Consider the following 62,221-nt stretch of genomic DNA (forward strand, 5'->3'; position numbering starts at 1 on the left):
TTTTCTTTACACTCCCACATGGATTCATATGGTTCAATTCCCATATCACCATACAAGTCCAAAGTTGAAAAATGATGGGAATGAGATATCATTTTCCAAACTTGCAACTCTTTTTGAATTTTGACATCCTCTTTTTCCCCTGAACCAGAGTCATCTTCAATCATATTTTCGGTTACATCGGTTGACTCTAATTCTATATTTTTTATGGCATCACCAACAAGCATGGAGTCGATTGGCGGATGTTCAATTCTTGATTCCTCAAAATAAAGCTCACTTTCCTCCTCGAGGTTGGACTCTTCTTAACCTATTTCCACATTCTAAAATTGAAAGGCATAATAAGCCTCAATCAATGATTTCATTTTATCTTCCAAAATGTGGATAGTCTCATCATTTCGATGTAGTTCATGTTTTAAGTCCTCGATTGCGAAGTTTTGCTTCTCCTCATTTTCAAGAATGGCCTCTAACTTGAGCATCATCCTCTCATTTTGAGAATTTGAGAGTTCTTCTTGGTTTTGATCAAGTGACAAGGAAGGATTTTTGGCTTCAACTTCTAAGGAAGGTTCTTGGCTATCATTCACTTCCGAGGCCTTTTGGACCTATAAAGCTTCAAGCATTTCTCCCATTTGTGAGTTCAACCTTTCAAGCTCCAAATTATTTTGGAGACTATTTTCCAAAAGCTCCTCCAAGACATTTTGCTCCTTGTTTCCTCCTTCAAGTAGGCATTCTAACATGAGCTTGAACTCTCCATTTTGATCATGCTCAATTTCTTCCACTTCCATATCCCTATAATTTTTATCACAAAAAGTAGAATCATTATAGCGGGGCATCGGGGAAAGGAAGGACAAATAAGCATAATTATCCCAATGGCCATTTTGACCACCACACTTATCACAAATACTCCACTTATGGGTTTGATATTGTGCGCACAATCCTTCTCCGGAAGAATTTAAACAATTTTGCTAAGAGAGTGGTCCTCCACAATAAGGACAAGGGTCATCAAAGTATGAACAACTACCATTCGACCAATCTTCATTACATGATGCCATTTTTCAATGCTAATAAAATAAACAACAAACAAACAAGAAAAATAAACCTCGATGAAAAAATAATTACACAAATATTCACATTTTTGGACCAAAGCACGTAGGCTTACTTCCCAAACAACTTAAATACGCCAAATTGTTCTCCGGCAATGGCGCCAATTTTGATGACGTCCAAATTCACTACTAAAAAGTAAATGTACATGGTCACATGCAATATAATTTATCCAAGTATGAGTCGGAATCGAATCTCACAGAGAACAATATGTAGGCGATTAGGCGTGTAAGAGAATTATCACTTATTATGCTAAGCCAAACACTTAGAAAGTTTTGAGAAAATATTTATAATTAATTGAAAAAAAAGTAAACTAACCTAGAAAGAAAGTAAAATGATCAATGGCTACGAGCATGGATGCAATGCGAATTACACTCAAGTAATGATCCAATGTATTTCACGATTTTACAAATTTGAGCGAGTTTATGTTAATTAGCCTCATGTAATAATTCTATATTAGCTTCTTCCGAAGAGTAACAAGACTTCCTAATTGAATTATCCCTAAAATAATTAAGATATTAAGAACACCCGAATATGGATATAAGTAGTTCAATCCTATCTCTAGGTAGAAGCTATAAAGTGAGAGTTAAAGCCTCGAGTTATTGTTAATTAATCTTTCCCAACCCCAAATTATCTTTCCCAAAATTAATTCGAAGTAAATGGGCGAGTCCTAGGGTTAGCTAATCCTTTTGGAAACATTAAAGAACAAGAATAATCAAAGAAACAATAACTCACTTCATAATAAATAAAAATCGTTCAATATATAAGCACAACAAGATATTCAATCCACACGTTAAATATGAATATTTTCATAAACAAGATTCAAGTGTTGGAAAAAATACTACACATTTAGATATTTAATACAAAGCAAGAAAATGAAGAAATGAACATAAATGGGTAAGAAGTTCTCAATCAAAAGCTTCAAATTTTCAAAACCCAAGTATGTGTGCAAAAACCCTAGCTCCAAAACTTGTGTTCTCTAGTAAAGAGACTCAAAAATACTTTAAAGTTCTGCCAATGATGCCAAAGATGTATTTTCCATAAGCCAGGTTGTGTATTTGTTGGTTTCGAATTCAGAAAATGTGAATTGTCAATCCTACCCAGGTGTAAGGCCTGTTGGCCGCACCTTCAGAATAATCCTCGCAGGTGAGGTTTTGTAGATGCGGATGAAAGCTTGCAGAAGCGAGATTTGGTGGAAAATGCCTACTCCGCAAAAGCGGATAATTGACCGTATAAGCGGACTCCAAGCGTAGAAGCGCGTCAGTAGAAGTGGTTCCTCACTTGCAGATGTGATCCCAGCGAAGGTTGATTAATATTCGTAGATGCGGCCTTCTCCTCGCAGATGCGAGATCGCATAAGTGCACAGTGTTCCGCAGATGCGAAATCACTGATGCAATTTGAACGTGTTTTAATATTTTTTGCTCAATTCCACTTCAATTGAATTCAACTCTCTTCATGGCATCATTTACCTGAAAATCTAGCAATACACACCATAAACAACCTCATATAATAATTAACGGATACATAAACTAAAGAAAAGAGACTAGTAAATGGTAAAATCTCCACTCATCATGACCCTAGGGGATGGATGCCTATCCACACGCATGCACGTCCAATTCAACTTGCTACCAACCGGGCGTGATCATAGGCTCAATATCATAATCCGCCCGACATGGTCACAGGCATAATAGTGTAATCTGCCCAGTATAGTCAGATGCATAACAACATAGTCCGCCCGACGTGGTCATTGGCGTAGCAACATAATCCACCCGGCGTGGTCACAAGCATAATAACACATTTTGCCCGGTATGGTCATAGGAGTAACAACACAATCTGTCCGGCGTGTTCACAGGCATCCAGTCAAAATCATATCACACATAAGCAAATATACATGAATACATGTATATGATGAATAACAAATCCCAGGCTCCTGGACTGCTATAAATGACATGCTAAAGTGTAGGCATGTGCAAAGTGTGCCATCATAGCTCAAATTGCAATTTCGTCACAAAAATAGCAATTATCAATTTCATTTAGGGAATTAGCCTCTATGTAACCTCAAGCACGGTTGAAATATTTCACAACAAGGTTACAAATACAAGAATATTTTAAAGCTTAACAATCAATTCTAGACATATCATAGCCTAAGCACTACCGCGAACATGGATAAATACCCTCGTGCTCGCACATGAGCTCAAACCCCCACACATATGTGCATCCACAGCAAGTAGCTATCATAAATAATTCATGCAACTAGTGTCTTAACCAAGTTTAGGTAAGACACTTATCTCAAGCAAGCCAAATCACTCCTTTAACAAGCCCTTCCCACGCGTGTCAATCTCTGTATGGCTCGAATCTAGCCAAAATAACTTAATATCATCAATAATAGCCATAGGAAATAATTCCAAATGATAAAGCTAAAGTCTTCAATCAAATATGCAAAGTCAGCCCCGGCCTATGTCCCGGAACCTGACAAAATTTACAAATTCTGAACGCTCATTCAATTACGAGTCCAACTATAAAAATTTCATCCAATTACATCCATAAATCTACCCTCAAATCACCAAATCTCTCTCTTCAATACCATGGTCTAAAATTCCCAAATTTCACTTCAACTTTACATAAACTGGGTGTAATAATCAATGAGTAATCAATATTTATTAACACAAGTGATTAAACTTCACTTACCATTTCGAGTGTAGCAAAAACCATCTCAAAAATTGCCTTTAGCCGAGTTCCAAATCTCCCAAAATGAGAAAACACTCAAACACTTCGAATATAATAACCTCCCAATGAATCCACACCAGCGGTCACCTAACCGCATCTACGGTCCTACTTCGGTGGAAAATTTGTTGCCTCTGCGGTTCCCTTCAAAAATCTAGCCTTCCGCTTTTGCAGACAAAAACACGCACCTCTGGCATTGCATATGCGGAACTCCCTTCACAGATGCGGAGGGTCACTAACTCCCCACTCGTCTTCTTCTGTGGCTTCGCACTTGTGGACTCCTCGTGCACTTGCGCCATCCGTCTACATCTGTGGACTCCTTCAACAGCTTCCCTTTTTGCTTCTATGACCTTGAAGCCACTTCTATGGACTCGCACCAGCGACCAATCAATCGCAGGTGCGAAAGCACCAGGCATCAGAAACTTCAGCCAAACTTCTAAGTCCAAAGATGACCCGAACTCCATCCGAATTACACCTTGGCCCCAGGGAACCCATCCAAACATACTAACAAGTCCTAAAATACAATACAGACTTACTCGCAATCTCAAATAACATCAAACAACATCAAAATAATGAATCACACCCGAATTCAAGCCTAATTAAACTAATGAACTTCCAATATCTAAAACTAATGTCGAACCATATCAAATAAACTCTAAATGACCTCAAATTTTGCACACTAGTCCCAAATGATACAATGGTCCTACTCCAACTTCTGGAACTGAAATCTAAACCCGATATCATCAAAGCCAACTCTCGGTCAAACCTCTCCACCTTCCAAACCTTTAACTTTCCAACTTTCGCCAAAAAACCTCAAACCAACTTTCAAACCTCTAAATCAATATTCATACATATGCCTAAGTCCAAAATCATCACACAAAGCTATCGGAATCACCAAAACTTTATTTTGGAGTCGTCTACATAAAAGCCAAACTTCGGTAAACTCTTCCAACTTATGCGTCCAACCTTGAGACTAAGTATCCCAATTCAGTTCGAAACCTTCTTGAAATAAAACCAACCAACCCGGCAATTGACAAAATCACAAATGACCACAGAAGAGTAAATAAATAGGGGAACAAGACTATAATACACGGAAAAACTGACCGGGTCATTAAATTCTTCCCCTTCCCCCCTTAAACAAATGTTCATCCTCAAACATGTCTAGAATCATACTCGGAGTCTCAAATAGGTGTGGATATATTCTCCAAATCTCCCACTCATCCTCCCAAGTAGACTCCTCGATCGGTTGACCCCTCCAATGAAATTTCACTAATTCTATATTCTTTGACCTTAACTTCCGAACATGCCTGTCCAAAATGGCCACCGGCTCCACATCATAAATCAAATTCCCATCCAGTTGTACTGTGTTGAAGTCCAAAATATGTGATGGGTCACCAAAACACTTTTGGAGAATATAAATATGAAACACTAGGTGAACACCTGATAGACTAGGTGGCAATGCAAGTCTGTAAGCCACATATCCCACTCTTTCAAGTACCTTAAAGGGACCAATATAGCGAGGGCTCAACTTGCCCTTCTTTCCGAACCTCATCACACCCTTCATAAGGAAAACACTGAGCAAAACCTTCTCACCCACCATATATGCAACATCACAAACTTTCCTATCAGCATAACCCTTCTGCCTGGATTGTGTTGTATGAAGCCGCTCCTGGATCACTTTCACCTTCTCTAAGGCACCACGGACTAAGTCAGTGACCAACAACCTAGCCTCCCCAGTATCAAACCAACCAACCGGAGAACGATATCTCCTCTCATATAAGGCTTCATAAGGGGCTGTCTTGATACTCTGCTAGGCGTTGTTGTTATAGGCGAACTCTTCTAATGAAGAACTGATCCCATGAACCTTTAAAACCAATGACACAGGAACGTAACTTGTTCTTCAAGATCTGAATGGTGCGTTCGGACTTTTCGTCCTTTTGAGAGTGGAATGATGTACTCAACTCAACTCGTGTGCCCAACTCTTGCTGTACTATTCTCCAAAACTGTGATGTGAACTGTGTGCCTTGGTTAGAAATGATGGAAATGGGCACGCCATGCAAACGGATAATCTCATAAATGTAAATAAGAGCTAACCGCTCTAAAGAATAGGTAGTTATCACCGGAATGAAGTATGCAGACTTAGTCAACCGGTCCACAATAACCCAAACTATGTCGTATTTATTCAAGGTCCATGGTAATCCTACCACAAAATCCATGTGATGCTCTCCCACTTCCACTCCGGTATCTCTATTCTCTGAATCAACCTTCATAGTTTCTAATGTTCATACTTCACATGTTGACAATTAAAACTCCAAGAGACATAGGCAATAATATATTTCTTTATTCTATACCACCAAAAGTGTTGTTTCAAGTATACATATCTCAAAATACTAATCGAAATCTACTTGTTTCCTCTCCGTACAGGCGATTCACGTAAATAGTGACGTTGCCATGCCGAAATGACCATAACTCCGTCGTCTGGTGGTGAAAAACCACCGGATAAGTCTTTAAAGATGAGCCTTAACATGGCATACAAACCCCAAGTGGGCGCCCCCCTCAACCCTTCCCCAGTTGCTACAGACCTTAGAAATGGTGGTGCAATCACTATAGCAAAAAATTGCCTGGGAGCTTCTGACATTTCCCAATTAATTTATGGTCCAAATTGTGGAATTTTAAATAATAGAGATTGTTCTCCATCTCAAGAAACGTGTACTCACAAATTTTTAGAGCATTCCACCGTAGGAATTGAGAGCTCTGTTCATCTGCAACTCTCCAGCGAGAACAGGTTGGTCAGATAAGAAGCTACATGTGTCTGATTGGAGAAAAACCAATGTGAAATGGTTTCTGCAGCTGTGGAGAACATTTCTATGCTACCACAATGTCAATCTATTGAGCCAAACTCCTCGAATCATCAAAAAGGAACTTCTGTAGAGCTAAGCACACCAGGTGCTCGACATAATGTCCAAGCCACTTCCACTGACCAATTGAGGGAATGTGTTACTCCTAAATCCTCTCTAGCTCATAAGGAACCTAATCGTCAATCAACATTTCAAGAAACAATCCAAAAAAGTGGTGATCAAGTGTCGCCTTCTTCATTAGAAATACAGGTGGTTGTGAATGGTGGTCCAATAGTCCAAGTGTCTCAAACTAATGAGCAAGCAATCCCTCAAGCTCCTACAATTGCTCAAGAATCTCCTTGTATGAGAATTGCATCAACAACAATCCAAAATAATGATATGCGTAATTCTTTAATTCCGTCAGAAGCGCAGGTGGCTGCTAAGAATGGCAGAGCCACTCCTGCTGCTCAAAACCAACCCCAGGTACCCATTGCCCCTTCTCTGCAACCCTCTATTAAAATTTCATCTAACTTTGATCGACCACACACTTCAAAGAAAAATCCAAAACCCTCTGTTAAGCCCCCAGTTAATTCTGCACAATCTCAGATATAGTCCAACCTTCAGGCTATACCAGCTCCAAATAATAACCCTCAAGAAATCAATAACTCCACCAAAACCAAATCACCAAACAATCCATCCCCCCCCCCATTCCATCTCCAATAGTCACCCAATCCTATGTCACTAGATTGAGGGTCAGGCATGAGGCTGAGATTGCACCCCTGCAATTTACATCTCCAGTCATCACTACCAAGCAAGGTAAACCCATTGTGATATTTAAAAGAGAGGACTACATGGTCAAATTTGCTGATAGATGTAAGTTCACAGTTGTTGGTAAGTTCCAACACACAATGCCAAAGACGGAAACCATCAGAAGGAGCTTTATTGCATAGACTGAACTAAGAGGTGGGGTTAAAATTGCTTACTTCAATGCAAAGACAGTTTACATTGATCTTGACAATGAGTATGATCATTCCACTGTCTGGTCCAAACAACACATGTACATTCAGGGTCAATTGATGAGAATAGAAGCATGGAATCCTTTCTTCAAGCCAAATAAAGACTCCCCTACTATTCCTATTTGGATCATGATCCCTGAATTGCCTTGGTACCTATATTATATGGAGATACTCATTTCATTTTTATCTCCAATTAGGAAATCCCTTTTCTTGGATCTTGCCTCTTTTCAAAAAACTAGAGGTAGTGTGGTGAAGGTAAAAATGCAGGTTGATCTCACCAAGGATAGGCTAACCCATGTCTGGTTAGGCTATGATGAGGATCAAGATATTAATGGAGATGGCTAATGGCTTTAAGTCCAATATGATAACCTTCCTTCCTACTGTACTCACTACAAACACCTGAGACACTATCTTTAGGCATGCCCAGTTAAGATCAGAGAATTTGAAGCTCAGAAGAGAAAGAAGGAAGAAGCAGCTGCAGCAACATCCTCACAGTCTAATAATCAGCAAAAGATCACAGAAAATGCAAAAACAAGCAAACAACACCAAAATAATAGACAACAGGAAAAAACAAAGAAAGGGAGAGAAGACCAAATTGACAACACAAAGGTTGCAGAATACCAAAAAGAAAAGCAACACCAAAGTAATGACACAGTACCTCAAAAAGATGAATGGCAAATAAAAAAGAGGAAAACTTTCAAATGTACCTCTCAGAACAAGAAATAGCAGCAGATGTATTTTACCAAAACAATAGGCAAATCAGTCATCTGCTAGTACCTCTGCTCAGTATACTACTACTAATAAAAGCTTAGGTATAACCCTTGCTACTCACATTGTTTCTCAAAATGCCAATGCAAATACAGTTGTGAAGGATTCTATGGCTCATAATCCTTTTTCCCAATCCCATTCTCCCCATGTTTCTCTATCTGATAAAGAAGTTCAAGGAGGGATGGAGAAGTATCAGGGAAAACTTATAGAAAATTAGGAATGGGTATCATCAGGGGTGGGGATTCCTCATGTTCTGCATGAGTGTGCAAGTGCACAATTGGCTTACCATAGGTTGGACTGTGTATCCCTTACTACCACTGTTCCCAGTTCTGAAACTCAACATGTTCATCAATCCTCTGATGAAGTTTAGCATTGTGAAGTCATCAACTCTGAAGAGGAATTACCAACTCAAGAAGATGATCAGGTTAGGAGACTATTGAAAGGAAAAGCTCATGCATCTGTAGATTTCAATATAAAAGTCCTAAACCAAAAAATAAACCTAGCCAGAAGAGAAGGAAATCAATGAGAAAATAAAATGCAGGAATCAGCATCAATGAACCACCCGATGATACTCATTTTTTGAGTCCTACAATCCAGAAAAGATTCAAGCTTGAACCTAATGCAACAGAGGAATCCCTTGCTTACAGAAACTAAGTAATAATCAATCCCTCCCTTTCCCAACCTATGCTATCCAGTAAATAACCAACCTTAGATGGAAATGAATCATATCTACCCACCAGTGATGAAAACCTCACATCCAAAAAACACAAAGCCACTTTTGCTTCTACCATCACCTCCAGAAAGAACAATCACTTGCATCCTTTAGAAATGGTCTTGCATGAATATCCTATCAACATATATACTCCGCAGCAAGATGAATACAGACCAATTGAATCTAAGGATAAAATAATTGGGGAACAAGATATTGACAATGATTCTAGTGATGAAGATCTTGAAAATGAACAACACTGTGATCTCTTGATTGCTGCAGTGAATGGAAATTCAAACTAGGAAAATGTTGCTCCTGCAACACTTTCATCCAGAAAGAGTCCCTCGCCAAGGCTAACTAGGAGTAGAGCTGCTAGAAGTAGCAGTGTCCCACCAAAACACAACCTAAAATACTTCTTCCAATGATTAGTACAATCATTTGGAATGCAAGAGGCTATAGGACCTCTAGAGCTATTGAAAGGCTCAAAATCCTAAAACAAATCCATCAACTTTCTTTCATAGTTGTCCTTGAACCTTTCTTAGACAACTCTCACATCAAATCCTTCAAAATCCAACTTTCCATGCATCAAGTTGCTTCTAACATCAATGATAAAATCTGGGTGTTCTGGGATAAAGAATTCACTACTAAAGTCCTAGATCATGATGAACAACAACTGTCATTAGAAATGACACATGCTAAAAATGGAAAAATGTTCCACCTAACAGTCATTTGTGCTAAATGAAAAGCTATCCTCAGAAGACCCCTGTGGGAAGTTCTAAGACACAAATCATCCAACTGCAATGTTCCATGGTATGTCATAGATGATTTCAATGTCATTGCCTCAGTAGAAAAAAAGATTGGTAGAATTCCATATCAAAGTTCCAAAAGTATTAAGTTTCTGAGCATGATTGAAGACTGTGGTCTTGTGGACCATGGCTTCTATGGTCCCAAATACACATGGTCCAATGGAAGGGGGCTATGTTCTATTGTATGGAAAAGACTTGACAGGGGCCTTGCCAATGATCAATGGTTAGAAATGTTTCCTGCTGCTACAGTTTCTCATTTAGCCTCAACAGGATTAGACCACACTCCTCTACTCCTGGAACTTCATATCAGGTAGGACAATGGCAAAAAATATTCAAATTTCTCAATTGCTGTGTAGACAATAGAGGATTCCTACCTCTAGTTTTAGAAGTATGGAACAGGGAGGTAAAAGGGCCTCCTATGTGGGTGTTTCATTAGAAGTTGAAAGCAATAAGTCATGCCCTGAGTCAGTGGTCTAGACAAGAATATGGAGATATTTGTTTGAAGGCCAAGGAGTTCGAACAAAAGGTCAAAATACAAAAATTACCTAGGCTCAAACTAATGCAGATCCTGACAGAACAGCCCTTAATGAAGTGAAGGCCCAATATGTTAGATATCTAAAAATTGAACAGGATGTCTTGAAGCAAAAAACTCATCTTCAATGGATCAAGGAAGGTGATGCAAACTCCAGATATTTTCACAGTTTGATCAGAGGAAGAAGAGGGAAACTGTTTATTCACAAAATCAAGAATGAGGAAGGTGAATGGATCCAGGGAGATGAAAATACTAGAGAGGCTGCTTATGATTATTTCCAAAACCTTTTCTCAAATCTCAGGAAATAGTTCATGGTATTAAGAAGCCAAATGTGGGTTCAAATGTAGTCATCAAGCTTGACATGGCAAAATCTTATGACAAATTTTCCTAGAGCTTCACATTCCTAATGCTCAGAAGAATGGGATTCAATAAAATGATCATTGACATGATATGGAGGACAATGTCTAAAAACTGGTACTCTGTAGTTGTTAATGGTACAAGATGTGGATTCTTCCAACCCTCAAGGGGCCTCAAACAGGGGGATCCACTGGCCCCATCTTTATTCATCATAGGCACAGAACTCCTCTCCAGAATGCTCAATAGTTTGAACCATGACCAACTGTTTAATGGCTTCTACATGGAAAAGAGAGGGCCACAGATCAATCACTTAAGCTTTGCAGTTGATATCATCATCTTTACCTCTGGCAAAAGAACTTCTCTTAGAAAGATCATGTGGGTCCTTAAAAATTATGAGAACACCTCAGGGCAGCTCATTAACAGACAGAAGAGCCACTTCATGACTGCACCCTCTGCTCTGCAAGCTACTATTAGAAGAATTCATGAAGTGACAGGATTCACCAGAAAATATTAACCTCTCACATACCTGGGTGTCCTCTGTACACTGGTAGAAGCAGAATCATGCACTTCAATGGGCTAATTTCTAAGGTTGTGGGAAGAATCAAAGGCTGGCATGGTAAAATGTTATCCTATGGTGGAAGGTCAACTTTGATCAAGCATGTACTGCAGGCTCTACCAATCCACTTGCTTTCAATTGTGTCCTCTCCTAAGATAGTAATGAAGTAGATTGAAAGATTGACTGTAAACTTCTTATGGGGTATGGACGGAGACAAACACAAATATCATTGGGCATCATGGTCAAAACTATCTTATCCTCTCAATGAAGGTGGTGTTGGTTTTAGAACAATCAAGTATACCTGCAAGGTCATGGAATTCAAACAGTGGTGGCATTTCAGAACTGTGGACTCACTTTGCAGTTCCTTTCTGAAAGCCAAATATTGTCAAAGATCTCACCCCATATCTAAGAAATGGGACACCGGCCAATCTCAAGCTTGGAAAAGGCTGATGTTCAACAAAAAAGATGTTGAAACTGCAATCCAGTGGAGATTGCATAATGGAAGTTGCAGCTTCCAGTGGTATAACTGGTTGGGATCGAGCCCTTTAGCCAATAGCAAAACAGGAGGAGGAAGACCAGGCAGAATCTCAATTTCTCATTTCTGGAATAAGGGGCATTGGGACCTCCAAAAACTTAATGAAACAGCCCCAGCTCATAAGATTCATGAGATCAAGCAGATAGCCATCCACTTCAATCTAGATCTCCTTGACAAGCCAATCTGGACCCCTACTGTGAATAGTAAATTCACCTGTGCTACTGCTTGGGATCTCATAAGGAACAAAAAACCATCCAACTCCATTAACAAGATGACATGGCACACAAAGATCCCTTTCAAATGGTCATTTTGCCTTTGGAGAGCCCTAAGAAACAAATTACCCACTGATGAAAGAGGTCTCCTTTTCAGCAGTTGTGTTTGTTGCTCAGTGCATGCTCATGAAATAGTAGATCACCTCTTCAGTTCTGGCAACTTTGCAAGAATCATTTAGAGGAATTATAGAGGTCATGTACATGTCCACACTGAGAACCGCTTTTTAGAATGCTTATGATGAAATGGTGGCTATAGAAGAGTCATAACGTGGTTCAAAAGCTCATCTTGGACACCACCCCTACCATTATTTGCTGGAACTTGTGGAAAAATAGATGTACTGCCATGTATGGGGAAAGATCTACTTTCTTAACCAGGTTCCTCTATTCAATCAACTCAAACATCAACCTGCTCCTAAGAGCCAACTTCCCTGATGTCAACTGGCCCCTCATCTGGGGGGATCTCTATCATTTCATTGAAAACCTCCAGCAACACACTATTTCTAATCAAGTTTGCTAGAACAAACCTGACAATGACTTTGCCAAGATTAATTCTGATGGTAGTGCTCTGACCAATCCTGGCAAGATAGGAGCTGGAGTTATAATCAGAAATCACCAGGGGCAGTTCATTCATGCTATGGCTATTCCATTAGGGGAGGGCACCAACAACTATACAAAAACTGAAGCAACAAGAATGGGTATTCAGTGGTGTTTGGCTAATGGATTCACCAAAATTCACCTAGAAGCAGATTCAGTACTTTTGATCATATGGATGACTCAAGATAAAGACCCCCCTTGGACATTGAAAATGAAGGTATCACAATTGAAGGATATGTGCACCCAATGTGTAGATTTTAGAGCTTCTCATGTGTACAGAGAAGCAAAATGTCGTGCTGATTCACATTCAAAGCTCAGTCATTAATTTACCATATTGACTGAATTCCATACTGCTTCTGCACTCCCAGCCCACATTATAGGGCAAATCATGCAAGACTACTTGGGTACTCCTGCTTTTAGGCACAAGAAAACCGGCAGAATCCTGGTACCTTTACAACATGCAAACTCATCTGCCTCATCTCATGGATATGGTTGATATTGCCTTAGAAATGGCGGCCCAAATGTCAGTCCAAATGAATAACACAAGGCATCAGTTGGGGTCAATTCTGGCCCATGCTAACCTCCTTTTCTTTTTTGCAGGTATCATCACTGTGGGACTGCAAAGCCCATTGGCCTATACTCAGAGTGTGGTATTAACAACAATTCTAAGGATTGAACAATGGACTGGAGAAGACCTTAACAAACGCACACAAACACACACACAACACATTACACCTATAAACACAAAACCAGTTTCACTAGGTGCAGGAAAACAGTCAGAAAAACCCAAAAAGATAAGAAATCCACACCATAAAAATGCTTCAACATATACCTTCTATCATATTCCTACAGTTGCTCCTAGAATCAACAAGAACCGAGGAGCAAACCCCTCTGTATTGAAACACAAAAAACTGCATGCAGTCAGTAGAAATAAGAAACTAGGTAGCAATGGCCATTTTTTCTCTAACTTTGTGCTCTTTTTTATAGGTTTTCCTCCATCATTAGTGTTCACCCAATTGATGTACTTCCATATTGTGATATTATCATCTATGATGCTCATTATCTTAGGAGCATATCAATTGGATAAAGCAGAAATTCCAACTGCAGAATCATGCTCTCTCAGTAGTTTAATTTCCCTCAATTTTAACTATTGTTGGGGAACCCACTCTCCTGCACAAAATATCTATCATAACCACACACATGTGTTCAAAAAACATCCTAGCAACCCAATTAATACAGCAACTGTATCAAGTGTAGAAGCCCCTGTATCACCTGGGCAGGACTTCAACCTACACTGCTTCAACCCCAATTTCAACTTTACCCAACCATCCAATTATAGCCACCAATGCTTCAAACTCCACAAAAACCCAAAAACTATTGTACTCCTAGTGCAGCAGATCCAGGAAAACTCCAGAAATCACAACCCAAACACCTTTGTCCACTGTCCAAACCTTTAGGAAACTCTGAGTTTACACAAGAACCTGGGAGCAGAACTGCTTCCCTCAATAGGCTGTCATATATCAGCCTTCAGCTTTTCAAACCATCACCACTCAATATTCCTTTCCATACCTCCAATGAGAAGTCATGACCCCACAACACGATACCCACCACTGCTCCCAGTATACACAAGAACCTGGGAGCAGAATGTTTTGCACTAATCTGTTTGTTTCTTGTTGCAGGTACTAAGGATGGACTCAAAGTATTGACTCAATTGCAAGGAGTGGTATTAGCATTTCAAATGCTCAACCTTCTGCAGTTGTGTCAATTTTGTAGGGTATGTCATAGCTTTACTGCTAGAACCTATAGGAACTAATACATGTTCATCTTCAGCTACATTCACAGTAGCAGCAACATCATGGAAGCTCTTCAGGGGACAACTCTGAAAGCAATTAACCACAGAAATCCAAGTCATCAGCAGCTGCTACTTAAGCTTTCAACTTCAATAATGTAGTTCAAGCAAATCAGCAACTGCACAGATTCATAGAAGCACATTTCTGGGAGCCCACACCTAGTTCATCAGGGATCACAAGCCTTCAAACACCATACACAAGGCAATAATAGGGTCCCAAACCTATGAACTTTACAGAATAAAGACATCAGTTTCCAGCAGTAGAAACTCATCAGCTGCAGCAGCAATCCAAGATTCCATAAGCCATCTACACAATCTGTAACTTCCAAGAAGTTGTGGATGATGGCAGCAGGAAAATGCTCACTCTCTTCTGTCAGAAATCCAAGGTAGAATCAGCATGTATACCCACCTACCTGGGTCTTTTTTGTTAACCTTCTTCAACTAGGTTTTCTTTGGTCTCACTGTCAAAGTAAAGTTGAAGAATGTTTGGCCCATGATCACTTGTTTTTTTATATTCCATAGAAAGTTTCTACTTTTTAGATTTAGAAGATGTAGATCTTGTTGTATTTGGAACATGGACTTCAAGCTCATTTGTCTAGTAGATTTAGGATCACATGTGCATTTTTGTATAGTTGACATAGGTTTCCTTCACCATGTTTTTGTATACACGATAGTCTATCAATGTTGGATAGGCAACTGGTGTCTCTCCATAGGTCTAACTTCAATAGAATTTTAGGTCCAGTTGGTTGTCTATATTTGTTGATCAAGTGTACATCCAACTTTTGGGAGGTAGGGTTTATGTCCCCCTCCAATGTTGTACTTTATGTTGTATTTATGAAAACTAACCCTAGGCACAATTCCTAGTGGACTTTGAGAAAATAAAAGTTACAGTACATCTCTGTGACACCTAGGTGAATGGAATAGTGCGAGTTGTGAGCCTTCTCAAGGATCAAATCTATCAACCTATCAACATTTGGAACAGAAATCCTGGCTCAAATCCTCATAACACCATCATCACCAATCACAACCTCCTTGGCAACCCCCTCCCCTCGCTGTACCGTATCCTTCAACACCAGCAAGTGAGGATTATCAAACTGGCGAGACTTGATACGCTCCAACAATGATGAATGTGCAAGCAAGAACACGATTGGGCTCCGATACATCCAACCTCATAAACTGATTTTCCAAAGTCTGAACATCAATGGCTAGTGGCCTCTCTTCTACTGGTAAATATGCCAAAATGCCTATACCCTCAGCCTTCCTACTCAATGCATTGGTCACCACATTGACCTTCCATGGATGATATAATATGGTGATATCAGTCTTTCAGCAATTTTAACCATCTCCGTTACCGCAAATTAAGGTCTTTCTGCTTGACCAAATGTTGGAGACTCTGATGGTCAGTATAGACCTCACCATGAACACCGTACAGATAGTACCTCCAAATCTTCAATACGTGAAAAATAACCGCCAACTCTAAATAGTGAATAGAGTAATTTTTCTCATGAACTTTCAGCTTCCTAGACACGTAGGCAATCACCCTATTGTCCTACATTAACATCGCGCCAAGCCCAATACGCAATGAATCACAATACATGGTGTAAGATCCTGAACCTGTAGCCAACACCAACAGTGGGGCTATAGTCAATGCAATCTTGATCTTATGAAAGCTTTCCTCACACTCATTAGACCATCTAAAAGAAGCACCATTCTGGTTCAATCTAGTCAAAGGTGCAGCAATGGACGAGAAACCCTCTACAAAATGACGATAATCTTTGGTCAAACCAAGGAAACTCTGAAACTATGTAGCTAAAGATAGTCTAGGACAACTCTGAACTGCCTCAATCTTCTTCAGATCAACCTTGATCCCCTCACTAGACACCACATTCCCTAAGAATGTCAACGAATCAAGCCAAAAATCACACTTGGAGAATTTAGCATATAGTTTTTTCTCCCTCAAAGTATGAAGTACAATCTTCTGATGCTGCTCATGGTCCTCCTGGCTGCATGAGTACACTAATATCACATCAATGAATACTATGACAAAAGAATCAAGATACGATTAGAACACGCTATTCATCAGGTGTAGAAAGGTTGTTGGGGCATTGGTCAACCCAAAAGACATCACAAAAAACTCATAGTGCCCATAGTGGGTCCTGAATTCCATCTTTAGAATATTAAAATCCCGAATCATCAACTGATGATACCCCGACCTCAAATCAATCTTCGAGAACACTATAGAACCCTGAAGCTAGTCAAATAAGTCATCAATGTGAGGTGCACCCCAAGGCGACACACTGGCCCTGATGAAGCCCTTATCAAGAAACTCCTGAAGCTTTTCCTTTAACTCTTTCAATTCCTCTAGTGCCATGCGATTGGTGGAATAGAGATGGGATGAGTGCTCGACACCAGATCAATACCAAAATAATTGTGGGGTGTCATACCCGATAGGTCTGCAAGAAACATATTTGGAAAGTTATCAGCACTAACATCCCTTACAAAGGCCAAATATGGCAGATATACCTTCCCAATCATCCATTGAGCTTTCAAATATGAAATGACTCTACTAGGAACATAATCCAGGGAGCCTCTCCGCTCAACCCTAGGCAACCCCGGCATTGCCAACGTCACATTCTTAGTGTGATAATCAAGAATAGCATGTCATATGACAACCAATCCATGCCTAAAATCACATCAAAATCAACCATGCTAAGTAGTAAAAGAACAACTCTCATCTCTAATCCTCCAATAGTCACCACACGCGTCCGATACACATGGTCCACACCAATAGAATCACCCACCGATGTAGATACATGAACAAGCTTAACTAAAGAATCACTGGACATATCCAAATAACGAGCAAAGTACAATGACATATATGAATAAGTGGAACCAACATCAAATAATACCGGATCATCCCTGTGGCACATGAAACAATACATGTGTTCATGATATCGGAAGAAACTGCTTCTAGCCTGAATGTAAATGCGTAGCAATGGGTCGGACCACCAACTAGTCGACATCCCCCTCTAGGGTGACCTCGTGCTGATTATGTCCCACCCTTAACTGATAATGCATGTGGTATAATTATTGGTGTTGACATCGTAGGTTGAGAGCTCTGATGTGGGACCCTGCTCAATATGGGTAATCCCTCTTGAGATCACCCAAGTCTCCACACTCATAACAACCCTTCATGTAAGGTTGCTGACCCTCATATCCTAAAGAACTGCCTGTGGAAACCTAGGCAGATGGAGCACGGTAAGAACTCTATGTCAGCAATAGACTAAATAATTTGATGAGTTGGGCAAGCATAGTAAGAACCGTGGCTAACTGAAGAACCATGAGGAACATGGCGAGCTGGCTGAATTGGTCTATAAGGACGACCTCTGTTGGAATAGTACTAGCCCCCAGATGAGGCACTGCTGAAACCACCTGAACTATAAGGCCTCTTGGCCTCCCGCTTCTCACTCTTCTACCAGCAAACCAACTCTAAGAATCTAGCAATCTAGACCACCTGGTCAAACCTAGCATCTATCGCAACCTCATAAAAGCGGGACTCGTAATTACAGACAGGTCATCGCAAATACGAGACCTATAGAGCTAAAACACCAGCAAAAGGCATCAACAATTCCAAGCCATCCAGAATACCTTCAAAACCCATTCGAGCCCCTCAGGCTCCAATCCGAACATACACACAAGTGTAATAACATCCTAAAACTTACTCGCTACCTCAAATCATCATTATAACCTCAAATAGAAAGAATCGATCATCAAATATTCTAAACTGTCCATACTCTTTGCCTTCCTACTTAATGCATCGGCCACTACATTGGCCTTCACCGAATGATATAGTATGATAATATCATAGTCTTTCAGCAACTCTAACCATCTCCGTTGCCGCAAATTAAGGTCATTCTGCTTGAATAGGTGTTGGAGACTCTGATGGTCAGTATAGACCTCACATTGAACGTCATACAGATAGTGCTTCCAAATCATCAGCGATGGATGCTAACTCTAAATCATGCACATGGTTATTCTTCTCATGAACCTTCTACTACCGAGATGCGTGTCAATCACCCTACCATCCTGTATCAATACCGCGCCAAGACCAATATGCGATGCATCACAATATACAGTATAAGATCCTAAACTTGTAGGCAACACCAACATTGGGGTTGTAGTCAATGTAGTCTTGAGCTATTGAAAGATCACCTCGCAGAATCTAACAGTCCCTCCCAACATATCCGATATGCTAGTCCGACTTTGCAAAAACGGGACTCGCAATTGCAGACAAGTCATTGCAAATGCCAGAACTGCAGTGCAGAAACACCAGCAAAAGGCATCAGCAATTCCAACCCTTCCGAAACACCTCCAAAACCAATTCGAGCCTCTTAGGCTCCTATCTGAACTCGCACACAAGTGTAACAACATCGTACAAACTTGCTCGCTAACATAAATTATCAAAATAACATCAAATAAAAAGAATCGATCATAAAATATTCCAAGGTGCCCATACTCTCTTCCTTCCTACTTAATGCATCATAGTCTTTCAGCAACTCTAACGATACCTGGTGCCACAAATTTAGGTCCTTATTCTTGAACATGTGTTGGAAACTCCGATGGTCGGTATAGACCTCACATGGAATGTCGTACAGATAATACCTCAAAATCTTCAGTGCGTGAATAATGGCTGTCAACTCTAAATCATACGCAGGGTAATTCTTCTCATGAACCTTCAACTACCGAGACGCGTAGTCAATCACCCTACCATCCTATATCAATATCGCGTTAAGCCCAATATGCTATGCATCACAATACACAATGTAAGATTCTGAACCTGTAGGCAACACCAACACTAGGGTTGTAATCAATGCAGCCTTGAGATTTTAAAAGCTCACCTCGCAGAAGCTAACATTACCTCCCTAGATATCTTATTTGCGAGTCATACTTCACAAAAGCGGGACTCGTAATTGTAGACAGGTCATCGCAAATGCGAGACATGCAGAGCTGAAACTCCAACAAAAGGCATCAGCAATTCCAAACCTTCCGAAACACCTCTAAAATTCATCTGAGCCCCTTGGGCTCCAATCCGAACATGCACACAAGTTTAATGACATCCTAAAAACTTGTTCACTACCTCAAATCAGCAAAATAACATGAATCGATCATCAAAACTCTAGATTTCAACTTAAAACTCAACTTTTTTCCAACTTTCACATAATACTCCCAAATGCGCTCGGTTCACCCGGGACCCCAACAAAACGTGTGTATAAATCCAAAAATATCATACGAATCTACTGGAACCATCAAAATACCGATCTGAGGTCGTTTCCCAATAATGTTGATCATGGTCAACTCTAGCCTCATTTTAAGTCAAAATCATATTTTCTTTGAAATTTCACAGAAAAGACTTCCTAAAAATGACACGGGACATGCACATAAATCAATAAATATCAAATAAAGCTATGAGAGGTCTTAGAACACCAAAATTTAGGCTAGTACTCAAAAGGACCTATCAGGTCGTCACAACACAAGTTTTAGTACTCTCATTAAATGAATAAAATGTGAGTAACATTTTTGTAGTTTTTAGTAAACTATCAAACACAAACTTTATAATAATTAACATAAAATAAACATCCAATATACGTACACAAACTTTATAACAATTAACATCAAATACACGTACTCAAGTGCTCATATAAAATTGAAGATCTTTTTATCTTTTAATCATATACCACTTCCTTTAACCATTTGTACAATGAATAAACAAGTAGCAGAAACACTAGAAGAAGAACCACTAAATTGGTTCCAGGCCTCTAACATGACTAGCATTTATAATTTTGGAACTGGAAATTTCTATTAATATTATTTTATAATGCAACATTTTTGAGTATTCTTTAAGTTGTTTTTAAAAAGTTTGTTCCCGTTAATAGAAGAATATGCGCATCATTTGTACAATGAGACTAGTATAAGTTTAAACATGACATAGTAATTGTGCTCATCAGTATTATTGCACTTTATAACTAACGATTAGCTCCACAATGTCTAACGAATTTACCATATGGACAAATACTACTAGAAATTCGGTAAAAGAAACCGACCAATTTTGGTCGGTTTTTCAATATTTTTTAATTTTTAATTTTTTTTTACAAAACCGACCAACTTTGGTCAGTTTTCTTTGGCGCAAAAATACGGAAAACTATTTTTGAGTCCCGCAAAATTTATTTTTCAAGAAACCGACCAACTTTGGTCGGTTTTTGCAATTAAAATAAATAAAAATTAATATTAAAAAAATCGACCAACTTTGGTTGGTAAATTCGGCCGGTCATTTTAAAAACCAACTTTGGTTGGTAATTTTATTTTTTAATAAAATCAACCAACTTTGGTCCGTTATTTTCGTGCGAAAATACAATTAAAGAGTATAAATAAAAAATAAGACAATCTTAAAACAAAATGCACTAATGGTTTAGTGGCAGAATAGTATCCTGCCTCAGTACACACCCCGATTCGATTCTCAGACGGTGAATCTTTTGATTACATAATTAAAATACCGACCAACTTTTGTCAGTTTTTTTTTTTTGCGACCAACCTTGGTCCTTTTACCTTTGCGACCAACACTAAAATGACCACCAAAATAGTGACTAAGCGTGTTTGGACGCATTTTGGTCGATAATTTGTCAAAACCGACCAACGTTGGTCGATTTTTTGGATGCTAATTACCAAATTTTTAGTAGTGAAACTCATTGTCTCTATAACGAACATTAGTTTCAAAATAAACCAGTTCGATACAACATATATAATATTTGGTTTAGCCCTTTTTCCGGAGAAATATTACTACATTACATTGAAGCAAGGGACTGATCTTCAAGTACGTCTGATAATTTGGAGGTAACAAAAATATTAGGAATGATTTTCTTTTTAGATTTGATGAAAATGGTTTAACTTCTAGCGGTATAATAAAAAATTTTAAATAGTAAACGAATTTGTTTAAATGTTGTTTTCTATGATCAAAAAAATTTCCAGAAGTTATAGCAACATAAGATTGAACATCATTTTCGACAGGCCAAGGATCAAGTAAGGCAGCTTGATTACTAACATAGCTCTGGATATGGGGTGGAGATGTTGATGGCAATGGGGACTTGGGGGAGTAGTGGGGATGCAGGCAACATGTGGAATAGGACAACTAGTTGCATTACGGAAGCAACTAGAGGTGATCGGGTTATCGAGGGGCAACTCTGGTGGACATCGAGGGGATTGGTAATGGAACAAGTCGTCTAGGGAAAAGTGAAAGCCAAGAATATTGCTTATGTGAAGTTAGTGGAGACCAAAAACGAGGAGGATAAGGGGACGAACATGGAGAGGTATAAGACAGCAAAGAAGGTGGTGAAGCTAGCAGTTACAGCGGCACAAATGATGGCGTTCAAATGCTTGTATGGAGAACTTGACAAAGAAAAGGATAGGATGATGTACAGGATAGCAAGGAATGAGTGCAGAGGGCCAATACCTTGACCGTGTAAAGTGCATCAAAGATGAGGAGGCAAAGTATTTATGGAAGAGACCAAAATTAGACGAGGATGGCAGTCATATTTTTATAAACACTTTAATAAAGAGGGGGATAAAAGTATTGTTCTGTGTGAGTTTGAGTAGTCGACGAGTTGGCAAGATTTTAGGTATTGTAGGCATATAAAGATCGAGCAGGTTGATAGGGATATGTGTAAGATGAGTAGGGAAGGAGCGACTGGGCTAGATGAGATCCTAAGAGAATTTTAGAAGAGCGTGAGTATGGCTAGTTTAAAGTGGCTAATTGGGTTGTTTAATGTCATCTTTAGGATAGCAAAATACTAGAAGAATATATGTGGATTATAGTAGTTCTGTTATACAAGAACAATAGTAATATTCAAAATTGTAATAACTATAGGGGTATCAAATTGCTAAGTCATTCTATGAAAGATTGAGAGAGGGTGGTGGAGCAAAGGGTGAGGAGGGGTATGTCTATTTTTGAGAACCAGTTCGGATTTATGTTGAGGTGATCGACTACAGAAGTCATTCATCTTGTAAGGAGATTGATAGAGAAGTATAGGGAAAGGAAGAGGGACATACATATGGTGTTCATTGACCTAGAGAAAGTATATGACAAAGTCCCAAAGGAGGTTCTATGAAAATGTTTGGAGTCTAGAGTTGTACATGTTGCATACACTAGGGCCATTAAGGACATGTATGAAGGAGCCAAGACTCGAGTTAGAACTGTGAAATGAGAGTCAGGATACTTTTCACTCGAGTGGGATTGCAGCAAGGGTCGGCTCTTAGTCTATTTTTATTTGCCTTGGTAATGGATGAATTGATACGTCACATTCAAGGGGATGTGTCATCATGCATATTATGTGCGGGTGATGAGACACGGAGCGGAGTCAACACTAGTCTAGAGGTTTGGAGATAGACTTTGAAGTCTAAAAGTTTCAAGTTGAGCATGACTAAATTAGAACACTTAGAGTGCAAGTTCAGAGGACGATATGGAGGAGAGGCTTTATACACAATTCATCTCCAAGAGAGGAAGTTTTAAGTATCTTCGGTCTATAATCCAAGACAATAGGGAGATAAATGATGATGTCACGTATCGAATCGGAGCGAGCTGGATGAAATGGAGGCTTGCATCCTGTGTTGTGTCACAAGAAGATGCCACTAAGACTTAAAGGTAAATTTCACAGAGAGGTTATTAGACCGACTATGTTGTATAAGCGAAGTGTTGGGCAGTTAAGAACTCTCATGTCCTGAAGATGAAAGTAGTGGAAATGAAGATGTTGAGATGGATGTGTGAGCATACTAGAAGAGACAAGATTAGGAATGGAGATATTCAGGGCAAAATGGGATTGGCCTCCATAGTGGACAAGATGCAGAAAGCGAAGCTGAAATAGTTCAGGCATGTGAAGAGGAGATACACAGATGCCCCGTAAGGAGGAGTGAGAGGTTGACGTGGTAGGTTCAAGTAGAGGTAGAAGTAGGCCTAAAAGGTATTGGGGAGAAGTGCATGATTAGGCACGACATGACACAACTTCAGCTTAGCAAGGACATTACATGGCACAACTTCATCTTAGCAAGGATATTACGCTTGATAGGAAGGTGTGGAGGGCGAAACTTAGGGTAGAAGATTAGTAGGTAGTCGAGCGTAACTATTTGCCATACCAATAGTTTTTGCATTAGTCTCTTATTTTCATATCCTCAAAAAAATTTATTAGTATCTATTATTTCTCTTGCTTTGGTCATTTTATTATATTGTTGTTGTTACTGCATCTTTTTAACAACTTTTACACAATGCATTTCTTTTAAACATTGTTGTGATTGTGTTTTTCTTGAGCCGAGGGTCTATCAAAAATAACCGTTTACCTTCGCAAGATAAGGGTAAAGATGCATCCACACTATCCTCCTAAACCTCACTTGTGAAATGATACTGAGTTTGTTATTGTTGTTGGTGGTGTTGCACGCCATAAATATATGTATTTACTAATTTATTTATTTATTTTAAAATAAAATGAAACTGGATGGATACAATGTGTTTAAATAATTGATCTGAACTAATTTATCACTGAAATGCTGTTGATTGAATTAAATAAGGGAAAGGGCCAAATTTATCATTTTACTTTGATAATTAGTTCACGTCTACCCTCTATCATACTTTCTGTCCAAACTAGGCAGTGGCACGGGCCCAATAATATAAAAGCGGGAACTTCATTATCTTCGTTTTTATATGAAATTACAGATAATAAAAATCGATACAGGTGATTGACAATCAAACTGGATAAAGATAAGGGTGTATTGTGGGCCGGGCCCAGCACCGGATCGGCCCGAGACCGCGGGCCAAACGGACCGGTCTCAAATGGGCCGGTCTTTAATGGTGCATAAGTCCATAGCGGGCGGTCCAACCCAAATAGCCCGGGACCGGCAGGCGGGCCTGGGCCGGTTCAACCGGGCCTAACGGGCCCCAATGGCTATTTTAAAAAAAAAATTAAAAATGACCAACTCAGATTTTTAAAATCTAGCCGTTGGTCTTCAATTTCCAACCGTTTGGGAGTTTAAAAAATAGCCATTTGGCTCCCAAACATTTTATAATTACACCTTTTTCCTATTCTCAACTATAAATACCCCCTCATTCTTTCATTTTTACTCACAAATTCATCAATCTCTCTCTAATTTTCTTCTATAATTGCTTACTTTATTATTGCAATTTCGTGAAAAATTGTGAAGTTGGTGAATTGAAGTATTCAAGTCTTCAACGATATTCAATTTTCAAGAAGTTGTTCGTCAATTCGGTAAAGTCGTTCCAACTCTTAAGTTTTAATATTATAGTTTTGTTTGTTTTATTTAGTATAATTATAATTAATATGGACTTTTCTTTGAAAAAAATATTTGGTGGTAAGGGTAAGGGAAAATCTAAAATTGGTGAATCTAGTCGCCAAGCTACTACTCTTCCCCCGGCTCCCCGACCCAAACCTGTTACCCGTCCTCCTCCACCTATTATTCTTGATAGTGATAACCCTTGTTTTCAATTTTCCGATAGTCAATTTTGCCATGATGTTGCACCAGGTCAACAATTAAATGAAGAAGTTATGAATGCTCTTTATCTTAATCAAACTATCTTTGAAAATGATGAGGAAAATGATGATTTAGATGAAACGCAATCGGATTTAGATGATACACCTACTAGTCCTGTTAATAACCCAATTGATGCCCCATCTGACCCTCATGTAGTAACCCTTACTTTTAATAGACAACCTTCTAAACGGCCCGAAACATCTCTTGTTTGGTATTTTTTTACTCAACTAAGAGAACAAAATAAGGCTAAGTGTAAAACTTGTGGGTCTTTGTTGGTTCATAAATTTACTGGAGACCGTAGCGGTATGGGTAGTTTGACTAGACACTTAAAGATACACCCTAAAGATAAAGCTAGATATTTTCAAATGAAAGTTGCGCAAAAGGGGACAAGTGTAGATACTACGGTTAACCCTAGTACAGGTTCAAATCTAGTTCAACCGGGAAGTAACACTGTTACCGATGGCATTTTATATTATGATCCAAATAAAGATCGTGAAGAATTGGCAAAATGGTTACTGTTATGTGCTTACCCTATAATTTTCCTTCTAACCCTCATTTTGTGCATTATATTAGAAAAGTTTTAATCCTACATATAAAGGATGGCCTCGCGCAACCATAAAGAGCGATATTTATAAATATAAACATGAATATGAACATATCTGCGCTATTTATTTACTCATATAGATTGTCGCATTACTATTACTACTGATATTGGTAGAAGTGATAATGACTGTGATTATCTAACTGTAACAAGTCATTGGATAGATGAGCAGTGGATAATGCAAAAGCGCATTATTGCTTATAGAATAATTAATTCACCTCACACAGGTAAGTTTATTGCTAACACAGTTGCAGATATTTGTAGATATTTTTGCATTAGAGATAAAATTATGTCGGTTTCAATGGATAATGCTTCTAGTAACACTAATGCTATAGACTTGCTTACAACTACACTAAATCATGCATTTAGTAATATTTTTCATGTTAGGTGTATTTGTCATATTTACCATTTAATCATCGGTACTGGTATAAAAGTTTTAAATGTAGAGATTGAAAAGGTTAAAATAGCTCTTAATTGGCTTTTCTATTCAAACCGTAGAAGTAGACTTAGAGACTATTTTAAAAAATGTGATGAATTTGGCTTCAGAGAAAGAAAGGTTCCTAAACCTTATCCGACTAGATGGAATTACATGTATGAAAGTTTAGTTGTTGCATATGAATATATGAACCCAAATATAATGCTCGTGTAGGTGATGGTGATGATGATGATGATGAACACCTTACAAATCAAGATTGGAGTAATGTTAAAATGCTTGTAAACTTTTTAGAACAATTTTATGTTGCTACAAACGAACTATCTGGCCAATATTATCCTACTATTTCTAACTGTTTAGTTTATATTGCAGCACTTGTAGATTTATTTACTCAATTTTCAGAGGGTGGAGTAATTTATCAAGAAACTATTAATTCTATGAAAGCTAAGTTTAAAAAATATTTTTTCCCTATCCCCCCTATTTTTGGTGTTGCTGCATTGTTAAATCCTACAATGAAATTAGGAGGTCCTCACTTTTGGTATTCAAAAATTTATAACGCTTTATCACTTTCAGCTGAGGAATTTGCTACACTTGGAGATGCTAAAGCCTCAGTTAAAATAAATGCCCAAACAATTTATAATGTTTATCAACTTGCCTTAGATCATGCTAGACCAAATGTTCCAACTCCTACTTCGTCTAGTTCGCAATCATCTAAAAGAACTGCGGTCCTAAAAGCCCTTAGTTCTTGGACGGAGTTCAGGGGTTCTCAAGGTGATAATTTTGGTGATAGTTCACAATTAAATGAGCTTCAAGTTTATTTGTCGCAGGGACTTGAATCAGAGAATCCCAACGGCTCCTTCGATGTTTTGGAATGGTGAAAGGACAAACAAAAACACTATCTGATTCTTTCAAGGATGACTCGAGATATTTTAAGTGTTCAAGCTTCAACAGTGGCATCAGAGAGCGCTTTCAGTCAAGCGAGACTTCAAATCGATGATCATAGAGCGTCTATGAGGAGAGCTTGGAAAAATCAGTACTCTTCAGAGATTGGATCCATTCAGAAAGAAGAAATTTTGGACTTGCACAATCACAACCGGAGATAGATGAAGCTTATGAAGAAATGCTAGCGGAACTTGCGCAGGATACTGCTTCGCCCGGAAGCGGTGATGAACAAGGTTCTTTTCCACCACCACCAACGGAAATTCCTCTGGACCTTGAAGGATTTATGAGATTTGTTAGAGATAATACATAGACTAATATGTAACTTGTATTTTGGCACATCTTCCTTAGTTTTTTTTTCCTTTTAATGGTGGTATTAGTACCTTGTTGTGCTCTTTCCTTTGTTAATGTAGTAATAATAAAAATTATAAAACATTCCCTTGAATATTTCTTTGCAATTTATTTTGTGTATAAATTTGTAATAGTATATATATTATATATCTAATACATATAAACTATATATATATATATATATATATATATATATATATATATCTAAGGCATTATATAAGCTATATATATATATATATATACTAATACATATAAAGTATATATATATATATATATATATATATATATATATATATATATATATATATATATATATATAAGCTATATATTATATAAGGCAATATATAATTATATATACACACAATACACCCTTATATATACATACTATATATACTATATATATTTATATAGCTATGTATAAGCAATTTATATTAGTATATACATATATAGTTTACAAGAAATTGCTTTAGATAAAAAAAAATTAAAAAAAATAGCCCGGAACAAAAAAGCCCGTTAGGCCTATGGGCCCGGCCCATTTAGCCCGGGGCCATGCGGGCTTTGGACCACCGTGAGGCCGGTTATACTCATTGAGACCGTGAAGACCGGGACCGCCAAGGCGCGGAACCGTTTGGCCCGTTTAGGCCCGGGCCCGGCCCACAATACAGCCTTAGATAAAGATAACATCAAATACTAACTGCTAGATATTATGTACATACATAAAGGAACAAGATGTCCATTCTTGGATGTTGTGTGGTTGCCGAACAGAACATTCTTTTCATGAATCATGCATGGGAGTAATCTGTTCACATCTAAACTATTGGCATATTTACAAAATATAGTGCAACCATCATGCTGTGGTTAGGATCCTTTTTTGCCTGCCTCCAGACAAAAATAATGGTGAGCATGGGGGGATTATTTGTTAGTGTAGCCATCTCATTCTTTCAAAATAAAAATAATAGAGAGAAGTGATAGAAGCAAGATAACAAAATTAGTTTGGTCGTAATTGACATACCTTTCAAACTATTATCTGTCATACATCACCGTTTGTGCTTCGATGTAGCTTTCAAAAAGCTGTAGGCTAAAATTTCACATACTCCAAAAGACTTCTCCCAGTAAATAAAGTCGCGAGTACATACAAATATCCCACATAGTTGTACAGGAATAGGAGTGCAACAGCACATAGATATAATGAACTCAAGGAATTAGTTAATCATGGTTGATCTTTTCCTTTTCATTGTTAGGAAAAGATAAAAGAAATCCAGATAAGCTGCATTTTGGCTATTTGATATGAATTTGCTTTTGCTTTTGTACTCTAGCACTATTTCACCTGTTGTACCAAATTATAGGACGGAGAATTTCACTTAAGATGCTAGCTAGATTTCCATATTTCTATGTATGAGAGTACTGGGGGAAAATATGGGAGAAGAAGAGGAAACAAACTTATTTTTTTGTGCTCGAAGTGAACTTAGACTCTAGGTATTACCTGGTATGTTTCCAAGGGAAGCAACGGCCTGCACAAATAAATTCAAGGTAGAAATTGTTATTTCCATCAGGTAAGTTCTTGAAAGATCACTTGTCCAGCAATTCAAATCAAAGTTTAGAAGAAGAAAAATATGCATGAGATATTACCAAGTTGAGTTGTATTCTAAAGATAAAATAGAAGAAGAAATTTGCTGAGCTTATAGGAGAAAGAATATACCAAAGCGGAGCAGAATATGAATTTTAATTATACACACAATTTTACCAGGTTCAATTATCTTGTTCCAATTCTATCAGCCATGGATAAAATTTTCAGTGCCAGAATCAACTTCTCGAATCCTTTGTCAAGTGGCCACCATATGAGTGATTGATGTAATGCACATGCTTCACAATTTTTAAATATTCACTCTCACACAATGTCAAGGTTTTTGCATAAACCAAGATAATATTTAAATGTGACATTACAATTAAAAAATTAAAAGCACCAGCAGAAAAAGATTTTAAGTCTTTCTTCGGACTTCCCATGATAGTAGTCTCTAAGAGATGTGTATCTAGAAACCAAAATTTTCATATTCATATTTCAACTTCCACTTTCACCATTTTCCATGTTTTATCTGCACATCTGTCTTTCCTGATCTCTATTTTCAGTCAACCAAAATATTTTTACTTCTGAAAATCTTTCAGTTATATTTCACTTTTTATTACACTCATATTTAATTATAGTATAAGTTATTATTGCTATTTTTTTATCTTAATAATAACGTCTTTCATGCTCCATTAGTGAAGTTCCAAACTGCATTTCATGGCGGTAGGCTTTTCAATTAGATCATTAAATGTCCACAAATAAACTCGAATTATACGTATAGCTCTCACAATATCTACACTTTCATTCACATGCCCCGCTTCCAAAGAACAACTTTTCAAAATCACTCTTTCGCAACCTCCAAGTATATGATCTCTCAAGTCTAGTGATATACCGGTTTGGGCCCCTAGTGGAAAAACATCTTTAGACTAAAATTTAACAAGGAGAAGAATCATTTACCAGAGCAGAAAATATATTAGTATTCATAAAAAGAAAGCACATTACCTGGCAGATTTGCTGATATTACACATCGATAGTCGCCAACATTTGTACTTCAAGTTTTTACAAAGATTTTTAGCAATAAAATCATCCGCAGAATGAAAGACATGATAAGAAATTGGAGATAGGATTTACAGCGAAAAGGAAAATTAATAGGTAACTAAATTTCTATTAGAGTATAAAGCATAGCTATGTGAAGATGTCTACATAAAAGAGGTAAGATTATAAAAGAATCTACCTTAGTAAAAACCAAGAAGGATAAATCTGCCTGGTGGTAGCCAACATCAGAATATCAAAACAAATAGGCAATGAGAAACCACCTAATGCCAGCAAAGAAAAAGAAAGGAACACAGTGCAGTAGTAAGAAAATAAAATGTAATCTCAAACTGTGCCTTTTAAATTCATCAATATCTATTAAGAGCCTTATGAAGAGAGTAATACTTATTAAAGATTGAACGTAGTATATAAGGCCTATGTAGGATTAGAAAAATAGCAAATTGGACATGCTACTAATAAAAGGAACATTTCAAGCCAAACGTTAAGATTATGGCCAAGAAAATCATTCAATCCTTGAAATCTTTCACAAGGAACAAAATAAGGAGCATCCACATAATCATAACACCAATAAATACATCCAATATAGCAGTAAATCAGCATTACTTTTCATATTTCTCAATATTTTATAAGCAATGGGCTAATCCTTAACAAGTGGCAACAAGTGCTCTTTTAAGTATAATCCCGAATTTCAGATCAATTTCATGAGAAATAAACCTTCCGAGACCATAATTCAATACAGCAGAACATAATTTAAAAATAAGGGGATGAAAAATATATTGGTTTGACTGCATATATTGAAAATAGTTCATGGCTTCTGCTGCATCAGGGCCTTGAACAGAATTTTCGAGGAATTATATTTACAAGCTTCTGATAGTGTCCGATTTGGTGGCATTAATATATTTATAGCTTGTACATACTATTTATCCACCTAAATTGAGATATTTTAAGACTACAAAAGGCAACTCCAAACCACATCTCAGTACGTTGAAGATAAGAACCCCTATGTTGATTCAATGGATGCTTCACAGAATAATAAAGAAACAAGAGAGAAGAAGAAGTAAGAGAGAAGAAGAAGTGGAAAGAAATTTCAGAGCCTCCAAGGATTTGTTTGAGCTTATGTCTGAGGATATCTGAGACATTAATCTTATTTGAAGAAAGCCACGTGTCCAAATCATGAGCATTGATGCTAATTCATCTAACTTCATCTGGGACGTTGAATTGATAAGAGAGAAATAAATCACAGCCATCCAATTTGATATTTCTCATTTTCAGATGAGAAGGGTCTAGAATTGTTTACACGTGAACCACACATGCTCACACACATTGTAAAGAATATTTCTGTTAGTTAGTTAGATTTTAGTCAAGAGGAAATAGTACAAGTGTATAGGAATATTTTATTAACATTTTTTGTATTTATACATAGATTTGTATAAAGGACAAGCTACAGTGAATAAAATATACCGAGAAAACTTTCACAATTTCTGCTTTCTCCTTCATGGTATCAGAGCAGAGTTAAGCTCGATCCGTTCACAAATCATCTCAAGTTTCTTTCTAATTTTTTTTCTCTGTTATCCATATCTGGATTCAACCATGTCTGGTACTGAAGCAGCAGCTGCCATCATAGCATCTGGATCCACAACCAGTGCAGTCAACAATGACTCCAATCATCTCTATCACTTGCACTCTTCTAATACTCCAGGAATGGGTCTTGTGAGTTCGCCATTCGATGGAAGAGGATTCCCAGGATGAAAGAGATCTGTCCTCATTGCAATTTCAGCCAAAAACAAACTTGGATTCATCAATGGTTCTGTTGCTGAACCAGCAATGCGTGATAAAGAATATCCATTGTGGAGTAGGTGCAATGACATGGTCACCTCTTGGTTGCTGAATTCTTTGACCAAAGAGATAGGTGACAATGTCATCTATTCAAGGACTGCTAAGGACCTTTGGAGCAGCCTGGAACACAGGTTTGGGCAGTCTAGTGGAGCAAAACTATACCATCTGCAGAAGGAAATTTCAAAAACATGTCAGGGAAACAGCAGCATATCAGGTTATTTCACCACATTTAAAAGACTATGGGATGAGCTACTCACTTAACTCACACTTAGGGTGCACTTGTGCATTTATCTATGATGGAAAGAAGAAGATGGCTAAGTTCATGGAAGATCAAAGGGTCATTCAATTCCTAATGGGACTGAATGATGCTTATGCACAAGCAAGGGTAAATATTCTAATGCCCAGTCCTATTCCTGGCATGGATCAAACTTACTCACTCTTACTACAAAATGAGAGCCAAAGGGAGATCTATATGAGCCCACAATATCCAACTGATAGGGCTTTCTTCATGGTAGGATCACAGAACAAATTTCCACAGAAAAACAACCAAATGCAAAAGGATTGGAATTCTCAGCAAAAGCCAGGAAACAGGCAATATAAGTCTAAGACAAAGAAATCTAAATTTAATCCAAATGCTACTTGCAGCCACTGCTCAAAGAAAGGACATATGAGGGCTGATTGCTACAGACTAATAGGGTTCCCTGATGAATTCCAATTCACTAAGGGTGGAAATTTTCAAGGAGCAGCAATAAAATCAAATGTTGTAGTTTCAGACCAGCAGGGTGATGGACAGTCGGGTGAGAACAATGAAGCAAACCTTAACAATCAAGCACAATTTTTCAGCACGGAACAGGTATCTGAACTGGTAAACATAATCAGATAGGTGCAGGTGGGGAGTACAGGAAATGCAACCTCAGAAATTAGTGCCAATGTTGTTGCTGGTACTATTCTCAAATATTTAGGAACATGTCTTGCTGTTTTTAATACTAAAACCTGGATAATTGATTCAGGTGCCTCAGAACATATGTGTTTTGATTCCAAGTCTTTCATAACTCTAACACCATTACCTGTGCATTTACATATAAGTTTGTCTAATTCTTTTTAACTGTTTGTCACACACATAGGGCAGGTTTGCATTCAGCCAGATATGACCCTAGAAAGAGTTCTTTATGTTCCATCTTTAAAGTATAACTTGTTATCTATTCATAAGTTATGCACTCAATTCAAATGCATCATCAATCTTACTTCTAGTAAATGTCTATTGCAGGTCCCTTTAATGAGGAAGGGACAAGTTTTTGGTGAAGTAAGAGATGGATTATATCTACTCCAGCCTAGAACTTCAGAGTCTAGAATTCTATTTAGTCAGAATGTAATTTCCATTCCAAAAGGAAGTGATTCCAGTCTGGTACCTAGTAAAGTTTCATTTCAAATTTCAGTTTTTGCAAATGCTGTTTCAGATGTAACTCAATGGCATGTAAGGTTGGGGCATTTGCCCTTTTCAGTAATGAAGAAATTTAGCTTTGTTCATTTTCCTTCAGATTTTAATTCTGTGTGTCACATTTGTGCTAAGGCAAGGCAAACTAGGCTTCCTTTTCCCATTAGCCAAGTCAGAACTACATCTCCATTTGACCTCATTCACATAGATACTTGGGGTCCCTTTAAGACTACTACATATAATGGATACAACTATTTTTTACCATAGTTGATGATTTCAGTAGGGCAACCTGGACTTTCTTATTAAGTACCAAAAGCAATGTTTTTCCAGTTTTAAAGTCTTTTCTCTCTATGGTAGTTCAACAAGAAAGTAAAAAGGGTGAGATCAGTCAATGCTTGGGAATTGGGAAAGGGAACACAAGAATCCTGGTTCTTTCAAGAACAAGGGATCCTTCATGAAACCTCTTGTGTAGCTCAACAAAATGGGGTAGTTAAGAGGAAACATAGACATTTCTGATAAACAGGTTCCCCTCAAAGGTATTGAAAGGGAAAACACCATATGCAGTTCTATTTGGGAAAGAACCTACATATGAGGTTCTAAGAAGTTTTGGATGTTTGTGCTATGTGTCCACCTTGTCTCATAACAGAGGAAAATTTGAACCTAGAGCCAAGACTTGTGTTTTCTTAGGATATATGCACAAGGACAAAAGGGATACAAGGTACTGAATAAAGATACAAAAAGGGTATTTGTCTCCAGGGATATCAAATTTCATGAAGATATTTTTCCTTTTCACCAAGCACACTTCTCCACCTATTTTCCATCCTATTCTAATCCCACTCATAATTTTGCACCAGATATATCAACTCTCTCAACTCCTAATACCTACTCTCCAGCTCCCAGAGATGAATCTTCTTCACAACAGCTAGAACTTACTCACTCACCAAATTCACCTCTTTCAGACACTCATTCAACACCACTTGGGACATCTAGTTCTAGCCCTATTTCACCCAATGTTCCACACTCTTCACCTCATTCTGAAGCTGCACCCACACCAATCCCGAGTGAATCTTACATTCCTTCCTACTCACCCCCTCACACAACATCCAGAAATGTGATTCTCACACCTCCACCACCTATTCGACAGTCTAACACAATTTCTCAAAGGCCTGCCTATTTGACAGACAGTGTGCAATGCCATCATTCTTTCTAATCTCACTGATTCTTGCTTCAATCAGCCTGCTATTCCTAATGTTTTCTCTTTTGCAGCTTTATCCTGTTTTCTCTTTTGCAGCTTTATCCCCTTCTAATCAACATCTGGTTCAATCCCTATCTACCATTTCTGAACCTAGCAGCTATGTACAGGCTTCTAATCACCCAGGTTGGCAAGCTGCCATGGATGCAGAAATTACAGCTTTGCAACTAAACCACACTTGGGATGTGGTAGATTTGCCCCTAGGAAAGAAAGCTTTACCTTGTAAATAGGTATACAAGGTTAAGCATCATTCAGATGGAACTGTGGAAAGGTTGAAAGCTAGGCTAGTAGCTGTCACACCTCCTTTTTGCGCGCCTACCCCGAAGGATAAATGCGTGATGGAGTTTTTCCAATTCAAGTGACAATATTCGAAATAGGATTATTTATTTAATTCAGAGTCGCCACTTGGGAAAGGTTTGGCTTTTGGTCTCCCAAGTCACCGGTTTATCTTGAATCCCAATTCGAGGAAAATATTCGACTTTCCAAATGAAGTCTGCGAACCAGAAATTCTAAGTAAGGAATTCTGTTGACTCGAGGGAAGGTATTAGGCACCCCCGAATCCCGTGGTTCTAGCACGGTCGCTTAAATTGTTATAATGGCTAAATATTTGATTTTAATACATGTTATAACTTGTGTGCAAATTTTAACTTTTAGCCGCTTTTATTATTATTATTATTATATTTTATTTTTTATAAGAATGTGAACATCGTTTAAAACATGTCTTTGGATTGCGTCACATGAAATGCACCCGCAATCCGGAACACATTTTATTCAATGTTATGGGATTTGGATTTGGGTCGCATGAAATGCACACCCGAGTTTAAGAAGGTAAGATTATTAGAATGCGTGCCTAAAACGACTAGCGCGTGGTTATTTTTGGAAAAAGCCGTGAATTTCGCTAAGCGGCCGATCCCGAGTTCTAAGTAATTAATACATACATTTGTGAGGGCCCCGCAATCTATACGTTTTACTAGGCGAGGCTCATCTCATTTATTTTGACACTGGTCAATCCTAAAATGACTACATTTTTCTATTAAAATTAGTCTCTAAAATAAAGAAAGAAAATCCTAATTAATTAGGAGCTTTCAAGAAAGAAAAAAAAATTAAGAAAACGTAACATACTAATTGCTAGATTAGGACAAATATTAATGGAAAGGAATTTTACTAAAAAAAAAGAAAATTCGAAATTATAAATAAAATAAGAAATTTGATAACTAATATTCAAAAGAAATCAAATATAACTAGATTGAAGCTCGCATTGTTATATATAAAAAAAAAACTATTGAAATTAATTATTCACAACCATTTGAAACTAGATTTAACCATAATTACTAAAGCTTATTAGAAAGTTTATTAAACTTAAACATTATCTAGTCTTGTTTGGCCTTAACTAATTTTAGCTACCCATTCATGATTAACCTACTGTTAACCATATTAAAACCTTCATAGCTAGTGAATTAACCCGTTTTGCCAAGCTGATTCACTAAAGACCAACTTATGTTATTTTCCTCTTATTCCAATTATTAAACAGTAATACATGAAATAGCCTAAATACAATCAGTAAAAGAGACGAAGAAAAAGCAAAATTAAAATTTCAAAGTTTCATTCTTCATGTGTATTCATGCTTTCCACATTTTCCAGCTTACAATATCGACAAGGTTACAGTCATGTACCTGGTATTGAATACAAGAGAAGAGGAAGATGAGAATCAGCAGCAGTAGTAACAATACAACACATCAACAAACAGTCCAGCAACACAGGAATAGACCAGTAACAGAGTTTGCAAACCGGTGGAGTAGTAGCCCAAGAAAGAAGCTTCAAGCTTCGATGAAAACAATAGCAATTAATGCTGATTTCAAACAATGAAGGAAAGTAGAAGATTTTTTTTTTCAGTTTTTGTTCTCTCTCTCTCTGTTCTTTTTTTTTTCAAGTGTTAAATGAGTCCTCTTATACCCAAAGCAAGACTACCTTTTTCTTTTTACCTCTTTTTTTTTCCCCATATTCTTCTACTATGTATAACTTTTAACTTTTTATTATTACCTATACTATTTCTGATTTTTACTTAAGTAAAAGTAGTCAACACGGACCCCACGGTTCCCCCCTTTTGAGTGGTCAAAGAAAACCTCGTCATTATCCCCTTTCCTTTTTCCCCCACTAACATATGTCTTGTCCCCCACTATAATATTTTACTATTATTAGAGCTTAGTGGGCGGAGCACTTAAATTAAATAAATCTGCAATTGGTTAATTCCCGTATTACCCCTAAACCTACTGTTACTGCCCAGATTCAAAAATCTGTTCAAACTTCAAAAATTATCTAAGAACTTAAACCAAATTAACAGCTATAACCAATTCAACTAATCAATTAACCAAAATATAGCAGCTATAACCAATTCTTAATCAAATTCAATCAATAAATTCAAACTAAATGGTGAACAACAAAGAAACAACCGGAATTATTTTGACTGAACAAATTTTAAACAACATCCTATTTTCAGATTCAACAACAATAACAAACAAAGATATTCAATTTTTTTTTTTAAATTCAAATTAATCTTAAACGGAACAAATAAACAGATTCAAATCACTAAACTAAATAACCAATTGATCCTCAAACTAGATCTAACAATATTACAGTCAAGGCGAAGGATTCAAGTTATCAAACCGACATATTTCTATATTAAAACTAAATCCTTTTAAACGAATAAAAACAAACTGAAGAAATAATTAATTGAACTTCAATTTAAATCTAACGACATTATAATTAAACTAATAGTTTCTTTATTAAAAATAAACAATAACAAATGAAACAACCTGAAACAATAATCAAGAAACGATAAACACGAACAAAAACAAGAATCAAACATCTACTAATTTCAGATCCGAGAATATCAAAACAAAATACGGATAGAAACGAAACTTAAACCCACTAACCGGATCGGAACGACAGCGAACTCGAACGAAAACAAATCTGCCCGGAAACAATTATCGCACCAAAATAACTTGACGCCGAAGACGACCACGAACGAATGATCGAAGAAGATGGTCGTTTGGTGTCGTTTGAAGACGAAACAGTGGCGGCGAGGAGGCGGTGAAGCAGTAGCTGCTGAGCATGCTCGACGGAGGGCAGCTTTGGTGGTCGTTCATGGCTGGACGTAGCAGAAGGCAGCAGTAGTGACGCCGCAGCTCGTCCATGGCTGGACGTAGCAGGAGCAACAGTGGCGACGGACACGGGAGGTCGACGGACGTAGCAGGAGAAACCACACGCAGCCATGGATGAGCTTGGAGCAGCTGTGTGTGGTTGAAGACGATGGAGAGGCTGGTTAAGCTGCACACAGCAGCAGCTCACGTCGGGGAGGGAGGCAGCCATGGTCGTTCATGGCCAAGCTGTTCGACGAGAAATGTAGCTGAAGATGAAGGAGACGAAGCTGTGGTCGTGGGGGAGCTGGACAATGAAGAAGACGACGCAGCAGGGGTGGTCGTTGAAGGTGTTGAAGCAACAAGGGGGGGGGGCAGCCATGGCTGCTAGGTTTTTTGGAGAAGAAGAAGAGGGAGGGGGCGGGTAGGTTCTTAGGGTTTTTTTTTGTTTGTTTGTTTTTGTGAAATGAAAGATAGGGAGATAGGGGTGTTGGGTTTTTTGGGTTATGGACTGGGCGGACCGGGTCGGGTTGACCCGGTATGGGTTTGTTTCTTTTGGGCTTGTGGTTTAAATTTGAAGAAAAGGCCCAATCCGATTTTTTTCTATTTTTGTTTTTTTCTATTTATTCAATTTCCTAATTAATAAAGCTAAAAAATGCTAAGATTAAATTATAAAACTCGAAATTATCTCAAAAATACTAATTGACTCCTAATAACAATTAACACACAATTAAATATCAATTAACGATAAAATCACCCAATTTGGACGTTAAATGCTAAAAATTCAAAATACATATTTTTATGATTTTTTCTCATTTTGTAAAACAAACTTAATTACTCCTAACTGTAGAATTAAATATTAAATGCAAATGCGACATATTTTTATATTTTTTACTAATATAACAAATAAACACGCACAGACAAAAAATACAAATAATTATCCAAAACTGCCATGAAAATTCAAAAATTGCACACAAAGACAAATTGTTTTATTTTAGATTTTTGGGAGTAATTCTCATATAGGGCAAAAATCACGTGCTTATAGTAGTGAGGGGGACATTCAGAGAGAGAAGGGATTGATTATTTTGAAACCTTCTCTCCAGTGGTCAAAATGACCACTATAAGGTGCCTTTTGACTGTGGCTGTGAAAAAAGGTTGGAGGGAGTCACAACTTGATGTGAATAATGCATTTTTACATGGAGAATTGCAAGAAGAGGTCTATATGAAATTCCCTGCAGGTGTTCTTCCACCTAAACCAAATCAGGTTTGTCTCTTAAAGAAGTCCCTTTATGGGTTAAAGCAGGCATCCAGACAGTGGTATGCCAAACTTGCAGTAGCTTTGAGTTTAAAAAGATATTCTAGTTCTCTCAATGACTATTCCCTTTTCTATAAGCACAATGGTGCTCTTGTTTCTATCCTCGCAGTATATGTTGACGATATTCTACTCACAGGGGATGATACCACAGAGATTACACAAATCACTGGTTTTCTCAATTCAGAATTCAAAGTGAAACATTTAGGGGATATTCATTACTTTCTAGGCATGGAAATACTCAGAGAAAATCAGGGATTCATTATAAGCCAACGGAAATTTACCTTAGAACTGCTACTAGAGTTCGATTGTTCAGGCAGTAGAATTTCTTCACCTCTTGACCCTTCCATCAAGCTTCAAGCAGATTTTGGGGAACCAATGGACAACCCAAATGTCTATCACCATCTAGTTGGTAAGCTTAACTATTTGACGAACACCAGACCTGACCTCTCTTTTGTTGTTCTATCACTCAGCCAATATATGCAAAAGCCTTGCACTTCCCATTATTCTGCTGCTCAACGTGTGTTGAGATACCTCCACACAGATCCCTCACAAGGAATTCTCCTACCCTCACACCCCTCTTTTGATTTGCTGGCTTTTTGCGATGCTGATTGGGCAGCATGTCGCGATTCTAGACGCTCAGTCAGTGGGTTCTTTATTACCCTTGGAGGTGCACCTATTACCCGGAAATCCAAAAAACAAGCTTCCATTTCTTTGTCATCTGCCGAAGCTGAATATCGTTCCATGCGTCGAGTAACAGCAGAAATCACTTGGCTCGTTCGTCTTTTGGGGGGTCTCACAGTCCAGCCTACTTTACCAGTTCCTATCCACTCCGATAGCCAGGCTGCGATTCACATAGCTCGCAACCCAATCTTTCATGAACGCACCAAACATGTGGAACTCGATTGCTACTTTGTTCATCAGCAATTCCTTTCTGGTTTGATATCTCTCTCTTTTGTTCCCTCGGACTGTCAGCTCGCCAATTTGTTCACCAAACCCTTATCTAGGGGTTCTCATCGCCATATTTTGAGCAAGCTGGGGGTCCATTCTCTCCCCTCCATCTTGAGGGGGATGTTGAAGATAAGAACCCCTATGTTGATTCAATGGATGCTTCACAGAATAATGAAGAAACAAGAGAGAAGAAGAAGTGGAAAGAAATTTCGGAGTCTCCAAGGATTTGTTTGAGCTTATGTCTAAAGATATCTGAGACATTAATCTTATTTGAAGAAAGCCCCGTGTCCAAATCATGAGCATTGATGCTAATTCATCTAACTTCATCTGGGACGTTGAATTGATAAGAGAGAAATAAATCACAGCCATCCAATTTGATATTTCTCATTTTCAGATGAGAAGGGTCTAGAATTGTTTATACGTGAACCACACATGCTCACACACACATTGTAAAGAATATTTCTGTTAGTTAGTTAGATTTTAGCCATGTATAGGAATATTTTATTTACATTTTTTGTATCTATACATAGATTTGTATAAAGGACAAGCTACAATGAATAAAATATACAGAGAAAACTTTCACAATTTCTGCTTTCTCCTTCACAGTATTAGCCCATGTAAACTTCCACCCATTACGATAATTAAAAGGATTGTACCTCAAAATTGCTAATCAGCCGTCTGAAAACTCCAATCCTGCTTACACCCTGGACAAATCACTCTGAGCTTTTACTTGGATCGGATAGTCAAGAAAATGAAGTACGAAACTGGAGGATAATTATCACCAACACTATCAGATAAACTATAATTAAAAACCAAGAATTAAGTACCACGTGAAAACCCAAAAAAAAAAAAAAACTAAAATAACAAAACATTTGAGCGAAAGAATGAGAATAAAAATATTTCAGAAGAATCTGAAATTGTTACCTTTCTCGAAAGAGGACTTATTTTTCTCCGAAATCGAGCTTATTTCAGATGCTACCAGCAGGAGAAATTCATTCCCTGAAAATAAAACTAATTGGAGGGTAAGACTTAATTTTCCTCCTGCTGTGATTAAGAGCTATATAGGGAATGTAAAAACACACACACACACACAACTATAAACAAGTTAGATGTCAACAAACCCAAGAACAGCGAAACCCATAATAGGAGGAAAAGAAGAAAGAGCGAAGATAATTATCTTCTACAAAATTGCGAAAGAATCTAAGAAACCAATTGGATCTAGTCTAGTGAGAAAAGGAGAGAGACAGAGAATGGTAGAAAACCATCGAAAAAGGAAAAAGGAGGATCGGATGAAAGGAGGAGAACTACACAAGGATGCGGTGGCTGAAATTATAATATCCACGTACGTAAGCAGCAATGGGAATTAATAGTTAAAATGACTAAAATATCCTTGACTTGAATTAAATTGACCTGAAGCACACAGGTCGAAACCTTTCCTCTTCTGTAATACTAGTATGTGATGGCCCGTGGCGTGAAGCTTGGAACAATTATGTTTGATAATTTTGTTAGTATGAAATTATAAGTGATAAAAACTTCATTGCTCTGAGAGCATCTTTTCTGTTGTCATTTTCGTGGGCATGGGGGTTGGGTGAGGTAAGGGGTTTAATGTTTTAATTTTATATCTGTTATTAATTTTAGTGAAAATTTGTATTTTATGTATTTGCAAGGAAAAGTACTTTTTCCATCCATCGATTAGATTGGTATATCAGATCTACTTTAAACTACTAACCATTAAAATTAAGGAATTGGTCAAATATATTTGATAATCAATAGCTTCAAGAAAAACATCTATGAAGATGGACTACTACAGGTATATTGAGTGTCAAACAAAGGTCTGTCAATCACACTTTAAAATTTTACTTTCAAAATTCTTTTAGAATTCATATTTTTATCTGAATAGATTTTAGAAAAAAGGATGAAAAGAGTACCTTCTTACAATACTAGAGAGGATATGGACAATCTGATATACATCTTTGCAACCTCATTTTCATCCATGCAAATGCTCTCTTCTAGAGTATCCACGTAAGTGCCTAAGGTGTTTATGAAAATAATAATTAAAGAGATTGTTTTAAAAAATATAGTTACTTGTTGGATTTAGAAGTGTAATACTAATTAGCAAATATTTTTTAAATTATTTTTTATTGTAAAATGATTTTGTTAACAATGGATTTCTTATATAAGTAGTATACCAAAGAGTAGAGAGCTCTCACAAAAATATGGTTCCCTAATCACCAAATGTTCTATACATACTGGAACCTCATGAGTGCACCAAAACGAAACTAAAAGAGGATATTCCTCATATGTACGAAGTCAGTCTCTATACAGTCAAAGACTTTCTTACCCCTCTCCACAGGACACACACAAGTGCAATTAGAGCAACATCTCATACCTTGTGTCTTCTTTTTTTCTTTTTTGATAAGGTAAAATTTTATTAACAAAAGGTACCAAGATGGTACAAAATTACAAACAACCAGCAGATATCACAACAAGGCAATTACATTCCTCCCAATTCCTCTAGAAAAACCAAATAATGTTCCATATTTTCCATAGCATACTTCCTACACTAGAAAATTTAATAAACAACTATTTTTAATCCTGGAAACATGCTGCATTTCCCCTTTAGGGCAAATCTTGTTTCTTTCCAACCATATTGTCTAGAGCACATACAGAGGAATTGTTCTCCATACTAACTGCTGGTTTTTTGCTATTTTTTGGTGTTGCCAAGTCTCCAACAGATTCCTGACATTGGAGGGCATAACCCAGTTGACATCATATATATTTAGGAAGAGCTCCAACATTGTCTTGCCACTTTGCAATGAATGAATAGATGATTGACTGTTTCTGCTTCTTCACACATGTAACACCTGTTTCATAGAATAGTTGCTCTCTCCTGCAAGTTCTCCTAAGTTAAACAAGTTCCCTTTGCTGCGACCCACCAAAACAAGCTACTTTAATAGGTGCTTTTGATCTCCATATTGCTTTTCATGGCTAATCTGATTGCTAAAGCCCCTGTTGTTGTTTTAGCAGACTGTAACAACTCCTGACTGTGAAAGTACCATCTTTGCTTGCTGCCCAGATCAGTGAGTCTTTCTTGTTGTCCTCTAATCTAACCATGTCCAGTAACTGCATCAATTTGAGCAAATACATCAACTTCCCAGTCATTAAGACCCCTCATAAGGATCAGCTGCCAACCTGTATTCAAGTAAAAGTCTGATACCCTTCCATTTTTTTGTGGAGCAGCTATACAAAACAGGGAATTTTGATCTAAAACTTTCACTTCCCAACCATATATCGGATCTAAATTGGGTATTATTACCATTCCACAGTTTCAACTTTACCAACTGTCTCTATTCGTTCCATAAATTACTGATTGTGCACCAAACTCCCCCCTTTGCAGAAGAATGCACTGAACGAGAAGCCTACATGTCCTCCTACCATACTTGCCATCTATCAGTTGTTTCAATAATCTGTTTGCTATTATCATCAGCAACTTGTGCCTGTGAGCACGTGATTTTTGCTTCACGGAAATTACTCCAAAAGAAATCGGAAAAAAATAAAATGAGTTACCTTCGGGTACAATTTTGAGAATTTGCGTGACATTTTGATAATTGTTCTATCCGTAAATGCTCACCTTGCTATAGTTAAAAATACAAAAATACATATTGCATGCATTTAGAAATTAATGGTACATTCAGGAATTAATTAACTATAATTTGGTTAAAAGAAAATCACAAAAAATATGCATGTGTGTTTCTTGTCATTGTGTGATTTTCTTTAATGTTTAATTTATGTGTTAATTATTATAGGTGTTAAATAATATGTGTAATTTTATTTTTGATTTTACAATTTATTTAGGATTTTTGTTTAATTTTGGTAATTAAAGAAAGAAGAAAAATGGGTGAAGTATCAAGGAAACTCGGATTGGGCCGGGTGAAACCAAAATTCAGGCCCAAACCAATTACATTGACCCAGTCCAAACCAGGTCTTTTCAGAGACGCCCCCCAAATGACGCCGCATAGGGCATTCGATCTGAGCCGTCCATCAAATCTAATCTAACGATCCCATGGCTTTACCCGACCCGTACCCGACCCGTTGCTCGGTTCGAACCGACCCCCTACTTAAACCAAACAACGTCGTATTGTTTAGATCCCTTAATCCTGGCCATTGATCTTGATTGATCCAACGGCCATGATCTAATCTCCTACCCCATATATAAATCCCTCCTCTTATCCCACGCCCCCGAACCAAACCCCCCCTCCATCTCATGTTCATCATCGTCTCAGAGACGAACCCTTCAAACCCTAGCCGCCTTAGGACTCCCTCGCCTAAAACCTAGCAGCAACAATGCCACCGGCCACCGTCTTAACACCACAAGACCATCTGAACACCCTTTTTCCGGATCCGGTGACCGTTTGGCTCGAATCATCTCCTATCTTCTCGAATATTCATTTGAAGATTCGAGCCAAATGGAAACCTATCCCAGTCCACCCCAAATTCATACCACAACACCTCCTGACCTCCCTCACACCCTAAACGCCATTGGTTCCGTTCGAATCTGAACGGAGCTGGACGAATCCCAAATCAAACCACAAAGAACCCTAAAAGACCAAAAGTTGAGATCTGTCCAAATTAAAAGACGATGTGGGGTCTAATCGACTTTAGTCGAAGTGTTCTCGGTTGAGAACACTCGATTAAGGTCCATTCGACCTAAAAAATGGTCAAGTCCGAGTTCGAGCCTGGGTTAGTTTGATTTCGAGTCCCTGAGGTAGCTGTTCCTTTTCTTTTGTTCTTCTATGATTTTTACCTGTTTTCATGTTTAGTTTAGTTTATTTTTTGACTTTTCTGTCGAGTCTGTTGATCTCCAGACCTATTATTTGGTCGAAACTTTCTTCTGTTCGTTTGAATGTTCTTTAAACTATACAATCAATACGAACAAGTTCGTCGATTAGTTAGTTTCGTATAAAGTCCCGGTTTTGTCCAAAGCCGCTGGAATCACCTGTTAGCTTGTGTGTTTATTGATTGTTTGTTATCTTTTATAGCTTGTATAGTCGGTTAAATAAGTGTCGTCAATTAATTTGTTTAAAAATTATAGGAAACATGATAGTAGTTCATTAATGCTCTCCATGTATGTTTACCAGTTCTACATCTGCTATGCTAACTTATGAACCTGTTGAATATGTTCAGTTTTGTCTTTGAACTAGACTGCTCGTTCAGTCAGTAATCCCATGTTCTTCATAGTTTGCCATAGAAGCCTGATTGTCACTGATTCATCATTTGCTCCCTGTTGATTGTTTGATTTAAGTTGATCAGGATTGGTTCCCAATTTGATCAACTTATTTCATCTGATTGACACCCCTTTGTGATCTGATTTTAAGTTGAACTTAGGCTGAGAATTAGATATAGTTGTAGAAATCTAGTAGATCAATCAGAAATCAGTGTTAAGTTTAAGCTTATATAGTTGGTAAGTTCAAACAAGTAAGGCTTAGGGTAATACAGTAATATGCAAGGGTTAAGGGGTAATTTTGGGAGTTTAATAGGATTTTAACAGTTTGTAAGCTTAAGTTTGCCTAGTGGTCATTTGTTAACCTTAGTTTAATTGTCAGTGGGGTGCATAACATGAGAGCATGGGTTTATTTGAATATTATAACCCCTCCCATAACTCTTGATTAAAACAAATAGAGACAATGCATGCTAGCATGGGGAGCAAAATAGTTTACATCAAGAAAAGACACTTAGGCATGGGAAGTTAAGGGGCAGGGGCAGATATAGGATCTGTTTTGGTTCGAGGCAGACCTTAGAGGTCTCTTGTGGGTTATAAATAGGCTTATTTAGAACAAAAAAGGGGGCTGAACACTGGGATTTCAGATTTTAAAAAAAACAAATACTGGGATGGTCTTTCAACCTTTAGAAGGTCAGTTTATTTTCAGAGCACATAGGCTGGATTTTTCACACAATAAGTCCAGAGAATAGAGTTGAATAGGCTGGCTTTTTTTTTTACCCTAAGAAGCTAAGTAATCAGAAGGTCATTTCTAGGCTGAAACTTTAAGATACTTCAGAGAGATATAGAGTGAGATTTGGCTGAAATTTGAACATAATTTCCAGAGATATTGAGGGTTTGAGGCTGAGCTTTACACTAAGAGCCTGGATTGTTTCTCTTTGAGCTTTCGAAAATCAGAGGCTACTGTCTTTTTGCATTTGGTTCCTTCTCTGCTTTGCTTGTGCTTGTTTTTTTGGTATTGCTGGGCTGCAAACTGGATTTCCTGCTTGGTTTTAAAAATCTGTCACTGGTTTTTGTTGCTGTTGATTGCTGGTTTCTGTTGTTGTTGTTGCTGTGAATGCTACTGCTGCACTGATCATTCTTTTTCTTCTTTTGGCTTTCCCAATACCAGGTACACAACTGATACACTGTCAATGTAAGTTGAAAGTTGAAACATGAATATAGAAATGAAGAGCTGAAGTTGCCTCTTTCGAATTTGTTTTAGTTGTATATTGAACATTAAGTTGTATATATAATAGTTCATGTCTTCTATTAGGATAATGAAGGTAGTTATCATGTATAATTAGACATCCACATATGGTAACTTAATGGCTCATCATCTGTGTATGCCGGTAGCTAGAAAAGAAGTGATGGTGTAGTAAGCAATATCTTGATTATTTCAGTTGTGTCTGTTGAGTAGCATATCTTCCAAACGTACGTTAGGCACTAAACTGTCCATTGCTAGATAATCTCACCTCATTTAGCAGGCTGCCTTGTTATAACTTGCAACAATACCGTTAGAGTAGATAGCACAGGTTTACATTTCAGCCTTATAAATGCCGAGCCTGAGTCGAATGAACTAACCAGGCCCCTATCGGAAGAGAAGTGGCCCAGGTCCAGTCAATACTGTGTGCGTTGGGTTTGGGCCCATAATATCCAAACGACTGCCCATATACACGTTCATGTTTCGGATTTTGCGAATCATATTTGGAACCCAACTATAACTAACTCGTAAGCATATAAATAAAGTTGGACCCTTTTCTTCTTTCATTTTTAGAGACAAACTTAATAGAAAACATAGCCATTATAGGACGACCTTTAAAATAAAATGAGGCGCGCCTCGCCAAATAAATTACAAATCGCGGGGGCCCTCAATAAACACATAACCATTGGTTAGACTTTGGAGTTGGCCGTTTAGTGAATTTTCCCGGCCTTTTTCTAAAATAACAATACGTTAGTCTCTTTAGGACGCATCTTAATTAATCTTACCTTCTTAAATACGGGTGTGCATTTATGTGACCCAAATCCAAATCTCAGCGGAGTCGAAATGTGTCTCTAATCAGGGGTACATTGATTGTGACGTGATTCGAGATGCGTGTCCACGACGTTGCAAATTCCTTTTAAAAAAATAATGAATGAGACGAGCCTCGACAAACAAGAATACTCAAAGTGCGGGGCCCTCAACGGATAGTTATTTCGAATGCATAGATTTCGAGACAGGCCGCATAACGAACTTTACGGCTTTTTCTCAAAATAACAATGGGTTAGTCTTTAGGCGCGTATTTAATAACGTTATTTTTCTAAACTCGGGTATACATTTATATGACCCAAATCCAAATCTCAACGAAGTCGGAACGTATCAAAAATTGCGGGTACATTTATGTGGCGCAATTCGAGATGCATTTTCACAACGTTGCAATTCTTTGAATAAAATAATGATAATGATAAAAGTGGTAAAGGAGTTATAATTTCCATATCAGTGCACAATTGTTAAAACCAGATAATCAAGCCGAATATGACAGTTGAGCGACCGTGCTAGAACCACGAAACTTGGGAATGCCTAACACCTTCTCCCAGGTTAACAGAATTCCTTATCCGGATTTCTGGTTCGCGGACTGTTAATAGAGTCATTCTTTTCCTCGATTCGGGATTAAACTGGTGACTTGGGACACCCTAAATCTCCCAAGTGGCAACTCTGAAATAAATAAACAAATCCCGTTTCGATTATCCTTTAATTGGAAAAACTCCTTCACCCCCCGCGGGGGCGGAAAAAGGAGGTGTGACAGCTCTAGCGACTCCGCTGGGGATGATAACCCAGAACCACTGGTTCAGGGTTAGAAATTCGAGCTTAGAATAATTATTTTATTTGGCTTTGTTTATTATCTGATATTTTCATGTGATATGTGCTCCATGTGCAAAATGATGTGTGTTACCGCTTTGATATTATTTGACTGTATATATAAACTGTGTCGAACCCTTCTCTTCTTACCTCCGGGGATGCTGCTCACTGGTTTGAGACTCACTATTCTATTAGCGTTATACCCAATAAGAAAGAGGTCGGACCAGTTACAAAGCCGGACGATCCCGCGGGTCCCCGGTACGTAGCCCCCTCCTCGACTCGAGTTGTCCGCTCGGGTGCACAGTCTAGAACAAATACCCAGGTTATGAACCTAGAATAACTCAGCTTCATGCCGGATCCCTAGTAGGAGCGTTTGTTTGCATCATGTGCATTTGACTTTGGAGGCTCAACACAGGGGTTGAGTCTGTCTAGGACAGGTGTACCAAAATGACAAAAGACCATCCTGATGCATCCAACTTGTTTCTACTTGTGCATTTATTTGTTTCGGACTTGCATGCTGACCGACTTTTAAGGAAAGAGAAATAGTCGTGTAAGTGTTAAAGAGAGTTAATCGCCTATTTGGGAAAAATCATCAATGTCCGAATAAAATCGAAACTCTGTCGAATTTTTGAGAAAACGAGAAAAAAAAGAGTTTTTGTTTATGAAAAATATTTTTATTTGCCAATAAAAAAGAGTCTTATTTTCAAAAGAAATTTGTTTTATGGGCGAACTACGCTGGTTTGATTCTCACCGGATGTGAGATACGTAGGCAGCCCTAATCGGGTCCAACCTCCCCTTTTGCTAAAATAGCCAAAAAAAATATGTCAAATTTTAATTTCATCATAAAGAAGTCGGGTGACGCTGTTTTGTCAAAACATAGCCGAATGTTTTCGAAAGGGACACCGGAAGGCTGACTTTGCATAAACAGCCACCTTTGGGTCATTTTTTAGATTTGGTCAAGTTGACCCACACAGCCTTAAAAATCTTCGTCCTCGAGGCGCTGAAAGGCCGTGTTTGCAATATTGGGTTTTCTATTTTGAAAAACGAGAAAAGGTCATAAATATGTAGGGTGACGTTGTTTTGTCAAAACGTAGCCGAATGTTCCCGAAAGGGACGCCAGAAGGCTGAATTTGCATAAACAACCACCTTTTGGGTCATTTATTTTTAGATTTTGACCGATGGACCCACACAGTCTTAAATTTTACGTCCCCGAGGCGTTGAAAGGCCATGTTGGCTATATCGGGTTTCCTATTTTGGAAAAAAACATGTCGAATCTTTGTCATAAATAAGCCGGGTAATGCCGCTCATGTCAAATATAGCCAAATGTTCCCAAATGGGACGCTGGAAGGCTGATTTTGCATAAACAACCACCTTTGGTTATGTTTTGATTTTTGACCCTCGCAGCCTTAAAATCTTGTCCCAGAGGCGCTGAAAGGCCGTGTCTGCAATACCGGGTGTTTTATTCTAATTTGAAAAAAAAACAAGAAAAGAGTCATAAATAAGTTGGGTCACGCTGTTTTGTCAAAAATAGCCGAATGTTCTCGAAAGGGACGCCGGAAGGCTGATTTTGCGTAAACGACCATCTTTGGTCATTCTTTTGGGTTGCTACCAGTTATCCCGCACAACCTTAAAATCTTCATCTCCGAAGTGCTGAAAGGTCGTGTTTGCAAAACTAGGTCTTTTATTATTTAAAAAACAAGAAAATAGTTAGTGGTCAAGTGAATACCGTTTGGTTTTTAGTTAAAATAAGTCGGCCCGGCTTCGGTGATGTCTTAAACCGTTCCTGCCGAGATAGCCTTAGAGTATCTTTCAGTCGTCGAAGGGCTATTTTTGTAAAAGAACGAACAAGTTTGTGAAAGGTCGTAAAATAGTCCTTCCCGACCTTAAAATTCATGTGAAATTGAGAAGGGGCCACGTCTGAAAAACAACCATTTGGTTAAAATTGGCATATAGGGGAAGGAATCTGGTTGTTTGTTTTTGAGTTTGTAATTCTTTGATTAGAGTATGCGGGTTATTTGATTTTCGAGACCGTTTGTTGTCTTTTGTCAAAGTCTGTTAGTATGGTCAGTTTTTAAACTTTTGTAATCAAGTTTGTTTTATTATGAAAATTGAAAATTCCAAAAAATGTTTTATTATTATTCATCTTTTATTGGGCACGAACTACGCCTGATCTGATTCGTGCTGGGTCACGATACGTAGGCAATCTCTATAGGATTCGACCGTAATTGAAAAAAAGAGAGAGAGAGAAGAAGAAAAGAGAGGTTTTTGAAACACTCGAAAGAGGCACAAATAAAATAAACCGGGATGATGCATGCGGTCAGAGCAAAAGAATATTAGAAATGGTTAACTGCCTAAGAATATTGCATCCCCCAACGTGCAATTACAATATCTGTTAAGACTCTAACACTAACAAGTTTGTTGTTTTTCCAATCTATATCAGTTAGTTTGTTAAAACGTACTGGCACCGTACCATTATCAAACAAGATCAAAAGGGCCCATACCAGAAAGCATGACTGGCTCAGACAACAGTGTTGAGTTGGAAAAGACGACAAATCAGATGTTGAAAGAGGCCATGGAAAAAATGGAAAAGATGAGGCTGGAAATGAATGAAATGCAGCTAGCCTTAGCTAGAGCCCAAAAGGGGCCTGAACCATATCCGTAACTTATATTCTTCCCCCAGGACACACGCCGGGATATCCCTCTCCCGGCTCTTCAACGAGTTTCCCAAGCCATCACTATTATCAGGGAGGAGAGGCCTATGATCCCCAAGCTCCACCACCCAATCAGAATCCTCCTCCACCAAATGTTCCCGTCTTCGGGGCACCTCCACCAGCCACACTGCAAAGATCCTCCAGCGAGCCGTTGTTTCAGGCTCACGATAACCAGTATTATCCCCCTAAACCAACCTTTAAAGCACCCAAGCCATACACTTACACCTCTCACCCTCAGCTAGCCTTGAATGGCTACTCCTCTTCCTATCCGAATGGAGTCTTGGTAGTGGGCTCTGATTTTCTTTCTTGTTGTCTAAATTATTCCATAGTTGTAATCCAAATTTCTTTTGTGCTCGCCAAAGTGTGAAACCTTGCTATCCCGTATTTTAATAAAGTGAAAGTTTTTTTTTTCTCTTCTCTCTTCATTCCTTATTTTGTTTTAATTTTTCTTCTTCTTTTTCTCTTCTGAACAGTTCTCTTTACACTGGTTCTAATGACATGGCATGCACGACGGATCTTCAACCTAGTCTAAAAAAAGTCAATCTGATTTCGAACTTATAGTACAAGATTGTGATGATGAGTCGGAATACGATGAGGATGAAGCCTTCGAAGAAATTAACAGAGAGTTGAGCTAATTTGAAAAAAAAAAACCAACTCAAATGACACGGAAGTCGTCAATCTAGGGGTTGCGGATGATATCAGGGAAGCTAAGATAAGCGTCCACATTGAACCAAACATCAGGGAAGAACTAATCAAAGCACTTATTGAATTCAAAAACATTTTTGCATAGTCATACGACGACATGCCGGGTTTAAGCACCAATCTAGTGGTTCACAAATTGCCCACTGACTCGATATTTCCTCCCGTCGAGCAAAATTGAGGAAGTTCAAAACCGACAGGAGTGTGAAGATTAAGGAAGAGGTAACCAAATAGCTGAATGCTAAGGTTATTCGGGTCGCTCCATATCCTGATTGGTTGGCTAATGTGGTGCCAGGGCCAAAAAAGATGGAAAAATCAAGGTGTGTGTTGATTATCGCAATCTGAACAAAGCAAGCCCAATGACGCTATATGTTTAACAGATATCGAAGGGAAATGCATCGACATGGCTATCAATTCTGATGCAGTCAAGAGATATTATGTGTAATTTCTTTTGTTGTTTATTTGTTTGTTTGTACTTGGTGCTTATCGGATAATGAAATGACGGAGGCAATTCTCTCTTCTATCCAAATACTTTTAATCTTTGCTTTACCCCTTTGAGCCTTACTTATTATTTTATACCCCTCTCTTGGAATCATTAATGAAAAAGAAAAAAAAATGAAAAAGAGAAAAGAAGGAGAATAATAACAAACAAAAAAAGGGGAAGGTCGCAAGAAAAACAAAAGAATCAAGTGAACTACGTTCGACCTGATTCCTCCAAGAGGATACGTAGGCGCTTCACGGCTCGGTCGCAATGTGACAAAATTTCACGAAAAATCAAAAGTCCCCAAGCAAGAAAACTGGGGAAGAAGTTATGTTTTTTTTTAAATTTTGGAAAGAAAAAAAAGAGGTTTGATTCCAAGAGTTGTAATATCTTACCCATCAAATTATTTTGAATTTCTTGATAACCTTTTCTTTTCTTTACCCACACAAAACCCACATCTTATGTCCAAAAAGACCTCCCGATCGTTATCTGAGAGGCGCTAAGTCAGGCAGATGAAATCCAAGGGTAATACACTGATCCCCGACCGGACGAGGGTCATAAGCTGAAGAAATTGATAGGCAAAAGAATGCCTAGTAGAGAGAATCTTATCGGTAACACTCCGATCCCCAGCTGAAAAAATAAAATGAGAGAGTCTTATCGGTGAAAACCTTCACAGGCACCATAAGGCGACGGGAGCTGAGAGAAAGGAGAGAGTCTTATTAGTGAAAACCCCTCAAAGGGCACTATGAGGCGACAAGATGAGATCGGTGGAAAGAATCTGCATATGGCAAAAGTTGGGCGTCTGTTTATTCCCGGCAAATGAGGCCATCAGGAAGATTGATTGGTACAAATAGACTGGGTCGATTAATCCGGAATGCACGACATGATCGTTGGGACCAGTCATACCGTCCAAATAAGTTCTTTCCTTTTCTTTCCCCCCAGCATTTGTTCAGAAAGATTTTTCTCTTTTTCTATCTTTTCATTTCTTTGTCTAAAAGTCTTTTTCCAGAAATTTGTTTTTGAGAAGGATTTTTCAGAGTTTGCTACCAGTTGCCAAAATGGTACAAAGCGAAATATGAAGGGGACAAGACAAAGACAAGGCAATAAGACAAAAAGGTGCTTGTAAGACCAAATGAAAAACTGGCCTAGAAAGTTTAGGGGAACAGGGAGAAAAGCTGGAAAGCAACGGTTGAGGAACTTATGGACCAAGTTCCAAGAGGATCTCCAACAGAACTTCGATGGATCACTGACCAAGCTCCAGGGGGGTCGGACAACACAGAAAGGGGGAAGGAGAAAGAGAGAATTCATTCGCAGCAAAATAACCCCAGCAGTCTTATCCTCAATAACGTTATCCCAGATGATAACATTTTATCCCCTGCAGTATTGAGGGAAAATAAAACTTTTTAAGGGAGTAGTTTTGGAGTTGAAAAAGACTCCCCCAGCGTGTTTTGAAACAAAAAAGCGGGGAAGGGATAAATGGAAAAACCATCCCCAGTAGAAATATCATCCCCAGCAAGTAACGTTATCCCCAACCAGTTTTGGGAGCGCAGAGCGAGGGAAAGGGAAAGGAAAAACCATTCCCCAGCAGGAGTGACACAATCACTCACCATGTTTTGAACTAACAAGGTTTTCTTTGATTTCTACAGGAAAATAACGGTTGATGATGGCAGAAAGACACGCCACAAGGAAGGTCACCAAAACTGGGGAAGAAAATTTTCTGCCGTTGTCAAAAATTTCTCGGAGGAACGAGGAAACAAATTCAAATATTTTTTCATGTTTTAGATAAATAGGCGCCCACCTGTATAACAAGAGGAATACTTTCATGTTTTTAGATAAATAGGCGCCCACCTGTATAACAAGAGGAATACTTTCATGTTTTTAGATAAATAGGCGCCCACCTGTATAACTAGAGGAATACTTTCATGTTTTTAGATAAATAGGCGCCAACTTGTATAACAAGAGGAATACTTTCATGTTTTAGATAAATAGGTGCCCACCTGTATAACAAGAGGAATACTTTTCATGTTTTTAGATAAACAGGCGCCCACCAGTATAACAAGAGGAATACTTTCATGTTTTTAGATAAATAGGCGCCCACCTGTATAACAAGAGGAATACTTTCATGTTTTAGATAAATAGGCGCTCAACTGTATAACAAGAGGAATACTTTCATGTTTTTAGATAAATAGGCGCCCACCTGTATAACAAGAGGAATACTTTCATGTTTTAGATAAATAGGCGCCCACCTGTATAACAAGAGGAATACTTTTCATGTTTTTAGATAAATAGGTGCCCACCTGTATAACAAGAGGAATACTTTCATGTTTTAGATAAATAGGCGCCCACCTGTATAACAAGAGGAATACTTTCATGTTTTTAGATAAATAGGCGCCCACCTGTATAACAAGAGGAATACTTTCATGTTTTAGATAAATAGGCGCCCACCTGTATAACTAGAGGAATACTTTCATGTTTTAGATAAATAGGCGCCCACCTGTATAACAAGAGGAATACTTTTCATGTTTTTAGATAAATAGGCAACCCACCTGTATAACAAGAGGAATATTTTCATGTTTTAGATAAATAGGCGCCCACCTGTATAACAAGAGGAATACTTTCACGTTTTTAGATAAATAGGCACCCACCTGTATAACAAGAGGAATACTTTCATATTTTAGATAAATAAGCGCCCACCTGTATAACTAGAGGAATACTTTCATGTTTTAGATAAATAGGCGCCCACATGTATAACAAGAGGAATACTTTTCATGTTTTTAGATAAATAGGCGCCCACCTGTATAACAAGAGGAATACTTTCATGTTTTAGATAAATAGGCGCCCACCAGTATAACAAGAGGAATACTTTCATGTTTTTAGATAAATAGGCGCCCACCTGTATAACAAGAGGAATACTTTCATGTTTTAGATAAATAGGCGCCCACCTGTATAACTAGAGGAATACTTTCATGTTTTAGATAAATAGGCACCCACCAGTATAATAAGAGGAATACTTTCATGTTTTTAGATAAATAGGCGCCCACCTGTATAACAAGAGGAACACTTTCATGTTTTAGATAAATAGGCGCCCACCTGTATAACAAGAGGAATAATTTCATGTTTTTAGATAAATAGGCGCCCACCTGTATAACAAGAGGAATATTTTCATGTTTTAGATAAATAGGCTCCCACCTGTATAACTAGAGGAATACTTTCATGTTTTAGATAAATAGGCGCCCACCTGTATAACAAGAGGAATACTTTTAATGTTTTTAGATAAATAGGCGCCCACCTGTATAACAAGAGGAATACTTTCCTATTTTTAGATAAATAGGCGCCCACATGTATAACAAGAGGAATACTTTTCATGTTTTTAGATAAACAGGCGCCCACCTGTATAACGAGAGGAATACTTTCATATTTTTAGATAAATAGGCGCCCACCTGTATAACAAGAGAAATACTTTCATGTTTTTAGATAAATAGGCGCCCACCTGTATAACAAAAGGAATACTTTCATGTTTTTAGATAAATAGGCGCCCACCTGTATAACAAGAGGAATACTTTTCATATTTTTAGATAAATAGGCGCTCACCTGTATAACTAGAGGAATACTTTCATGTTTTTAGATAAATAGGCGCCCACCTGTATAACAAGAGGAATACTTTCATGATTTTAGATAAATAGGCGCCCACCTGTATAAGAAGAGGAATACTTTCATGTTTTTAGATAAATAGGCGTCCACCTGTATAACAAGAGGAATACTTTCATGTTTTTAGATAAACAGGCGCCCACCTGTATAACGAGAGGAATACTTTCATATTTTTAGATAAATAGGCGCCCACCTGTATAACAAGAGAAATACTTTCATGTTTTTAGATAAATAGGCGCCCACCTGTATAACAAAAGGAATACTTTCATGTTTTTAGATAAATAGGCGCCCACCTGTATAACAAGAGGAATACTTTTCATATTTTTAGATAAATAGGCGCTCACCTGTATAACTAGAGGAATACTTTCATGTTTTTAGATAAATAGGCGCCCACCTGTATAACAAGAGGAACACTTTCATGTTTTAGATAAATAGGCGCCCACCTGTATAACAAGAGGAATACTTTTAATGTTTTTAGATAAATAGGCGCCCACCTGTATAACAAGAGGAATACTTTCCTATTTTTAGATAAATAGGCGCCCACATGTATAACAAGAGGAATACTTTTCATGTTTTTAGATAAACAGGCGCCCACCTGTATAACGAGAGGAATACTTTCATATTTTTAGATAAATAGGCGCCCACCTGTATAACAAGAGAAATACTTTCATGTTTTTAGATAAATAGGCGCCCACCTGTATAACAAAAGGAATACTTTCATGTTTTTAGATAAATAGGCGCCCACCTGTATAACAAGAGGAATACTTTTCATATTTTTAGATAAATAGGCGCTCACCTGTATAACTAGAGGAATACTTTCATGTTTTTAGATAAATAGGCGCCCACCTGTATAACAAGAGGAATACTTTCATGATTTTAGATAAATAGGCGCCCACCTGTATAAGAAGAGGAATACTTTCATGTTTTTAGATAAATAGGCGTCCACCTGTATAACAAGAGGAATACTTTCATGTTTTAGATAAATAGGCGCCCACCTGTATAACTAGAGGAATACTTTCATGTTTTTAGATAAATAGGCACCCACCTGTATAACAAGTGGAATACTTTCATGTTTTTAGATAAATAGGCGTCCACCTGTATAACAAGAGGAATACTTTCATGGTATAGATAAATAGGCGCCCACCTGTATAACTAGAGGAATACTTTCATGTTTTTAGATAAATAGGTGTCCACCTGTATAACAAGAGGAATACTTTTATGTTTTAGATAAATAGGCGCCCACCTGTATAACTAGAGGAATACTTTCATATTTTAGATAAATAGGCGCCCACCTGTATAACAAGAGGAATAATTTTCATGTTTTTAGATAAATAGGCGCCCACCTATATAACAAGAGGAATACTTTCATGTTTTAGATAAATAGGCGCTCACCTGTATAACTAGAGGAATACTTTCATGTTTTTAGATAAATAGGCGCCCACCTATATAACAAGAGGAATACTTTCATGTTTTATATAAATAGGCGCCCACCTGTATAACTAGAGGAATACTTTCATGTTTTAGATAAATAGGCGCCCACCTGTATAACAAGAGGAATACTTTCATGTTTTTAGATAAATAGGCGCCCACCTGTATAACAAGAGGAATACTTTTCATATTTTTAGATAAATAGGCGCTCACCTGTATAACTAGAGGAATACTTTCATGTTTTTAGATAAATAGGCGCCCACCTGTATAACAAGAGGAACACTTTCATGTTTTAGATAAATAGGCGCCCACCTGTATAACAAGAGGAATACTTTTAATGTTTTTAGATAAATAGGCGCCCACCTGTATAACAAGAGGAATACTTTCCTATTTTTAGATAAATAGGCGCCCACATGTATAACAAGAGGAATACTTTTCATGTTTTTAGATAAACAGGCGCCCACCTGTATAACGAGAGGAATACTTTCATATTTTTAGATAAATAGGCGCCCACCTGTATAACAAGAGAAATACTTTCATGTTTTTAGATAAATAGGCGCCCACCTGTATAACAAAAGGAATACTTTCATGTTTTTAGATAAATAGGCGCCCACCTGTATAACAAGAGGAATACTTTTCATATTTTTAGATAAATAGGCTCCCACCTGTATAACTAGAGGAATACTTTCATGTTTTAGATAAATAGGCGCCCACCTGTATAACAAGAGGAATACTTTTAATGTTTTTAGATAAATAGGCGCCCACCTGTATAACAAGAGGAATACTTTCCTATTTTTAGATAAATAGGCGCCCACATGTATAACAAGAGGAATACTTTTCATGTTTTTAGATAAACAGGCGCCCACCTGTATAACGAGAGGAATACTTTCATATTTTTAGATAAATAGGCGCCCACCTGTATAACAAGAGAAATACTTTCATGTTTTTAGATAAATAGGCGCCCACCTGTATAACAAGAGGAATACTTTCCTATTTTTAGATAAATAGGCGCCCACATGTATAACAAGAGGAATACTTTTCATGTTTTTAGATAAACAGGCGCCCACCTGTATAACGAGAGGAATACTTTCATATTTTTAGATAAATAGGCGCCCACCTGTATAACAAGAGAAATACTTTCATGTTTTTAGATAAATAGGCGCCCACCTGTATAACAAAAGGAATACTTTCATGTTTTTAGATAAATAGGCGCCCACCTGTATAACAAGAGGAATACTTTTCATATTTTTAGATAAATAGGCGCTCACCTGTATAACTAGAGGAATACTTTCATGTTTTTAGATAAATAGGCGCCCACCTGTATAACAAGAGGAATACTTTCATGATTTTAGATAAATAGGCGCCCACCTGTATAAGAAGAGGAATACTTTCATGTTTTTAGATAAATAGGCGTCCACCTGTATAACAAGAGGAATACTTTCATGTTTTAGATAAATAGGCGCCCACCTGTATAACTAGAGGAATACTTTCATGTTTTTAGATAAATAGGCACCCACCTGTATAACAAGTGGAATACTTTCATGTTTTTAGATAAATAGGCGTCCACCTGTATAACAAGAGGAATACTTTCATGGTATAGATAAATAGGCGCCCACCTGTATAACTAGAGGAATACTTTCATGTTTTTAGATAAATAGGTGTCCACCTGTATAACAAGAGGAATACTTTTATGTTTTAGATAAATAGGCGCCCACCTGTATAACTAGAGGAATACTTTCATATTTTAGATAAATAGGCGCCCACCTGTATAACAAGAGGAATAATTTTCATGTTTTTAGATAAATAGGCGCCCACCTATATAACAAGAGGAATACTTTCATGTTTTAGATAAATAGGCGCTCACCTGTATAACTAGAGGAATACTTTCATGTTTTTAGATAAATAGGCGCCCACCTATATAACAAGAGGAATACTTTCATGTTTTATATAAATAGGCGCCCACCTGTATAACTAGAGGAATACTTTCATGTTTTAGATAAATAGGCGCCCACCTGTATAACAAGAGGAATACTTTTAATGTTTTTAGATAAATAGGCGCCCACCTGTATAACAAGAGGAATACTTTCATGTTTTTAGATAAATAGGTGCCCACCTGTATAACTAGAGGAATACTTTCATGTTTTTAGATAAATAGGCGCCCACCTGTATATCAAGAGGAATACTTTCATGTTTTTTGATAAACAGGCGCCCACCTGTATAACAAGAGGAATACTTTCATGTTTTTAGATAAACAGGCGCCCACATGTATAACAAGAGGAATACTTTCATGTTTTTAGATAAATAGGCGCCCACCTATATAACAAGAGGAATACTTTCATGTTTTTAGATAAATAGGCGCCCACCTGTATAACAAGAGGAATACTTTCATGTTTTTAGATAAATAGGCGCCCACCTGTAAAACTAGAGGAATACTTTCATGTTTTTAAATAAATAGGCGCTCACCTGTATAACTTTCATATTTTTAAATAAATAGGCGCGCACCTGTATAACTAGAGGAATACTTTTCATGTTTTAGATAAATAGGCGCCACCTGTATAATAAGAGGAATATTTTTCATGTCCTTAGATAAGTAGGCACCCACCTGTATAACAAGAGGAATATTTTTCAGTCCTTACGTTTTAGGTCTTGAAACCAGTAACCCACCGGAAAGTAGAAGGTTACAACAAGAGGTCCCAACGCATATTCAAGCACATGAGCCAAAAGGAAGATAAGACAAATCTCGTGAGAAGCGGCCTTTGAACATCAAATTATTCCCAGCATAACAAATCTGATGAAGAAAGTCGTATCCCCAGAGGAACCGCCGAAAAGCTTAATGAAGGAAGCCATATCCCTAGCTGACCGAACAAGATAGTGAGAACTGGTATTCAGAAAAGCAAAAGGCCAGCGCCATCCCCAAGTTTACGAAAAGGAAAAGCGGCGAAAGATACACAAACCGACAAAAAAAGCAAAGCAGCAAAAACAAGTTGAAGATAGATAAGATCTTATGATTCATAGTCTAGCATAACTTCTTGTTTTCTTTTGACACGGTGTAACAAGGAGATCGGTAAGGCAGTGGTAACAGCACACAACAGCAGTAACAGCAGAACCACAGTTCCCCGGTAGCCCCAGCTACCAAGACTTCCCGAACTACATTAACCTGATTCCCCTTTAGCCAGGGATATGTAGGAAACCTTTGAAGCAAAGGTTCGGTAATCTTTTCAAAAATGCTTCACACGGAGTATTCCAACGGGAAAAAATCGCTCGTATCCGCTCACTTTATCTTTGCACGAAAACTCTTTGTGTTTTCGGACAAAGAGGGGCAACTGTGAGCACGTGATTTTTGCTTCACGGAAACTACTCCAAAAGAAATCGAAAAAAATAAAACGAGTTACCTTCGGGTACAATTTTGAGAATTTGCGTGGCATTTTGATAATTGTTCTGTCCGTAAATGCTCGCCTTGCTATAGTTAAAAATACAAAAAAATACATGTTGCATGCATTTAGGAATTAATGGTACATTTAGGAATTAATTAACCATAATTTGGTTAAAAGAAAATCACAAAAAATATGCATGTGTATTTCTTGTCATTGTGTGATTTTATTTAATGTTTAATTTGTGTGTTAATTATTATAAGTGTTAAATAATATGTGTAATTTTATTTTTGATTTTACAATTTATTTAGGATTTTTGTTTAATTTTGGTAATTAAAGAAAGAAGAAAAATGGGTGAAGTATCAAGGAAACTCGGATTGGGCCGGGTGAAACCAAAATTCAGGCCCAAGCCAATTACATTGACCCAGTCCAAACCAGGTCTTTTCAGAGACGCCCCCCAAACGATGCCGCATAGGGCATTCGATCTGAGTCGTCCATCAAATCTAATCTAACGATCCCATGGCTTTACCCGTCCCCGTACCCGACCCGTTGCCCAGTTCGAACCAACCCCCTACTTAAACCAAACGATGCCGTATTGTTTAGCTCCCTTAATCCTGGCCATTGATCTTGATTGATCCAACGGCCAGGATCTAATCTCCTACTCCATATATAAATCCCTCCTCTTATCCCACGCCCCCGAACCAAACCCCCTCTCCATCTCATGTTCATCATCGTCTCAGAGACGAACCCTTCAAACCCTAGCCTCCTTAGGACTCCCTCACCTGAAACCCGGTGGCAACAATGCCGTCGGCCACCGTCTTAACACCACAAGACCATCTGACCACCCTCTTTTCGAATCCGGTGACCGTTTGGCTCGAATCATCTCCTATCTTCTCGAATATTCATTTGAAGATTCGAGCCAAACGGAAACCTATCCCAGTCCACCCCAAATTCATACCACAACACCTCCTGACCTCCCTCACACCCTAAACGCCATTGGTTCCGTTCGAATCTGATCGGAGCTGGACGAATCCCAAATCAAACCACAAAGAACCCTAAAAGACCAAAAGTTGAGATCTGTCCAAATTAAAAGACGATGTGGGGTCTAATCAACTTTAGACGAAGTGTTCTCAGTTGAGAACACTGGATTAAGGTCCATTCTACCTCAAAAATGGTAGATTCTGAGTTCGAGCCTGGGTCAGTTTGATTTCGAGTCCCTGAGGTAGCTGCTCCCTTTCTTTTGTTCTTCTATGATTTTAATCTATTTTCAAGTTTAGTTTAGTTTATTTTTTGACTTTTCTGTCGAGTCTGTTGATCTCCAGACCTTTTATTTGGTTGAAACTTTCTTCTGTTCATTTGAATGTTCGTTAAACTATACAATCAATACGAACAAGTTCGTCGATTAGTTAGTTTCGTATAAAGTCCCGGTTTTGTCCAAATCCGCTGGAATCACCTATTAGCTTGTGTGTTTATTGATTGTTTGTTATCTGTTATAGATTGTATAGTCAGTTAAATAAGTGTCGTCAATTAATTTGTTTAAAAATTAGAGGAAATATAATAGTAGTTCATTGATGCTCTCCATGTATGTTTACCAGTTCCACACCTGCTATGCTAACTTATGAACCTGTTGAATATGTTCAGTTTTGTCTTTGAACTAGACTGCTCGTTCAGTCATTAATCCCATGT

General features: G+C 37.9%; 2 protein-coding genes and 1 long non-coding RNA gene across 4 annotated transcripts; 2 read left to right on the forward strand and 1 right to left on the reverse strand.

The window, feature by feature from the left end:
• The first annotated feature begins 9,268 nt into the window (after positions 1-9,268).
• On the forward strand, positions 9,269-10,795 carry LOC142181762 (uncharacterized). The gene is made up of 3 exons (XM_075255275.1): positions 9,269-9,410; positions 9,971-10,265; positions 10,531-10,795. Exons 1-3 carry the CDS (start codon positions 9,269-9,271, stop codon positions 10,793-10,795), a joined length of 702 nt encoding a protein of 233 aa, XP_075111376.1.
• A 20,973-nt stretch (positions 10,796-31,768) lies between these two features.
• LOC142181763 (uncharacterized) lies at positions 31,769-32,275 on the forward strand. The gene is made up of 2 exons (XM_075255276.1): positions 31,769-31,883; positions 31,956-32,275. Exons 1-2 carry the CDS (start codon positions 31,769-31,771, stop codon positions 32,273-32,275), a joined length of 435 nt encoding a protein of 144 aa, XP_075111377.1.
• A 3,905-nt stretch (positions 32,276-36,180) lies between these two features.
• On the reverse strand, positions 36,181-41,431 carry LOC107791944 (uncharacterized). 2 transcript variants are annotated; one of them, XR_001649373.2, is made up of 3 exons: positions 41,026-41,431; positions 40,758-40,865; positions 36,181-36,374 (listed from the first exon to the last, which is right to left on the reverse strand). It is a non-coding gene; the product is annotated as an uncharacterized LOC107791944 (long non-coding RNA). The 2 variants fall into 2 exon arrangements; XR_001649374.2 differs by having other exon boundaries at positions 40,758-40,805; positions 41,026-41,429.
• Positions 41,432-62,221: the final 20,790 nt, after the last annotated feature.

Source organism: Nicotiana tabacum, chromosome 6, assembly GCF_000715075.1.
Source record: "Nicotiana tabacum cultivar K326 chromosome 6, ASM71507v2, whole genome shotgun sequence".
NCBI classification, from domain to species: Eukaryota; Viridiplantae; Streptophyta; class Magnoliopsida; order Solanales; family Solanaceae; genus Nicotiana; species Nicotiana tabacum.

Bases quoted from the DNA above. Each gene is read 5' to 3' on its own strand.
- LOC142181762 (XM_075255275.1), top strand. From the start codon at position 9,269: ATGGTCTTGCATGAATATCCTATCAACATATATACTCCGCAGCAAGAT. The intron at 9,411-9,970 runs GTGATCTCTTGA...GGTATGTCATAG, and splicing joins TCTTGAAAATGAACAACACT to ATGATTTCAATGTCATTGCC. The intron at 10,266-10,530 runs GTAGGACAATGG...AGATCCTGACAG, and splicing joins CTCCTGGAACTTCATATCAG to AACAGCCCTTAATGAAGTGA.
- LOC142181763 (XM_075255276.1), top strand. From the start codon at position 31,769: ATGTCTGGTACTGAAGCAGCAGCTGCCATCATAGCATCTGGATCCACA. The intron at 31,884-31,955 runs GTCTTGTGAGTT...TTGCAATTTCAG, and splicing joins TTCTAATACTCCAGGAATGG to CCAAAAACAAACTTGGATTC.